The 72,089-nt window shown below is 46.4% G+C and overlaps 1 pseudogene; it reads left to right on the top strand.

Annotated features, from left to right (window-relative positions):
- Window positions 1–30,719: 30,719 nt before the first annotated feature.
- LOC115316659 lies at window positions 30,720–61,500 on the top strand (annotated as a pseudogene).
- Window positions 61,501–72,089: the final 10,589 nt, after the last annotated feature.

Raw genomic sequence — 72,089 nt, 5'->3', positions numbered from 1 at the left:
CCTGGGGAGCCACACGACGCCTTCGAGAGAGGCGTTGCTCCGGGCGCTGCGGGAGTCGGTGGAGGAGGAGCCGCCGGAGAAGTTCCAGGGGCACCGACTCTGGGACGTTGCCAGAGAGGCCATCTCTGGTGCTGACTTTCTACGGCCCATCAACGACTACATCAGGGACGTTTTCTTCCTGGACCAAAGGAGATCGTCCCCCCGAGGTTCCAAACGAACGCCACCTCGAGAAGGCCGGAGGAGGAAGAGACGCCGAGAGTACGCGAGAACTCAAGAGTTGTTCCACAAGCGTCCTGCCGACTGTGCGAGAGAGGTCCTGGACGGGCCGGCTGAGGCGGGAGTGGAGGACGTCCGAGGGTTCCTCTCAGCTTGGGCTGGCATCATGACTGGCCCACTCCCACCTGCACTTGTGGAGCCAGTGGCCAGGCCGGACGAGGAGATCGACATCTTTTCTCCCGTCACCGCCAAGGAGCTGCGAGAAGCGAGGCTCCCACTCAACTCGGCCCCGGGTCCAGATGGCTTCACAGCTCGGCTTCTCAGGGCAGTACCCTCTACCATCTTGAGGGTGCTGCTCAACCTTCTGATGCTGCTTGGCCGGGTCCCTGCTGCACTTCAGGCCGGCCGCACGGTTTTCATCCCGAAGACAAGCCCTGCGACGGAGGCGGGCCACTTCCGCCCGATTACCATGGCGCCGGTGGTCCAGTGGCTACTGCACAAGGTTCTGGCACGCCGTCTTACCGCTGCTGTCGGGCTCAACTTCCGTCAGCGGGCATTTCAACCGGTGGACGGCTGCGCTGAGAATGTGCTTCTGCTGGCCACCGCCATTGCCGAGGCGAAGCAGCGGCTGCGGCCTCTCTACATGGCCTCCATCGACCTGACGAAGGCCTTCGACCGAGTCAGCACCGAGGCCATCATTCGGGGCGCCGTGCGGGCTGGCCTGGCGGACAGCTTCGTGGCGTACGTTCGGGACCTATACCGAACCTCCCAGTCCATCCTGACGTACAAGGGGGAGAGCCTGCTGGTGGAGCCGACCACCGGGGTGCGACAGGGGGACCCTTTGTCTCCGACGATGTTCAACCTGGTGCTCGACGAGTACCTCTCCAAGACAGACCCCAATGTTGGCTTCACCAGCGGCGAGTTCCGGCTGGATGCCATGGCCTTCGCCGACGACCTTCTCGTCTTCGCGTCCACCAGGAGGGGCCTGCAGGAAAGACTGGACGACCTGGCTGGGTTCCTGGAGCCGCGAGGGCTTCGTGTTAACATCGCGAAGTCCTTCACCCTGGTCCTGCAGCCCTCCGGGAGGGAGAAGAAGTCGAAGGTGGAGACGGACTCGACCTACTGCATCAGGAACCAGCCACTACCGGTAGCAACTACCGCAACCATCTGGCGGTACCTGGGAGTCCAGTTCTCCACCAAGGGAAGAAGGCGCGGAGGAGTGGACCGGGACCTCAGAGAACTCCTGGAGAGAGTTACCCGAGCGCCACTCAAGCCGCAGCAGAGGCTCTTCATCCTGCGGGGCTTCCTGCTCCCCCGCCTGCACCACAGGCTTGTCTTGGGCCTTTGGGGGATCGGCACCCTGTCTAAGTTGGACAGGATGACCAGGGCCGCCATTCGTAAATGGCTGGCCCTGCCCCACGATACACCCGTGGGGTACTTCCACGCCCCAGTCTCCGAAGGAGGGCTGGGGGTGACTTCGCTTCGGATGGCAATCCCGGGGATGACACTGGCCAGGATCCAAGGTCTACGGTTCAGTGATCACCCCGGGTGTGAAGCAGCTCTCCGTTGCCGGATGTTGACCGACCAAGTTCGCCGAGCTAGGCAGGCGGCGAACATCGACGGCGTACCCCTGGCGACCAAGGCAGGCGTCCACAAGTACTGGGCCGACAAGCTCCACGGCAGCTACGATGGTGCTGCCCTGCGGGAGACTCGCCATGTTCCGGCCGCGCAATCCTGGGTCGCGGATGGCACCCGGCTTCTCCCGGGGCGGCACTACGTTAACGTCATCAAGCTCCGTGTGAACGCTCTGCCGACCCTGTCCAGGACCAAGAGGGGAAGGCCAGACGACGTGTCCTGCCGAGCCGGCTGCAGGGCACGAGAATCTTTGGGGCATGTCCTCCAAGCCTGTCACAGGGGGCACCGGGGCCGCGTCAAGCGGCATGACAACATCGCCCGGTACATCGCCATGCGCCTGCACCAGCTCGAATGGAACGTCCTGTGGGAGCCTCATTATACGGTCCAAGGCAAAGTGATGAAGCCGGACTTGGTGGCTACACAGGGAGCTCAGACGATCATCATCGACGTCCAGGTCGTCGGCACCGGAATGGAGTTGGCCGTCCTGCACAAACAGAAGGCTACAAAATATTCAGTTCCTGACCTGCTACGACAGGTGCAGGGACAGCGAAGAGAGCCGCCGCTGGTCACTACGGCAACGATGAACCTACGAGGCATCTGGTCTAGGGAGAGTGCGAGGGACCTCCTGTCATTGGGGCTGACTAAGTCAGACCTCAAGCTTATGACAGTGAGGTGCCTCCAGGGGGGCCTTCGATGCTTCTGGGCGCACCGCCGTATGACGACTGTGGCTAATAACCGCGGCTGAAGAAGACTGTCACCCAACCCGTGTCTTGGGAGCGCTGCCGGCATCCACCTGGCCGGCAGCTGAACACAGGGTACCTCTGCCCTTATAATACAGAGTCTCATTGAAATAAAAAAAAAATAGCACCGGTTAAGAGGGGTGTACTGAACAGGGTGAAGGGAGACCAGAGGGTAACCGTAGAGGTCCAGCCAGGGAAGTGTATGGTGGATGCTATGACCACAGCATATGAGGGGGTGTGAGATAACCGGGAGGGAAGGAACCTAGTAATAGTTCATGCGGGGCTTAATGATCTGCTCAAGGGTAGGAGCCAGAACCTCAGAAAGCAGCTAAACGTGGGAATACGTAAGCTGAGGGACGTGTTTGAGAATGTGCACGTGGTTGTGTGCACCATTCCAGAAGTTCGGGGGCAGTCCGGGGTAAAGGAGAGGAGGGTTGTCGAAGCCAACGGATTAATTAAGGGTATGAGTCGACAGCTTCGGTACGACGTAATGGAAATAAACAGAGAAGTGTACGAGGCTGGCTCCCGCCCTTTTGCAGATGGCATTCACTACAGTGAAACCACGGGTTACAGGGTGGGGGATAGGATGGGCCGCACGGTGACTGCTTTTTTTGGGGGGACCGAGGGCCCTGGGGGCACTGAAGTAACTGAAAACCCAGCAAAGTCAGGAGAGGCACCCAGGGTTAAAAAGAGGAGAAAACGTAAGAACAGGTATAAACAAACAGCACAATTATACATTGGATATATTAACATGCAGGGTGGTAGAAATAGGTTAAAATGGGAAGTGGTAGAGGAGCAACTAAGAAACGAGGATTTAATGGTGTATGGATTTATGGAAACACAAGAAAGGAGTGCGCCGAACATTTGTGGCTGAAAGGAAAAGTCGCTGGGGAATCAACAGTCCTTGGAGTTGTTTACTTATGGACAGGGACAGGTGCTAAAGAGGAAAACAGAAAAATGATTGATTGCATATCAAGAGACATTAGTGAGCTAGGGGAAGGCTCTGAGATCATTATATGGGAGACATGAATGCCCATATCGAGGGTCTGGATCGGTATACAGACTCAACTGGAAGCATATTACTAGAACTGGTGGAAAAGCATGACTTAGTTTTATGTAATACCAGTCAGAAGTGTGACGGGCACATAACTTGGGAAACTGGCGATCTAAATTCAACTATAGATTACGTACTCATGTCACATAAAATATATGGTAAGTTACAAGTAATGAAAATAGATGAAGAGGGTTCCAAAAGTCTTGGTAGTGATCACAAACGTATTAGGCTGAATTTTACAGAGAAGTAAATGCTCAAACTAGACAACATAATTCAAAACAAACTTTCTGCAGCGACAGAGAGTTGGAAATAGTTGCTGAAAGAATAGAGGAAGCAGTTTCAGGGCGACGGTATACAGATTGGACCTATGAGAGCCTAACTAGGCTTTTTGCTCTGGAACAAGACAAAGTTCAGAGTAAACGAAAGGGGAAGCAAGGACATAGACCAAAAAGCTGGTGGGACAAAGTGAAGGAAGCGATACAAAAACTTCAGGAAGCCTCTAGAGAACACAGGTATTCAAAGCGTAGTGGGGAGTCAGAAACGGATGTAAAAAAGTGAAAGCCGTTTCACTTTTCACCCTGTAAAGCCGAATTTGAGCGCAGCTCTTGAGGAGGAGGAGGGAAGGGTACTGGGGGGATGGGTCACGTGACCTTGGGGGGCATTACGATGCCGATGACGTCATCAGTGACGTCACTGATGACGTCATCAGTGACGATAACGATGCGGATACCGATGACGTCATCAGTGATGATGACGATGCAGATGCCGGTGACGTCATAAGTGACGTCACTGATGACGTCATCAGCGATGATGACGATGACGATGCGGATGCCGGTGACGTCATCAGTGACGTCACTGATGACGTCATCAGTGACGATGACATCATCGCATCGTCATCAGTGATGATGACGATGACGATGCGGATGACGGTGACGTCATCAGTGACGTCACTGATAGCGCCATCAGTGACGATGACGTCACCGGGGGGGTCACGTGACCTCGGGGGGAGGGGGGTCACGTGACCTCAAAGGAGGAGTTCACATGACCCTGAGGGGGGTCACGTGACCTCGGGGTGGTCACGTGACCTCGGAGGGGGGTTACGTGACTTGGGGAGTCGTCTTTGGGTGTCACGTGACCTCTGGGGGTCACTTGACCTTGGGGTGACCTTGGGAGTCACGTGATTGTGCGGTGACCTTGGGATGACCTTGGGGGTCACGTGACCTTGGGGTGACCTTGGTGACGCCGACGGCGACGCCACTCAAGCCGGGAACGGGCCCCTGAAGCCTGGAACACATTTGCGAAAGAACGAACCGAAAATCGGAGAGAAATCGGAGGCTGCGAAAATCGTAGCTTGCGATTTTCGGAAGACGAGCCACATGAGGTGGAATGCGCGGCGCGGAAATCGCAATGCACTGCGGTTTTCGTGCTCCGACTTCAGGATCGCTGTGCGGTAGTCTGGCGAACTGGCGTCCCATATTTCGCGCCTCTTAAACACATCACCTATTAAAACCTCGTTGAATGCCACGCGAGCCTTTGTACCACCAGCCTTTGAGACAGAGACTGAACTGGTTTCCTCCGAAGGTTGAGATGAGAACGCAGGGATGGCATACGATGTTGCCCGCGCTGTTTCCGAAGCTGCGTGAGCCGCCATGTTGCGAGTCGATCGTATCGTTTCGTTCCGTCCTGTTCCGGGCTTTCGCTCACCGAGCTCCTCCGCCCCGAATTCGGAGGCGCGGTGCGAAAATATCTGGCGCTGCAGATCTCTCGAACCGCTCCCGATTTTCGGAAAAGGGGAGGAGCCTAGCTGCCGTGCGACTTTCGTGTGCGGTTTTCGCACAAAATTCGGCTTTTTTTCGCAAATGTGTTCCCGGCTTAAGAGCTGCGCTCTAAAAGAAAATGGGACGCTTGTATAGCATGTCGCCGAGAGGCATCCAGTCTGATCAATGCGAAAATTCAGAGAAAGGGTGAGGAATGGATAAGTAATGGTAAGCAAGAAAGATAGAAACGCAGCCAAGAAGTTTTGGGAGCATTTGAACTCACTCGGTGAAACGACGCAAGCTTTGGGAGATCAATCAGAGGGAGATGATGCGATACGATATATAGGAGCAGTGATGGAGGAGAAATTTTGGGAACAGGTACATGTGGAAGATAGGAGAACCGAAGGAAGTAGCAGTCCAGCTTGTGACATCGCGTATTTTGGACAAAGAGAATGGGAAAAGGCGGAACGAAGAGTCCCTAGTGGCACGTCGACAGGCACAGATGGTATCCCAATCAAGCTGGTGAAGAATTTGGGTCCTAAATCCAAGGCAAAAAAAACTAAGGGAGGTATACTGAGCACTTTGATAACAAAAGGAAATATTCCAGATGAATGGAGGCTTAGTAGGATGAATATGATGTATAAGGGAAAGTCTGATATTAGAAATTATCGTCCTATAACCGTGACACCAGTTATTTACAGGTTGGTAATGCAGATTATAAAGAACAGACTGGAGGAATGGGTAGATTGCGAGGGCATACTGGGCGAGTTACAGAACGAGTTTCGGAAACAAAGAAGGTTGGAGGGCAATATATTTTCTCTAACACAGTGTATAGAAATAGCGCAAAAAGAAAACAGACAACTCTGGCTGGCATTTCAGGATATCAAAGGTGCCTATGACAATGTGAACCAAAGGAACCTGTGGGACATAGTGGAGAGCTTAAATCTAGATGAAGGACTAACATCAATATTAAGGAACATTTACAATAAGGTGAATATAATATGGGAAGGAAAGGCAACGGGGAAAATAGAGATACGACGAGGCCTTACGCAGGGGTGCCCGTTATCGCCTTTGCTGTTTATGTTGTATCTGACATGATTGGAGGATAGACTAGAGAAGAGTGGGCTTGGATTCGACCTTTCGTACAGTAAGCTAGGCCAACAAATTCAGCAATACTTACCGGGATTGATGTATGCGGATGATATCGTACTAATGGATAACAACAGGATAGATTTGCAGGAATTAATGAACATCTGTGGTAGGGAAGGAGAGGAATTAGGTTTAGAATTCAGTAGTGAAAAATCAGCAGTCATGATTTTTTTACAATGACGAAGTTGAGAGGCTGAACATACAGAATATTACAGTTGAGAGAGCTAGTAAGTACAAGTATCTAGGAGTATGGATATGTGATGGTGCAGAATATATCAGTGGGCATGAAACGTATATAATAGGTAAGGGCAACAGAAATGCAGCTGTAATGAAAAATAAAGCACTTTGGAATTACAACAGGTATGAGGTGGTGAGAGAGATTTGGAAAGGGGGTCATGGCACCTGGCTTGACTTTTGGAAACGCAGTGCTATGCATGAGATCCGAAGTGCATCCAAGACTAGAAATAAAACAGCGCGGAGTAGGTAGGCTGGCTTTGGGTGCACATTGCAAAACGCCAAACCAGGGAGTACAACGAGACATGGGATGGGCGTCATTTGAGAGCAGGGAAGCGGTGAGCAAGATAGAATTTGAGGATCGGTTGAGGCAAATGGATGGGGAGCAATGGGCACGAAGGGTTTTCAGCTATTTATACATGAGGAGTATAGACACAAAGTGGAGACAGCGCACTAGGAAATTAAGAGGAAAGTTTTTGGGCTATAGTGGAGTTACGGAAGAGGAGGTCTCAGTTAAGAAGAAAGTTAAGGCTAGAGAAAGAGATCTGTGGCTAGAGGGAATGTAGGCAAAGACGGCTCTGGAAAGCTATAGATTAAACAAAACAGGTATTGCCAAAGAAAGCATTTATGTCAACTTTAGGGGAAGCTCATTGTTGTTTGAGGCAAGAACGGGTGTTCTGCGAACCAGAACATACAGAGCGAAGTATCAGGAAATGAATACAGTGTGCACTGCTTGTGGAAAGGAGGATGAGACGGCTGAACAGTTGATACTCTACTGTAAAGGGCTTCACCCTATGCCTACCGAAGACAACATAGATTTAATAAAGTCATTGGGTTTTAGAGACAGCGAAGGAAGAGTGGATTTCAAGACAGTAGAAATTACCAAGCAAAGAGTAGGTGGATGGTGGCAGAAAGCGAGAGCAAACTAGGTATTTTCATTAACTGATAGCAAAGGGGCTTTATAGCCTAACTTTCTTTGCAGTCGGAGTGAATATAGATTTACCATTTAAATATTCTAAGCTTAAAAGGTAAAACAAAATGGCCAGGTGGCGTAAGCTACCGCCCGATCCAAAGGGCTCAGCCGGATTCATCCATCCATCCTTCCGACCAGGGCGTCGAGCTGCGGGACAAGAAGGCGGTGCAGAGGATGTGGGCAACGCGGCTGCACCGGAGCTGTGATGGGGCGGCCCTCCGTGACTCCAGGAGGGTGCCAGCGGCCCACCGATGGATCTCAGAGGGAAACAGGCTGCTACGAGGCCGCCAAATCATCCACCTCATCAAGCTGAGGATAAACGCCCTACCCACCCTGGAGAGGACGAGTCGGGGTCGCCGGCAGGATGTGACCTGCAGAGCTGGCTGCCGTGCCCCAGAGAGCTTGGGGCATGTCTTGCAGTGCTGCCACCGTGGACACCCTTAACAGGACTAAGAGGCACGATAACCTCGTCCGTTACGTGTCTGGGCGGCTCAGCCAGTTGCAATGGTCCGTCTTGTGGGAGCCACATTACTCCCTGCCGGACGGCGTCCTCAAGCCAGACTTGGTGGCGTACAAAGAAGAGGAGTCCCTGGTTATCGACGCGCAGATCGTCGGAACTAAGATAATAATAATAATAAAGCTTTATTTCCATCCTTTATGATTGTGGGCCCAAGAAAAAAAGCTGCAGTAAGCAGCTTGACGAATTTCCTGGGCCCCTACAATGGACAGCAGGAAGCGTGCGGGAAAACAAAAAAAACGCAACATAATATTGTGCTAGAGGCAGTGATGTAAGAAATCAGTACACAAAACTAAAAACAACTTTTGCAAATGTTAAGAGGGAAAATGATCACGTACAAGCATATAATAAGCGCAAGTCTCTAAAGGTTAAACTTTCTAGATCAGTGTTATTGCTGTTAACGCTGTTTAACAAATGCGGGAGTGTGTAGCTTATCATTCGAGAGCCTTAATTTGTTCGCTGCGTGACCATCTTCCATTTCTCTGGGTTACGGGTAGGATACGGAGAAGTTTTCCTCAGCCACGCAAGGTTTTCCAAAAGACATGTACCTCTTGTTTTTTCACTTTTATAACTAGTAGAAAGCCGATACTGATATAACTTGTGAATAGTGATTATTTGAAAGTTCTTAAATAAATCAGCGGTATGAAAGTCGCGTGGCACGTTACATATACATCTCAATATTTTATTTTCCAACATAAAAAAAAGTTTTTCAATATTGGTAAATGTTGACGTTCCCCAAACAGGGTGGCAATACGCTAAGTGGGAGAAAAATAATAATTTATAAAGCAATAATTTAACATTTGTTGGTAACAGAGATCTGTATCGATTTATAATCCCCACTACTCGAGCTAGCTTTGGGATAAGATAATTTATATGGCTATCCCAAGACATACCCTCACTAAAAATGACTCCAAGAGTTTAAAACAACTAACAATTTCGATTGGAGTAGAACTAAAAGTGAGTACTATAGACAGCACCACAGGCTTGTTTTTTGGACGAAAAATCACAGCTTTTGTTTTATGAATATTGATTTTCAAGGAGTTGCTATCTTCCCAACTTTTTATCTTTGATAAGGTCAGATTTGCCATATCGATTAAATCGTCGCAAGTATCGGAAGAAAAAAAAAACGCTCGTATCATCCACGTAGATCACGAATTCTGCGTGCTTATTTACGTTAAGAATATCATTAATGTATAAATTAAATAGAAAAGGTCCCAATATGCTCCCCTGTGCGATCCCCGACGTGATGAACCGTTTACATTTACATACTCTTGGCGATATTCTAGGTAGGACTGTAAAAGCAGCAAAGCTTGTCAGCGGATGCCATACGCTTCAAGCTTTTTAAGTAGAACCACATGACTAAGGCAGTCAAACGCCTTTGTGAAGTCTTGAAAGACCTCTAAAACAAAATTCTTGTTCTCAAAATTTTCCAAAATATACTCTGTTTGATTAAGAAGTGCAGTTATAGTTGAAAAGTTCTTCCTGAAACCGAACTGCGATGAAGTTACGAGGTCCTACTTATTTGAAAAATCTACTAGACGTTCATAAAGTATCTTCTCCAAAGCTTTAGGGAAGACCGGCAGTATAGAAATAGTAGGCCTATAGTTACCTAACTCGTTTTTGTCACCTTTTTTATATAGAACAGTTACTTTTGCTATTTGCATTCTGTTGGGAAACACACACGTTTCCAAAGACAGATTAAACGTATAACTTAAACACTGATGCAATTATGTCAATTACATACTTGACTGGGCGAATTTGTCAGCGGTCGGCATCACAGCTCCCGCTGTTTTTTACGTGTGTAATCACATTAAGAATTTCCGAACTATCAGTTGGTTTTAAAAAGATGGAACTACAATTATGGAGACAAACATGTTTCGAAGCATTAGCTACACCAGTGTTAACACCAGCGCTAACACCTATGACTACAAAATATTCATTGAACACATTGGCTAACTCTCGATTGGTTAACTTTTCACCTCTATGCTGCAATGTTTCGATATTATTTGATGCGGGAGTGCCTTTAACCAGCGAACCTAAATGTTTCCAGATTATGTCGGTACGGCCGTTTGCCGACGAAAAAAAGGGAAGAATCGAAACTCTTTATTGCATTCAGCTCTTTGGTTAAGTTGTTTCGGAAAGTCTTAAACTCCTTAAGGACATCTGGGTCACGCGTCTTGATGAAACGTTTATATAGCGCATCTTTCTTTCGAATTTTTCTAAGCAAACGGGATGTTACCCATGGTTTACGACTTTTGTTGGATACCACTACAGATTTATATGAAAAGTGGCGTTCATATAGCCTAAGAAATTGCTCTAAAAATGTGTTATAGGCATCATCAACTGTTGTTTGCATTTGCACGTTGTCCCAAGCAGCAGCTGCAATGTCCTGTCTAAATGCATCGAGGCTATTTTTATTTGTTTTGAAAAACCGCAAGTCGATGTTTCATAGATTTTCAAGACACATTAAGTTTAACACACAAAAATATTGGAAGATGGCCACTCAGGTCGCAGCTTATCACTCCGCTGCTCAGTCTATCTGTGTGAAAATTAGTTATAAATAAATCTAACGTAGTTTCAGAGCGTAGGGTAATTCTTGTTGGATGGACAATGGTATTAGTACATCCATACATACTGACTAGGTTGTTAATTTCCTTTTTCGAAGTGCTGTCAGAATACATATCAATTTTAACATCCCCCGCAAATGACATTATATTATTGTCATTTATAAATCCCCAAAAAGTCTCAAAAACTTCGAAGAATGCTAATAGGTTCCCATCCGGTGGAAAGTAAAATACAGCAAAAACATTTTGACCATTACATAAGCATAACACTTCTACGTCCTTCGTTATAAAGGAATAATCGTTTAATACATCACAGTCGATACCTTTTTTAGTCAGAATGCTCAATCTCCCGCCAGGCTTCGAAATGCGATTTAAAAAATATGTGTCGTGTGAAGGTAAACGAAAAATGTCAGAGTCAACATTCTACCAAGTCTCGGTAATCATTATAATATAAAAATTCACACCGAATCTGATCAAACAGCAGTTCAAGATCATTACCTTTCTTCACTGCGGATTGCCGATTTAATTGAAAACACTTTAAATTGAAATTGCCCTCTTTCTCAAGGTAAGATTTCATTCGGAAGCAGTGGAGCTTGATTTTCCATCAAGTGGAAACAGAAACAAGTTCAAAAGTCAGAAATAATCTACATCAGCCCTACGCCAGCTTTGACAGGTCACCTTCATTCTTTACGACATACGCTTGTTCACCATCCCGCTTTTGTACCAGAATGGGAGTCCTCCACAGCCAAAAGAAAGACTCCGGGTTGGAGCTGCGGCGCCAGATCCAGCGGACGAGAACGGGTTCCGTGACCGTCACCACCGTGACCCTCAATTTCTGAGGTGTATGGTCCTCTGAGAGTGCCCGTGACCTTCTGAACATCGGGCTTACTGAGAACGATTTAAAACTCCTATCCGTGTGCTGTTTGTGGGGCGGGATGTTTTTGGGTACACCGCAACATGACCACTGCGGCGTAATGGCCGTGGGCGATGCGCGCAAGTTGGAGCGTCAGCCTGAGCTGGCTCTCACCCTAGCCTGGTGAGGGCAATTACCGGGTTCCTCTGCCTTTATATTGCAGAGTGGAAGAAACAGGGTTGTCTTGTCGGCCCCAAGTCCGAACCTGGCCTCGTAAGCTTCGCGGCCGGAAAGCCAAAGGAACTTGATGGCCGGCAATCCCGTCTAAAAAAAAAAAAAATAGCCAAATGCCTTGTCATCTAATTAGTGACGCGCGTGAATGGATTAACGAGACTATTCCTTTGATTTATGAAATATACGTTCTAGTAAAAGATATGCTATTACAGAACAATATTATAGTGAGAAAGAAACCACTGAAATAGATAACGACATCGGTGTATACACTGATGGATCTGCTTGTCTTGGACAGGTAGGGGCAGCTTTCGTCTCCTTAAATCAAAATAGAAGAATTTCACAAATCGGTAGATATACTTTACCGTCGTGCAGCACAGTTTTTGATGCCGAGGCAGTTGCTATTTTCAAAGGCCTCGAATACTTAAAAACAGTGAATGGCGGGCGGGACTGCAATATCTTTACAGATAGTCTTTCAGTTTTACAGGCTTTAGCAAACCCAGTTAATGTTAATGCAATCATATGCAAATTATAAAATAACATTATCTTTCTCCTACAGGTGTGTAATATCGCCTTTTTATTTCGTAAGAGGTCATTCTGGGAACTTGGGAAGTGAATTGGCAGACCAATTTGCAGATTCTGCCCGTCGACGTGGCATTTATGTTCCAATGAAAAAGTCCAAGAAATATATAAAAACTCATCTTCTATATCAGGCCCGGTTAAATTGGAACGGGGATTGGAGGGTGGATGTTGCCCATTGCCATTTGTATCAATGGGTTTCATCGATCTTGAGCATTCCATCTTGCTTTCTCCCCAATTATTATCTCACCCAATTGCTTACAGGTCATGGAAGATTTCCATTTTACTTCTATCGGTTCAACATTAGAAATAACAAAGGATGTTTTTGTGAAGGAGAATGTAATGATTTGTGGCATTATTTAGATTTTTGTCCCGCAACTCTAAACCGAACCAGATAAACGTTATACTAAATAATGGAAAACAAACAGCGCAAGGACAAGGACAGAGTAGAAGGCGGTAGACACACACAGCGCTGCAGCGCTGTGTGTGTCTACCGCCTTCTACTCTGTCCTTGTCCTTGCGCTGTTTGTTTTCCGCTAATATGAATGACCAACTAGCCCAATCGTCAACACTACTAAATAATACTCAGCAGAAGCAAAAGGTACTGCAATATAATGCAAAGGTAGACATTTTAATACACATAATTAAGTACATAGAAACAACATTAGATTAAAATAGCTTAGGAAGTAATATTCCATTGCGCTGGCTGTGAGGCTGATCTGGAATGTCTGCGAAGATGGGCCACGGCGGAGGAGAAGAATACGAAGAAAGTGGGCATCCATCGTTCTAACAACATTAAATTTTGGAAGAATATTTTACACTTAGCCCCTGGAGGGTGACGTTGGAAGCATGGCTTCAATTGAAGTTGCATGCTAACTGGAAGACCCAATTTGATTAGGAGGTACGGACTAGTTCTGGGTATTGAGCTTCCATTCAATTTTCTTTTTGCATGCTTGGAAGACCCTTGTATCAGGAGGACACGAAGAAGTTCCGTAGTCCTGGGTTTCCGAGTTTTATCAAATGGTTTATTTTGAAATGTTGGAACAAAATATGCATGCCAATTGGTAGACCCATTTTGGTTAGGGGGCATGGACCAGATCCGGGGCCCGGGCTTCCATTATATCTATTTATTTATTTCTTGCATGCTTGGACCCCTTGTTAATTCAGGAGGACGCGGACTAGTTCCGTAGTCCTGGGCTTCCTTTTAGTTTATACACAAAATGACTGCGATCATCAACCTCTATAACCTTTGGGTAAAGAAGTAGGGTGCCAAAGCTCAATGCAGTTTCTCCGACCATGACCTCTCAGCCAGTTTTAGTATAAAAATTAGAGTAATAAATATGCTGGGAGGTGCGGGGGGTTGAAGTGGTGTGGCAGTCACTGGTTCTTCAGAAAAGGGTAGAGGGAAAGGGAAAGAGGGGAGAGGAGGGATGAGATATGGGATGTGGGGTGAGATGGAAGCCAGGGGAAAAAAATAGCTTAACAAATGGTGCATAACGCAGTCGACTTAATCATTGGGTAATTAAACATATAATGCCATTAGCTTTTAACTATAAAGATATATACTTATCAGGGGAAACAAAGACAAATGAGGGATTGCAGTTCCGCCCTCCTTGGACGGGGGGGGGGGGGGGGGGGGGGGGGGGGGGTACACCGTCCGTATAATCAGAATAATTAGACGGGTATTGGGGGACAGTGATCCGGCAGTGTATATAATAAGTAAATATGTAATATATTGTAAATCAACCTCCTTTTTCATCAGTCACCACAGAAAATGATTTATTATATAAACTGTATAAATCTGACATAGTTCGGGGCGTCGGTAAATCCGACGCCCCGAACGACTCGCGCGCGCATGCGCAGTGGCGTCGCCGATGCGTTCGAGGGCGAACCGTTCGTGTGAAAACGACCTGCTAAAACTCTATTAACATGTCGGTGAGCCGTTTCTGCGTAACAGCAATCATCACCACCGACAGAGGGAGGCAATTTGAATCTGCGCTTTTCCGGCAGCTCTACGCTGCTGGGCATATCACACATAAGAACAACGGCTTACCACCCGCATCAAATGGCATGGTGGAGATTTCACTGCCAGTTGAAAGCAGCCATCAAGGCACACGGTCCTTCCACATCCTGGCTCGAAGTCTTTCCCATCGTGATGGCATTAGGACTTCCGTCAAGAGCGACCTCAACTGCAGCGTAGCAGATATGGTATATGGAACGACACTCCGTCTTCCAGGCAAACTCGTTCAAAACAGTGAACATCAAGAATCCATAGATCCGGAGGATTACGCGAATCGTCTCAGAGTTATATCACAAAACATCAAGTTGTGCCCAACAAGGCCACAGTCGCGTGATGTATTCGTGAGCAAGGGCCTGGCCGACTGCACACATGCCTTCGCTCGCAACGACCCGACTTCCAGGAGATTCGTAGTCTCACAGGTATAGGCAGGCGCCGAGGACACATGGTGGCGCAGAATTATGGATATTAGCGATATTGACAGGATGGTGCACACAAAGTAACAACTCTATTCATTTTTTATTTAACCTAGGAGTGTGACGGGGGTAGAGCTGACTTCTCTGATGCCGTCTAAATTGTATTTAGGATAATATACAGACTATGCAAACTAAACTTCTGTATATTGTAAAGGATATCATTTTCACAAATAACCTACAATTGCGAACAAAAGGTTCCACTAACATTGGGACATTTCTTCACGAACCGGCTTGGCATCCACGTGTGCGACTGAGCTAACCCTACGACACGCAAAAGCGATGTGCCCGGCGTCATTCCCGTTCTCCTAATAAGGTTTGCCATTCAAGACATATCATGCTTTTCGTGATAGATCCGGTGCACATCCTGAAGTGCATCCGCATCAATTGGTTAAACCAACAAGATGACAAAATTTGTTTCTACTATCCAGAGTTTGAGGGTGAGCCGACACGGCCGCGGCGCATGTTGCGTGCATCTTTTGAAACCAACAGAGATGCTCACAACTTGGAATGCGAGCAAGTGCTGAAGTTTGACTACACTCTGTCAAGGAAGGCTCTGAACCCGTCAAGTATTGAATGGCAAAATATGAAGCTTGCTTTGCAGATCTTCCACGAGTCCTTGCCCCATGCCCTTCGTACCCTTGAATCGAACACAAGTCTTCGATACTGTGAGGAAACAGCGAGCTTCATCGAATTCATAGTGAAATGGTGGAAAATTATGAATGTCAAGACACCATTGAGAGAATGGTCCCCGCCATCGCCGTGAATGGACGCAGGAGCGGGACTGAGTTTCGTTTTCCTTTCTGTGCGTGTTTGCCTTTGCACGTGTGCCTCTGTGTCTGACAGGACGGGCCGTGCGCTCGGCTGCTGCACGACTGCGGATTCACCGAGCCCCGCTGTCTGGCACACGCTACGCCGGCCAGCCTGTAGCTGGCCCTGAGCAACGCGGGGCCCTTCCAAAGAGAGGACGAGGAGACGAGCAAGCAGACGCGGCGACTCTGGCTGCCAGGACGCGGACCGCACAGCCACCTGGAGGCGGCGACCATCATTATTCGGGAGGCCAGAGATTTTGTGGAACAGTGCCTGGGTGCCAGGGTGACCTGGGGCGGCACTGGGCTCCACGAGGCGTCCCAGGCACACCCCAGCCGCACGATCGTCCCGTCGGCAGGAAACAGCGAGCTTCATCGAATTCATAGTGAAATGGTGGAAAATTATTAATGTAAAGACACCATGCAAAGGAATGGAAAAAAAATGAAGACATTCAAAAACCACTCTTTCCTTCGATGGATGATCCCAAGGTGGATTTTCTGTACTACCTCCTTGACTGGCTCGAGGAGTGAAAGAGTAGGGACTTTACCGGAGGCAAGCTAACCCCGAAGACCCATGCTGCTCTGCGCCATACGACTTACGCACTCTTATAGTTCGCCAGGTACTGCTTCGACCAACTGCAGTTGTCCTGCTTTTTCTTGGGGAAGAGTCAGACGGACAGCTTGGAAGACCGCTTTGGAAAGTACAGACGGCTGGCTGGATCCCAATATCATATGCCTATAACGCGAGTTTATGAAGCTGAGCATAAATTGGGCTGCAAGCACTCTGCCAAAGATCGTCACAGCTTAAGGAAGTGGCAGCGAAAGAGACGAGCAATGGGAAGTTCTTTTCAAACGCAAGGATGCTCAAGCCCCAGTTGCAACGTCGTAGTAACTGAGGAAGCGCTGTCACAGATAAAGGACACAATCCCGGTCCTTGTCTATGTGGCATGATATGCTGTGTATGCAACTTTGAAAAAGCTGAACTGTGAAAAATGCAGGGCTGCATTGACAATAGACAAGACAATCACGGTTTCAGTCATGCAGCAGCACTACGATCTTGTGAGACAACTTGACGGGGGAGGACTCATCCATCCAACAATGTCTGTCGTAAATGCAGTGGCAAACAAATATCTTGTTGTCCAATTCTGTCGAAGCAACCAGACTTTTTGCAGATGCCGAACCAGCGGCAGGTGGCAACAGAGCTCACTGTTGAACTTGTAGCCATCGACAAATGCTCGGACTTTGACACTTGTGAGGATGGATACACGAGCGAGCAGGTGCTTAAGCATATTTTATAGTGCAGCACAAACATTATGTTGAAGAATGTGTGCCGCAGGTTAAATGACCAGGTGTTTGATGCGAATGCCAAGGCAAAGAAAAGGAAAGCGGAAACTCTTAGAGTCAAATGAACCATCACTGGACCTGCGCAAGCTCGCAACAAGTCTTTCTATTCAACTGCCACTCAGCGATAAGTTTTTCGACTTTTACACCTGTGAAAGCCTCCGTCACATTGCAGGCACCTCGGTGTTATTTTTCATTAGTGATAATTTGAAGACCAATTGGGATATGGACATCATAATTTTTTATATAGTCACCCAAGCAAAAAAGGCAAGCCCTTTATTGTACACAGCGAAAACAGTGTATGGGTGTGCATCTAAATTTTTGCCACATTATTCTGTGCTATGTGTGCTATTTCTCGAGTATTCTGGTGGTGATACGGCATTGAAGTCGACATGCAGTATGAGTGGTGCGTGTCACATTGTCGGGAGAGCTACGAAACGACATGGGAAATGCACAGGCGCGGCTATGAGAACCATTGGAGAGACAAAAAGTTTTCTTCATCAACTCTGTCTGGTGAGAAATGCAGTATTTACTATTTTCTTTTATAGTGGTGAATGTAAATCATGGGCATAAATATCCTGCAACTACGTACTACTTACTTACATTTAAACTGAAAACCTACTTATGAGATTGTGATGCTGTCCAGATTCAGTTTAATGAAGTTTGTAGGCTTCTCAGGTGACATAGGAGTACTATTTCTTTTTGTACCTAGAGAGATTTTCATAGAACACTGCGATTTGCATAAGAAACTGGATTGTGGCTTTGTCATGCTGCCAAGCGCGAATATTTTGATGTAATGCAACTAATATATTGAAGCAGGCAGAAGCAATTAACACGCTGCTCCAAACTAGTTACAACAAAGTTCTTAAGTCAACATTACTGGCTTGTTAGACATCTTCACACTTTGTCGCAAGCATGTGATGAAGCACACAAATTTTCTCTTATTAAAGCTTTTTTTTGCAGTGTACGTAGCCATTTACCTAATAACTTACTGAACTATGAATCCCTACTGAAAAAACCCGTATAAAAATTCATACTGGTTGACCCGTATATCTCATACGGTGTTATGGGATACGGGTCTCCCGTATGCTACTGGGAACCCGTACCTGTACGGGTTGACCCATTCAGATACAGGAACCCGTTCGGATACGGGGCCTGTACCGGTACGGGTTGACCCGTTTAGGTAAGGGAAACCGTGCCTGTACGGGTTGACCCGTTTAGATATAGGAACCCGTACCTTACAGGTTGACCTATTTAGATATAGGAACCAATATTTATGCATGTTCATCTGTTCAGATAGAGAAACCTATATCTTTAAAGGTTTATCCGTTCTGATGCAGTAATAGGAATCAACATGGTGTCCAACGTTTGCAAACGGATGGATGTATATTTGCAGGTTTAACAATTCGCATGCATTTGTCATGCAAAGAATGAGCATGAGCCAGGTCATTTCAGGTTATATATGTATTTAGTGAACGGAAATTGGCATCTGCAGAACACCAACAAGAAGCTTAACCTCTAAGCAAGCTTAGAAGTCAAACTTCTAGTTAATATCCTGCAGTAGGATATTAACAAATTTGCATACTGCAGTAGATTCACCCGAGCTGTCCTCTTCCTTGGAGAGGCCCCTCGAGGATGGCTCCATAGGTGCTCGTTGAAGGCATCTGCAGGGGAAAAGAATACAACAATAAGTCATGTATAATCTACAGTTTCCTGAAAAATTGAATATTTTACTTCCTGCAATTATAAGCAAGCAATTTCCACTACAATTTATGCTTTGTTAATATCTTGTGATACCATGTAGACCCCAAGAGCAGGCATGCATGATTCGGTCCCAAAGTTTTGAAGATGTAGACCCAACAGCAGGCATGCATGATTCGGCCCGTAAGTTTTGAACCAGTTCAGAGCGAGTTCAGAGGAGTGCAGAAGCAGTGCGCAAGTCGGGCTGCGGCTGCGTGAACTTAAGCTGCAGCGTTACAAACGACCCTGTAGTTGGTTTCCGAAAGACCGAAGAGTTGCCATCTGTTACTGCATGAACGCTGGACTGACTTCGGCCAGCGCAAGATTCTGTGGAACTGAGGCTGAGCTCGTGCAGCACTGGAATAAATCGAACAGGCCAGTTCAGTGTCCATGCAACTTCCGGTTGAATCTAACAAGTCAGTTCTTACACTATTTGAACTAGATCGGCCAGTGCAAGCAAATCGAAAAGACCTAGTGCGACTTTCCACAACTATGCACTTAAAGTTTGCTTGCAACAGTGTGTTCCTTGCATATCAGAGTTTATGAAAATTATAGACCTTGGAGCAGGGGACAAAAAGGAACGGAAAGACACAAAGCTCCGGAGCTTCGTGTCTGTCTGTCCCTTTTTTTCCCCACGTTCCCGGGTTACCACGTCTATCCTTAACCAGCTCGCCTGCCTGTTAACTAAAATAAAAGTATGTTCTATAAATCTAAATATGTATTTTCAGTTATGAACATGGGCCTCAAGTTGCCTACTACCTCTAACTTATTTCATGCCCAACAATGTCACCATGGGAACAAGTGAAAGGAACACTGAACACACAATTCTCGACCGGCAGTTTTAGTGCGAAAGAAATATTTTGACCCGCAATTGTTGTTCTGGGCATGTATATAAAATGACAACACAGATTTGACATCAAGAATCATTTAACTAATTTAATATTTGTGTTACGACCCTTCAATGGTCTATTCATACGAGATAGTTCCCTGGTAAGAAAACTGAGCACTAGAAAGGAGGAACACCCACGATGAGAAGGCAGTTCAGAAAAAATGGGCAGTACTCAAAGGACAGAGCCAAACATAGTTCGGTTGCAGCATTTCTAGTGAACAAACAGACTTACTTTCACAACTTTGCTAGTACCAGCTTTTCGTTCAAAAGAAAAAATGAGTGCCTCAGCAGAAGGTCCTGCGAGCAGGCCACTGATATCATGGACCTCCCCCAAAACTTGCAGGGATTAGCAGATATTTGCGATGCGGAGCATGTTACTGTAAAACCTCCTCAGTATGAATACATCAGAAAGCACCAAGGGACCTAGATGACCGTGACAAGGTCATTTTAGTTTTCTTCATATATTAAAAACAAAGAGGGAGATAGGGCTTCTTCATTTCGGTTTTGCGCTCGGAGCTTCACGTTCGTAAAGCTCGAACTAGTCGAACTGTGACCCTTCAACAGCCTATAACACTGAAAGTTCTGAAAGCCTTGGAATATTTTATCACATAAATTTTGACGTAGCAGGTTGCAACTTCAGAAGCCATAAGGTTTGAGTGACTCACCAAGTATGAGACATCTGTGAGAAGTGGGCACTTACTGCTGCCACCTTGACTGGAGTCAGGGCCCTCTTGGCGACGGCGCCCTTGAAGCGCCGGCATGGCACCCCAGTCACACTCCGCCCATGCAGGTTCTCCCTGCCGAAGATCAACTTCGTGGCCTCTTTAACGAACATGGAGTCTCCCCGGGCTCCCCTCACGTAGAACAGTTTGCTTTTTTCCACCAAGACATCATGGCAAAGGTGAACCTAGAAATAGATAGAAATGCTCTACAGGAAATGCAGCCAGCCATTGGTTTCAATCTCATTGATCTTTCGGAAACTTGTGCAGACGTCTGCTGCACAATGCCACTTTTTTTCGGACGCAGGACATGCGAGGCAGCTCTTCACGCAACATCTTGGGGGTATTCTTTTCGGAGCCGATCACTGAAATTCACCACGGGCACTCACTACTCATCTCCAACTTCTCAATGTAAAGAACAACTCATCTTGAAGTACAGAACAGACAGTGAAACAAACATAATTGCAAAGGAATCGCATAGCAAAAAGTTCCAGCCACGCATGTCGTCTGCTATGCACACAAAAAAAAAAAACACGGAGGGGAAAACAAAAAAGCTCACGGTCGGGTGTAGCCACGTGACTTCCGCACACTCACTCTCTCCTCTCCACTTCTCCGACCTCCGTGCGCGGGTTTCAGTTTCGGTTCTGAGCAGTTGCGTTTTTTGGCTTTAATAAAGATATATGTGACTGTTGCAAAATATTAATTTGGTAGTCTTTCGAAACCATAATATATCGGCTGGCAAAAAATGAAAACTTTTATTGGCGGGTGTAAGTGTCCGTTTCAGTGAGTTCAGACTAAAGAGAGAAAGCGAAAGAAGGGTACCAATTATAACACAATTTTAATTGCGCTACTTGGTACATGATTTATGAAAAAGCTCGAAATAAGACAAGGACACTAGATAGAAAACGTTTCAGAAAAGTGCCAATTAATTGGGAAGAAATATCTTATCAATGCCCGGCCCTACTCTTTACATTTATCAGCATTTTGAAGCAGCCCGATGGTTCAATTTAAGGAAGCATACAAATAACCTCATTCAAAGAGCTGTGGAAACAATAAAATTTAGTCACTTGCCCAATATCTGGAATGAATATTCCATGAAATTCTGAACTTACCTCGTCATCAACCTCTCCAAGCACTGGCACACACTCGGGAAATGCCTCCGACGGGCCTGCTACAAGATCCGCTGCTGGAGCAGCAGCATCAGCGGCCGGTACGGGTCGAGCGTGATCCACACCAGCTCGCACTACGTGAACTGAAGCAGGAGCGCCAGCTGCAGGAACCACTGCTGGGCAAGCTGGAGGACCTGACCCAACACCGCCAGACGGGACATTGTCCACTGCAACATAATAAAACACTCTTTAGAAACAAGACACGGTACAGGAGTCAACCGATTTTTCGGACGCCAAAAATTCAGACAAGCTTGATTATTCGGACTTCAGCACTTTCCTGGTTCGTTGATGGCATGAGGGCTTCATAGTACTTCATACCACAGAAGACTACCGGCAGTGTGCTTATTTGTCGTTCCGTAACACACCAGGACTGGGAAAGTAGCGCGAGCAGGACACAAAACAAAAGGATGAGAAACAAAACCAAAGAAGAAAAAGAGGAAGAAAAGAAATGCGCTCAAGTTCGCCGGCAGTGGGCGGCAGAGAGGTTGTTTAGTTTACAAAAAAATACCGGTGAATAGCTAATGAATATTCATGCCAAGCATTTCCAACGGTTTGCCAGATATAAGCTCAATCTTTCTGACGAAATCCAATGCTGTAGCAGATCGTCTGCTCACCTTTTAACCAGTTGCACAGTTGCGTCGCTAGGCACAATCTGCCGCCCGATTAAAGTTCAGCCTTGTTGGTGCTGTGGTCATGCCTACGATCAGCTTCCTCACTCCCTCCTCTTCAACAAAAAGAACTCCTTTCTCCCAATGACGAAAGGATGTGTGCTGGCCGGGCTCATCGGAAAGTGCATATTTAAAATGTTTTGACCGACAGAAGAAACTTTACTTCAAGCCTCATCTATGCGCACAGACCATAGTGTCTTGGTATGGACATGATTGTTTGACAAACTGCAGAAAAATATTTCTTCAATCAAAGCGAAAGTGCTGCCGAGCAAAACGGGCTCATCGCCATCAGCAACAAGAAACAAACTCTCAAAGCTCCATTTGCACCCTAAGAGAAGAAAAGAGAATTATAGACACCTCTTAAACTCATTGATACATTGAGGCACCCCTGTAGTATATGCTTACTTCTGTTTGCGACCAAAAAAAAATTAAAATTACTTTTGATCCCTCAGATAAAGTGTGAGCACATAATGTGTAGTGTGTGAGGTAGGCAACTGAAAGTGCCTCCATGCTTACCTAATAGTGCCAGCAGCTGCTTCTTGATAGCGTCCTCTCTATCTGGGGCTCCTGCTCCAGGTTCAGCACCCTCTGCTCTGCCGACATCAGCTTTTCAACCAGTCGGGCATGCTCCCCAAGCGACACAGTGGACGTTCTGACCTCTGTCTTTTTTTTTTCTTGTACTTGCCATCCACTGCAGGGGATGGCGACATCTGAATCTGGAAAAGAAAAAGGTCCAGGTGTTTTAGTATTCATTTAATATAAACTCCAACACATAATTGAGACACACATAGTTCACATTAAATTGCCCCCCCCCCCCCCCCTTTATTTTTTGGGTGTAGGTTTCAGCCCTATACCTGAGATTGCCCCTTCCCTGAAGAAATGCTGCCAGACGCCCCTGACAGGATATCCGGTATTCACTGTCAGTACAGGAAATAATTAATATATCGTCTTTTACACACTCTAGTGTGTAAAGGACGATACCTGTTGGCAGAAAACACTATGTAGGTAAACGAAATAGTATGATAAAATATTGTGTTAAAAGGTACTTCTAAGTTAGTTAGAAAGTAAAATATGATTATACTACTTTGCACCCAGTGTACTTTCTATGAGGAACGTAAACTCTCAGTTGCTTTGTACTTGCAATTCAGTGCTTTTAAATACGATAGCATCTATAAGCAAAGCATATGCACTTTAGGCATCCGTTGGTCCGAGGATTTGTAACTGCTTTTGAAAACTGCATGTGCCGGCACATTATAATTCAGAAAAGAAAAACATGCCGCCGGCACTGCGCCTCAAACCCACAACTGTTGGAGTCTAAGCTGGGCATCGTATCCGCTTCACTACGAGCATACATGGGTAAGCATTTGCGAAAGAGCTACTGGTTGCAGGCAAGAGCTGCGTTGATGCACGTGCCAGTGACTCAACGCCGTTGTTGCCATAGCAATGTGTGCCGCATCTGGTCGCAGTCGCACGTAGCCACATCTGAGGAGAGCTCTGTGAACCAGACTTGAGTATCATCTTTCGTTGTCGGTATGCGAAAGCAGGTCTCACCAGAGGAACATTACGCAAGCGTGCTGAGGCACAGTGAAAGCAAAGTGCCTAGGGTACTTCGGAACAACATAAAACATGTTTGTTGAAAGCTGGAGAGGGAAGTAGCAACAAGAGGACCATTGAAGCGGATGAAAAGATTAAAGAGAGGAAACTTCGGCTGCAACGCAAGCAGGACGCCAAACAAATGAGGACGTCTTGCGATAGTGGAGAAGAGATGTAACTTCGTGTACAGCGAGATTTTGACTTGACTTAGAGCAGGTGAGCACATCTCGTAAGACTGAAGAGTGTCGAACTCAGATTTAATGCGGTCGAGAAACAAGCAGGAGAGTGTCTCTTGAAATTGAAGAGGGACAACTGTGGCTACAGCACAGTTGAGACCAGGAGTGGCCAAGCTGCGGCACTTTGTGTGTTAAATTATGGCTTGTGGTCCACTTTCATAGAGCGTAGCTACCCACCAGATCTGTGTACCAGAATAGCAAGCAATTTAAAAAGTGTCTGTACAAATAGTCCTGACCAGCCATAATGAATGGACACAATTACTCATGAAGCGAACAAAATGCAAGATAGATATTCTTTAGCCTAACCGTTCAATTTTACCCACAATTACTGCCCACTCGTAACGGAAGTGAAGTATGCTGCTGATTTGAAAAAGGGAAACAAAAGACGAACCCCCTCCTTCTGAACAGAGTCGAAGATGAGGTAAGAAAAACAGCCTAAAGGCACACATAAACCTCGAACCTTGAGTTCAATACCATAGGGATGGCCACGTGCTCCTTTTTCAAAGCAGCAACCAGCTCAGCTCGTGTCTCTGTAAAACAAAACATGCACACTGAATTACATCTCAAAGTCGTCGTGTTCGTCTCCCTTTCCCCCTTGTATCGGGGTTTATAAATATGACCGTTCACCAGCTAGCCTGCGCTTTAACCCTTGTTTCAAAAATTATTTTTTTCGATATTTTTACACATTAAATGCACCACCTAGTCGAACTTGTGGTAAATTTGTCATAGCTTACAAAGCCGATTTGTTGCGATTTGTTTTGAGTGTCGTGGCTACCATCTGGAGCGCCCTGTAGTTAAACAACGTAAAACCCTTTGCTCTTGCCGCCCAGTTCTTCACAAATCGGGCGCAAGGACATACTCGTGCCCACCACATTTCGCGAATTTTAAACGCCGGAACGGGGGACTCCGGAACGGGGGCCCACGAAATTTGGGGTCCATATCACAAGAGCGAATGACATTTTAGCGAACGGCGACATTTGAGCGAATGGTCGTTTTAGCGAATAACGGGGGCGCGCGTTAACCCATCCGTCGCGCTGCGCTTTACGCCGCTTCGCGGCGACAGTCTGCGGCAACTATTACAAAAATATGAACTCATTTGGCCCACCCGAAAACGCCGCCTCGCGGCGTCCGACTATTCGCTAAAGTGTCGTTTGATGAAACGTGGGCGTTCGCTAAAACGTCATTCTATCAAGTAAGTGCCTCCCGGCGAACATTAGGGAGTGTTCGTAGACCGCGTTTCCCCCTCCGCAACGAAGATGCGCCTGCCCGCCGATAGCCTTGACTGTAGAGTTCCGGGTAAATAGCGAGTCGCGGAGGGCGTTACGGGACAGCGAAAACGATCTACGAAAACTCCCTATTAACGGTTTGCAGTATACGTTGTGCTTCGAGCCCCTGATGCGTAGAAAACAACTTACCATTCGCCGGCGCACGCTCCAACAGCCTCCCAGTAGACGCTTTTCGGCACGTCGGGGTTCGAAGTCGCCAACGTTCGCCGGTTTGAACTTCTTGATACGGTTCACGCTGACTATTGCCTTCGCGCCATCAACATAAATCACGTACGTACGCTTAGTACATATCGACACCGATACACACCGATCGAGATAGCCCTAACGTCAATGCGGCTTTGGTTCAGAGCACTGGCTGGCTGTGGCCGGCTGGCCAGCGGCGCTGGTACGTAAGGATTGGATTGGATTGAAGAAATAATCTTCCTTAGTTTATATTAGTACTATTATTACTCAAAATAGTTTTAGAACATTTAAAAGCATAGAAACTGACCATGTTAAGTTTATTTATTGTTAAGAAAAACATTGTTTGTCCGTCGTTGGTTATCTTTCTGCACTCTGCCTTGCAGCTACGAAATCCAATCCAATCCGACGTCAATATACCGAAACCGAAACTACCGCGGTACAGGGCTCAAAGCTATGAAGCAAACTCTCATTTATCTCGGCCTCGCTTCCCATGGATTTGGTTTTCTCATTTTATGACTTAAATATGCATGTCATAAAATGGTTGAGTGTGATTGCTGAAACTGTTAAATTGAAATGACCTAATATGTGATTTTCTGATTAAAATTCTTTATTGAAAAAAAATATCACAGTTTAGTTTCGCGGTGAGCGCGTTCCCGTCGAGGTCTGATAATTCCTGGTCGCGTTAAATAGACCGATCTCACCGGCCAGTTTGACTACGCCACCGCTGCCGCAATGCAGCGAGGGTACTTTAGTCTTTGGGCACGTGCGACAACCTCGCTGGAGCTCTTCGCGTGTAGAGCACGAGAAGGCACGAGCCCTCGCGTGCACGGCCGTCTGCCTCCTGTGAACTAAAGTTATGGCGGCTTTACGCATGCGCCCAACGCTTAATGAGATCGGTCTATTGTGTATACCGGTAGAGCCTGTACAAGGATACCGACCGCCGGTTTAAGTGCCGGCGCCGGTAATGCGTTACCGGTCGCTCCGATACGTGGTTGCTGTTAGCCGCACATCGATTACTGGCCATTGGTACGTTATTACGGCCCACCAGTGTGGCGTACCGGCTTCTCCTGTACGTGTTCACTCGCCGCCTGTACATGATATGGGCAACCGGTACGGCGTATCGGCTTCGCCGGTACGTGGTTACCGGTTACCGGTGTGGCCTACCGGCTGTGCCCTTATGTGTTTACCGGCCGCCTGTACATGGTATGGGCAGCCGGTACGGCATATCGGCTTCGCCAGTACGTGGTTACAGGTCGCCGGTACAGAGCTACCGGTTACCGATATGAGAATACAGGACTCCGGTGTGAACCGGTATAGGCCGGTATACATTTGTACAGGTTTTTTCAGTAGGGATGACAAGATGACAAGTGTCATGCAGTCTTTTTTAGAAAATGTTCACTGCTTATGTAAACATAACATTGGAAAGCATTCGGTACTGTACGTCTTGCACTTACGCATGCAAAAAAAAAAAAAAAACAGTTCGAGATTTAAGGAATTAGACCACTCGTCTTCAGTTATGACTTCTGACGCTTTAATTTCACAAAAGGATGTCGTTAGTTCGCAATCACTTTATCTAGTCATTTCATGATAATTGCTTTTCATAAAATCATTTATCTGCAAGGAATACTTACAGCAGTCAGAATATCGCCGCATACAAATGAACTCAACATATCTTGTGACAATGTTAAACAGGTGCAGCATTCTTCCATTAAACGTCGAAAATTCGACGCCGCAATACTTTTCCCGAGTAACAAAATCAGCCTCCGAGCTTACATTATGAGTGCAGTGGCAATTTAGCTAATTAAACACGCTTGTGTGACTAAAAACTTGCAGCTGCGACGGTCAATCAACGTGCGTTGCCTTCGCTTCGGCGCTTCGACGCGCGCCCGCAATGGCCCTCCTTTGCGACCTCACGAGGAGAGCGCTACGGAGTAGTAGTAAAAGTGTACACGATCACCCCAACAACCAATCAATACCAAAACATGTGTTTCCGATGAGAACACATGTTTCTGACATCGATATGTTTCCGATATCTGGGTACCTATTTTCTGACATCGATCCTATGCGCATATCTAACCGGTCTCGCGCACCTAGGTCTGACTAGTAGCACGCGGCCAGTTAACCAATCCTATCTATCCTAACCTTTTCAGATATCAGAAACATTTCAATCGTCGGTAAATGGATAGATCCATTGGTAGTCGCGAAGTCTGTGACGACATGTCATGTGACATCTGCGAATTTTAATATTCCTCCGAGAACATTTTAGATCTTATCCTTCGGCTGGCGTCGAACCAGCGACCTTTCGTTCAATGGCCCGTCGCGGTATCTCTCCGCCACGGATGCAAGTGCCCCTGTCGTGCTTAGATTTCGTATGCAATCGTGGAAAGTGCGAGGACTCGCCGCTCTGTTACACTATTTCAAGTTCAGATAATAGTTGGTGATACTTCTACAAGGTGGCGCTTGAGATGTATTCGCAATTAAGATGTACTCGTGGGATAGTGTGGAGACACACCGCTGGATGTCGTCATGTCCAGTTTGAAGCAGTTGGTGATATTCCGACAAGATGTCGCGAGTAGGGCGACTAATCGCGTCATTTGTGCGGCGCTGCCGCATCAATCAGCGTAAGTTATTTCTCTTTCTCTCTTTTTATAAATAAATAAATATATATATATATATATCGCGGGGCATGGAATGGACCAGCTACTTATGCTGCCTTGATGATATTGTAGTGTTTTCTACCACATTTGAGCAACATCTATCCCGATTGTCCCAAGTACTTTCATGCATTGCTAACGCAGGCCTTCAGCTAAACACCAAAAAATGCCACTTTGCAGCGAGAAAGGTAAACGTTCTTGGTTACGTCGGCACCCACGCTGGCGTAGCTCCCGACCAGTTGCGGGGTTTCCATCTCCGAAAAACATCAAAGGACTGAGAAGCTTCCTGGGACTCGCTTCTTATTTTCGTCGCTTCGTTCAAGGGTTCGCCACGATTGCCGCACCCCTGCATCGTCTACTTCGCGGGGATGTTCCCTTCGAATGGACCTCCGCCTGCGTCCATGCTTTTGCTACTCTACGCCGCGCCCTTGCCTCACCACCAGTCCTCTGCCATTTCGATCCTCTTGCTCCTACTGACATCCACACGGACGCCAGCGGCCATGGTCTAGGTGCCGTTCTCATACAAAGAAATACTACGTCTAACCAAGAGCAACTCATAGCGTATGCCAGCCGCACCTTGACAAAGCAAGAGATAAATTATTCTACAACTGAGCGTGAGTGCCTTGCTGTGGTCTGGACCATAAACAAATTCCGCTCCTATTTTTACGGCCGCTCTTTCGAAGTTGTAAGCGACCACCACGCTCTATGCTGGCTCTCGTCCCTTAAGGACATGTCCGGCCGACTCGGGCGATGGACTCTAAGACTTCAAGAGTATGATTTTACAGTCCGCTACAAATCGGGGCGCAAGCACAGCGATGCTGATGGACTATCCCGGTGTCCGCTTCCACAGGAAGCACCATATGCTGTTGCACCTTGCACCAATACATGCCCGGTACTTGCGACACTCTCTCTGGACAGCTTTGCCTCAGCTCAGCGCTCAGACGCCTTGATCCGCTCAATCGTCGAACACATTACCGGAACAAACCCATCAACAAACCATCGTTTTTTGAAGAAGATCCGTGACTTTGAAATCCACAACGGCCTTCTGTTCAAGCACAACTATGCACCTGATAGAAAGCGGTGGTAGCTTGTCGTTCCATCATCACGTCAAGAAATTTTACGATGTCTTCATGATGACCCCACTGCCGCACATCTTGGCCTTTTCAAAACCTATGCCAGAGTCCGCCATCGCTATTTTTGGCCCGGAACGTACCGCACAGTCGCCCACTACATCCGATCATGTCAACCATGCCAACATCGTAAACGACCACCATCTCCTTCCAGCGGTCTCCTTCAGCCCCTACAGCCAACGCGGTACCCCTTCGAGGTTATCGGAATTGATATTTTTGGTCCCCTGCCTTTATCAACAACCCAGAATCGCTATATTGTTGTGGCTATTGACCACGCGACCAGATACGTTGAGACCGCATCTCTTCATGTGGCCACTGCCGAAGCCATCGCAAGGTTCATCCTCCACAACATCATATTACGCCATGGCGCTCCTCGAGTTCTGATTAGTGACAGCGGAAAATTCTTCTTGTCAAGAACTGTTGAAGCCTTACTGCAAGCCTGCAACGTTGATCACCGACTGACATCACCTTATCACCCGAAACCAACGGCCTCACAGAACGCTTCAACCGTACACTCGCGGACATGCTCTCTATGTACATCGCCAACACCCATTCCAACTGGGACACCGTATTACCATTTGTCACATTTGCCTATAACTCGGCCATTCAATCCACGACTGCATGGATTCTCACCCTTTTATTTGCTGCACGGCCGTGGGCCTTCTACCACACTGGACACTATTATTCCATACCCGCCTGAGATTCTCGACGAGGATACCAATTCACAAGACTCCTGCCGTGCAGAGGCTTGCCGCCAACTCGCCCGTACACGCACATTACTCCATCAACAAGCCTCGAAACGCTCCTATGATGACCGACATCAGGATCACCAATATAATGCGGATGACCTCGCATTCCTACATTTTCCTATCCGCCTACGTGGGCTCTCCGAAAAACTCCTCCCAAAATACCAAGGACCGTATCGAGTCATTTGCCAAACAACTCCTGTTAACTACCCCGTGGAGCCCGAACAGCCTTCATCTGACCGCCGCCACCGTGGTCGGCATGTCGTGCATGTCGGTCGGCTCAAGCATTTCAAACCTCGCCAGCCCGAACCTTAGCAGCATTTGTGGCGACCAAGTGGCGCGACCAGCGCTGCCAACTCGGGCGCCAAAGTGCTCGAGGGACAGCGCGTGCCGAGGCGCGATTGCGCGCGCGTTTCAGAATAGATTCAGTCTTGGCTGGACAAAGCGTCGTCTCCGCCTGGTTATTTTTTGTCCCCAAAACACCCTCACAATATATATATATCTATGAAGGAATATGTTCAGATGAATGAATGAATGAACGACCAGAAGAGTGTTAAGCGAGAAATGAAAGCAGGAGACAAGGCGTTAATACTCCTCCTAAGTGACAACAACAAAATGCTGATGCAGTGGAAGGGTCCATTCGAGGTCACTGCCAGAAGAAACGAGGTAGATTACGAGTTGGATATAGGAGGTAAGAGAAAAGTGTTCCATGTGAACATGCAGAAGAAGTATGAAGAAAGAGAAGATCACGAACAAGTCGCCCTAAGGTGCGGGTTGGCAGTAGAAGTCGACGGTGACGATGGCGTCAATGACGATGGAGACGGGGACGATGTCCCAACGCTGTCTCTAAAGAAACAGCAAGATGAGCAAGACGTAGTCATTGAGGTCACTTTGGACACGGAGAAAAGACGCCAAGTGTTGGACTTGATGGCTGACTACAGAGAGGTCTTCTCAGATCTACCAGGCAAGACTAACATGATCAAGTGCGACCTCAAGTTGACCTCCCAAACACCAATACACATAAAACAGTACCCATTGCCGTTAAGAGTACATGAGGTGGTGGAGGAAGAGATAACGGAGATGTTGCGAATGGGCGTTGTAGAGAGATCAAATTCGCCGTACAACGCACCTATGGTGATGGTGAAAAAATCGGACGGTTCGAACCAATTTCGCATAGATTTCCGGCGACTGAATCAAGTGCTGGTGTCCGATGCAGAACCCATAGCAAGGGTAGACGTCACTTTTGCGAAGGTGGGACGCAAAAAGTTCTTTTCTAAACTTGATTTAGTCAGAGGGTACTGGCAGATCCCCATGGGTGAAGCGGCTAAAGAAAAGACAGCATTTTCATCATCGAGTGGGCTGTATCAATTTAGGTTCATGCCCTTCGGTCTGAAAACCGCAGCAGCAACTTTCACGAAGTTGATGCTGAAGCTGCTAGAGGGTATACCGGACGCATACCACTACATTGACGACGTGCTGGTGGCGACAGACTCGTGGCAAGAACAGATCGACACACTGAGGGAAGTGCTGAGCAGGTTGCGCTCTGCCGGTCTAACAATAAAACCAAAAAAGTGTGAAATAGGATTTCACCAGATAAGCTTTTTGGGACATCGGATAGGATTTGGATTGATTGCTCCGAAACAAGAGATCCTGACGAGAATAGAGGACTGACCGAGACCGACTACGAAACGACAAGTAAGATAGTTTCTCGGACTGACGGGATTTTACAGGGAGTTTACACCCAACTACGCAGGGCTCCGCAGCTCCCCTGAAAGACCTGACAAAAAAGGGGGCACGAAATGACGTGGAGTGGGAAGAGGAACATGAAGCAGCGTTCTCTCACTTGAAGCAGTTGCTAGCTGAGCCACCCATCCTTATGGCTCCGGATTTGAGAAAAGAATTTACATTGCGGACTGACGCATCAGACGCAAGCTTGGGAGCGGTGCCCCTATAAGAGAGAGACGGGTGCTACATCCAGTTGCTTACGCCAGCCGAAAACTTAGTAGGGCGGAGAAGAACTTCGCAACAATAGAAAGGGAATGTTTAGCACTGGTTTGGGTGGTGGGAAGATTTACGTTTTATTTGTACGGTAGAAACTTTCGGGTTCAGACAGATCATCAACCACTAGAGTTCATTAATAAGGCAAAATACACGAACAGCCGTATCATGAGGTGGAGCATGAAGCTACAAGATTACAGCTTCCACGTGGAGTACATCAAAGAGAAAGATAATGTGAGCGCTGATTTCTTGAGTCGGCTTTAGACGAGGGAGCAGATTTAGATGATAATCACGGAGGAGTGTGTCCTAGTATTTTTTGGGTTAACTTTTTGTTTGCTGGGGGATGATTCAACACGAATTAAGGGACTGAGGATTGAAGAGTCCGCAATCCTATATTTTGTTGTGAATAGGGTAATTTCAGGTCAAAGTAAGTACCTTCGTTTTCGAGGTTGAGAAAGTCCTGCTGCGACACAAGTGCGGGTTTTGTTGAGGAATAGAATAGGGTTAGTACCGCACCGACGGTTTAGTACTGGGTTGGACACGCGGGCGCTGGGTGTGATAAGCTGTGTGCTGTGAGTGAAGTGTCCAGATGTGCCGTGCACGTGACAGCTGCCGAACAATTGCCTACAGAGAAAGGACAAGAAAATGGAAAAAAGAAGCAAGAAAATTCATTGGATGAATTTCTGGAACGTCGGGGGCATTGTCACGATTGTGAAGGAGAAAGAAGAAGAATCAGGAAAGGGCGAGCGGCCTACAGGCAAGCCGAAGAGAAGGAAGAAGATGATATAAGAAGCAAATGGTGTACTTGGAGAAGGACGTCTCCGAGGCGAGTCCACCAGCCACTGGCCACGCTCCAGTGTAACGAAGTAACCTCACCGATCTCCAAGACTCCGACCTAGCGACATCGCACCCCAGAGATGACCGCGAGAAGCAGCTGGCCAGGCTTCAGCATTCCAAGGTCGTGAGTGACGATCAACATTCAGGGGACTGGGTCACGGGGACCGATAGGGTTTCACTTTTGGGATTATCAGTTCCGGAAAACTTGACATTGAGGGTGACTTTTTGGAAGCTAAACGAGCAATTGTGAGTGAAACACCTACGGGCGTGTTTCAGAATAGAACTGTACTCCTTAAGGTAAAGCTTACTAGAATGGAAAGTTGGGCGAGTTGGTATGAATTCATTTTGAAAAACAGCGCTGTTTTTCAAAATGAAAGGTAAAGCTGTTTTGAAAAGTTGGTAAATCTGTAAAGCGTAATAATGCGGCAGTGAATGAAAAGAAAGATTGTAGACTGTGCTGCATTGGCGTAGTTGTTTTGTGTGACGTTGGAAAAGAGGAGGGCACCTCGCTCAAAAAGTGGTCTGAGAAGGAATGACCTTTGGCGAGCCTGCGTGGGGAGGCGTGGAGTATGATATTGATAGCAATGTTCAGTGTAATTATGCTGCCGTGAATGGAAAAAAATAGTCTTCTCAGTATGATACTAATGGAATCAGTCCGACGTGTATAGTTGGTATGGTTAAGGCATAGTACTTGGTGAAGGGACGATATTAACTTTGTGTGTTGTGGTTGCGCAACGTGAAGAGTAAAAAAGTTAGTGCGACTAACTTCTGAAGAAGGGGTCATTGTCACGTTTCACGATGAAGAAGAAAAAGAAGAAAAGCGCGAGCATCGAAGAACGGCAGGCGGTTCAGACAGATCATCAACCACTAGAGTTCATTAATAAGGCAAAATACACGAACAGCCGTATCATGAAGTGGAGCATGAAGCTACAAGATTGCAGCTTCCACGTGGAAACTGGAGTGGTGTAGATGTTAGCACACCCGACCGGACATTGGGAGGCCCAGAGTTCAAATCCTGGCTCCGCCGTTTTTTGGCTTTCGGCGGGTTCCTGAAAACTTTGATTCTTTGATTCATTGGATTAATTAAGTACGGTTCATTCGTCTGCACATATTCGTTTATATCCTCCTCGGAGACCACGTACGATGGTGTGAAGTGCCCGTGTTGTATATTCAATAACGTGGCACTTGATTCTCGCAGATTTGCTTTTGTTGTCTGGGGATGTAGAGAAGAACCCAGGCCCTATGAGCAAGCAACAAGAGGATGAATTCCTTGCGCTTGTGCAGACGGTCGCGAAACTTCAGAGTAGCCTTGCTCTTCTGCAACAAGAGGTAAACCTACTAACACAGAAAAACATAGAAAGCGAAAAATCTGCTTCCGCTCTAGAAGAACGCGTTATCAACCTAACAACTGAACTCGACTTACTAAAGCAGAAGGAAATCGGTAACGTCACACCTACCGAACCTCAGCTTACTACAGCTCTAAACGAACTTTCGCAGCTGAAAACTCGTTGTGACGACGCGGAGGGCAGATCCCGTCGTAACAACCTTCTATTTTTTGGCGTCACTGACACCGATAGGGAAACGTGGGCCCAGTCCGAGGGCTTGGTAACCGGCCTGTGTTCCAGTAACCTAGGCGTGAATATCGAATCAAGCAAAATTGAAAGAGCGCACCGCTTGGGAGCGTTCAATCCACAGAAATGTCGCCCTATAATGTGAAGTTTTCATCATTTAAGGATAAAGAGGGCATTCTTTCGTCGGCATTTAAGCTCAAAGGAACACGTGTAGCCATCAGTGAAGATTTTCCCATTTCTGTCCGACTTGCGCGCCGTCACCTTCTTGATTTTGCCAAGCCGAAAGGCACGACTTACAAGCTGCGTCACGATAAGCTGTTTTTAGATAATAAGTGCTATGTATATGACGCCGCTCTTGGTGCCGTGAAGGAAAAAAGTGCATAGCAATGCCAGCGTTCATTTCGTTTTTCTCACCCAATCAACCTGCAAAACGCCGTGATATCTGTAACAAACCTTCTTATCATTCTATTTTATTTACTAATATTAGAAGCTTGATACCAAAAAGAGATGATGTGATTTCCTTGGTTGAGGCATGCAACGCAGATTTCCTTGTGCTTACCGAGACGTGGCTAAGCCCCGATATATCCGATACTGAACTTTTTCCTTTGTGTCCAAACTTTCGTGTGTATAGGTGTGATAGATCCGCTAGGAGGGGGGGTGGTGTGCTTTTAGCTATAAATAATCACATTCCGTCCCGGGTTATACCAATTCTTACTGACTTAGAAGTTGTATTTGTGTACGTCGCTACGACGCCCCCCGTAATAGTGGCTGTGTGCTATAGACCGCCAGATAGTGATAAAGAATTTGTTAACAAGCTATATAAGTGTATTTCTGAAATCACCACTAAATACCCTAACGCCTTTGTTACTCTCTTTGGTGATTTCAATTACCCGAACGTTGACTGGTCTGCCCTCTCTTCTAGTTGCGCATTGTCTCAAGAATTTATAGACTTTTGTTTAGATTTCAACTTTACAAATGTTATCACTCAGCCTACTAGGATTACTAATCACTGTAGCAATATACTCGACTTGTGCTTAAGCCAAGACCCCTCACTCTTCAGTAACATCACATACTTACCCGGCATTAGTGACCATCTCGTCATCGATTTAACTCTCTCTCTCTCTGCTCCTCGTAGATCACATTACTGCAAATTCATTCGCAATTACGCGAAAGCTGATTACGCATCAATCAACTCGAACCTCGAAGATTTTTATCATACTTTCTCAGTTAACTTCTGGGAAAGAACGGTTAATGAAAACTGGACTCTATTCAAAGATAAAATGATCTACCTAATCGAACGCTTTATTCCACTGACCCGTATTATATCTGACAACACTAACCCTTGGTACAATAAAACAATTCATAGTCAATCCAATAGGAAAAAAAGACTCTATAAGCGGACTAAGGCTGTCAACACTACGGCTTCTTGGAACACCTACTACGAATGCGCTAGGGCTTATAAATCAGCAATAAATCACGCCAAAACCAAATTCTATAGTATCGACCTCCCCAACGTACTAACCACGAAACCAAAGAAGTTTTGGAAAATAATCAATCCGGCACTATCACTTCCTTTGCAATTTGTAGATGACGACGGATTTCCGCTTTCTGATAAACACGGCGCTCTTGCTATTAACAATTTCTTCTGCTCCATCTTTACTAACGAGGACTTACTAAATATTCCCAACTCTTGCCAATCCACTCACCCTCTCATGGATCCTATCGTAATTGACCGTACTGGAGTACTTAAGGCTATAGATCAACTAAAGGTGTCCTCCAGCTCCGGAGATGACCAAATTAACTCTAAGGTATTAATAAACACTAAACACATTTCTTCCACTTTCCTCTGCAACATATTCTCTCAATCTCTTAAACTCTCTGAAGTACCATCAGACTGGAAAGTTGCTAACGTCATACCCGTTCATAAAACAGGCGATCGCCAACTAATCAGCAACTATCGTCCCATCTCGCTCACCAGCGTTTCATGCAAACTCTTGGAGCACATTCTCTATTCCAACATAATAAATTGCCTATACTCTCATAACCTCCTTTTTAAGCACCAGCACGGATTTCGCAAGTCCTACTCATGCGAAACTCAGCTAACAGCATTTCTAACTGACGTTTACTCAAATTTCGATTCCAATGTTCAAACTGACGCCATCTTTATTGACTTCTCCAAAGCATTTGACAGGGTCCCTCTTTAACGTCTTTTAATGAAACTAAGAAATATTAATCTTCACCCCTCAGTAGTCAATTGGATTTCTGAATTCCTTACTAATCGCACACAGTACACTTCTATTAACAATATAAAATCTACCACAAGCGCAGTAACGTCTGGCGTCCCTCAGGGAAGCGTTCTTGGCCCCCTTCTTTTTTTAATCTACATTAATGATCTCCATCATTGCATCACTTCTGAAGTACGTTTGTTCGCCGATGACTGTGTCATATATAGACCCATTCATTCACGCCACGATCAGCTAACCTTGCAAAACGATCTCCAACTTATAATTCAGTGGTGTCATAAATGGCAAATGGCTTTAAACTATAATAAATGTAAATCGCTATCCTTTTCCCGCAGTTCACATGTTCTATCCTCCTCTTACCACTTTTCTGGCATCCCAGTAACTGCTTGTTCATCGTATAAATATCTAGGAATTCATCTGACATCTGACCTGTCATGGACCACTCATATAACAACTGTCATCGCCGATGCTAACCGCACTCTCGGATTTCTTCGCCGTAACCTCAGACAAGCTACATCCCCCGTAAAACAACTAGCTTATACTACCTTGGTCAGAACTAAACTAGAATTCGCTTCTTCCATATGGTCACCGTGGCAGGCATACCTAACTAACAACCTGGAATCCGTTCAAAGCAGGGCCCTCCGTTTTATTTATTCCGACTATTCCCCATACGCAAGCATATCAGGACTTCGCCAATCAGCTAACCTTGACACTCTTTCTCACCGCCGCAGGGTGTCTCGTCTTTCTCTTCTTCATCGGATCTTTTATTACAACAGTCATCTCAGACAAAGTTTGTTATCACCTCCTTACCGCATTTTCCCTCGTCTCGACCATTCTTGTAAACTCCGTCCGATTTCATCATCAACCGTCACTCACCAAATGTCTACTCTACCATTGGCCATTGACGACTGGAACTCACTGCCTGACGTAATTGTTACCTTATCTGATACTAAGAAATTTTCTGCAGCCATTAGCTTATTTTTTCTAACCCATAACTAGATTACAGTGTGTTTTTGTAGATAAATTGTTTTGTTACTTGTTTGTTTTTTAAGTGTTCACTCCCTTGTGTAATGCCCCCTGGGCCTTCAAGGAATAATAAATGATGATGATGATGATGATGATGATACCGTGTCTCTAAAGCTCACAAAACAAAGAATACTACATGTACACGGAACGAGACGAACAGTGGGAGGATTTCTGGAGCACAAACGAGCACGTATCGCGTGTCACTAAAGGCCGGTTCAGACACTTGCGTTTTAGTGCGTTTGACTGCGTTGCGTCGAGAACCGAAAGCGAGTCACCGGCACATCTGTGCTTCGTATGAACCGTGGATTCCGATTCAAGGAATCATCCTGGCACGCCATATAAGCAGCAGGGATGTCCTGGTTTCTCGCTGCCGCAACGCAGTCAAACGCAGTCAAACGCAACTGTCTAAACCAGGTTAAGCGTCGGTTCCACGCGGCGGCGTGTGTTTCTAGAACACGTCCGATTGGATACATTTCGTTTCTTGTGCATTAATAAGACAGGTAGGAAACGAAAGAAAGCCATGGTGGAGTGGTGTAGAGGTAATAAAAAAAAAGTGGAGTGTTGTAGAGGTTAGCACACCCGACCGGACATTGGGAGGCCCAGAGTTCAAATCCTGGCTCCGTCGCTTTTTGGCTTTCGGCGGGTTCCTGAAAACTTTGATTCTTTGATTCATTGGATTAAGTACGGTTCATTCATCTGCACATATTCGTTTATATCCTCCTCGGAGACCACGTACGATGGTGTGAAGTGCCCGTGTTGTATATATATAGAGTGTTTCGGAAAACGCAGGCCAAATCGCTCTGCGAAAACTACTCATCGCAACGAAAAAATGCTTGTGGCATTTTGGTCCTGGGCCAGGGGCCCATTTAAGAAAATTATTAATGTTCGGGATAATGAAGTTGTTAATTATTTTTGCGTAATTACCTTTTTTTTAATATAGTGTTTAAGGGCATGGTTTAAATTTGAAAACTGCTCAGCGTCATCGAAAAACACCAAATCAACAAATTGCAGAACGATAGAAGGCATTTTGAAGCATTTTACGGCTTTCTGAAAAACCGCACAAAATCGACGGGTTTTTAAGTTTCGGTTTGCTATCAGAGCGCATCTCAGCCCCGGCGGCACCGCGCCCCGTGGAGATATAGTGCAACGAGCCTCTGCTGCGTCGCGCGATGACGGCGCAGCAGAGGTTGGTCGGACTTCATTAATTTTCCTAATTGGGCCCCTGGCCCAGGACCAAATCGCCATAAGCCTTTTTTTGCTGCGATGAGTAGTTTTCGCAGGAGCGATTTGGCCTGCGTTCTCTGAAACACCCTGTATATATATATATATATATATATATATATATATATATATATATATATATATATATATATATATATATATATATATATATATATATAACACGGGCACTTCACACCATCGTACGTGGTCTCCGAGGAGGATTTAAACGAATATGTGCAGATGAATGAACCGTACTTGATCCAATGAATCGAAGAATCAAAGTTTTCAGGAACCCGCCGAAAGCCAAAAAACGGCGGAGCCAGGATTTAAACTCTAGATTCAGATCCGTTTAGATAACACCAATAACATTGTTCTTCTTGATTTCTAATTTCCTTAAAGAGAAAAAAACTCACTGGTAAAACAATCCTTCAAACATGACCACCCAAGATCAATCTAATAGCGGACAGGGGGGAGAGGGGACCGAACCAGATAAAGACAAACCCAAATCAATAGAGGAATTACATTTGAATGTCATTCAACTTGTGATCGATGAGAAATCTAAAATTAATAAAGACATTGGCCGCCAAAGTGTTCTCCTCTTTGCACAAATGATGACCATCGTAGGGCAACACACCACCGAAAATGTCCTTCTAAAGATCCGATTAGAAGAAAGAGGAAGAAGTTACTCGTATGCAGACGTTTTGAAAACTCGAGTAGAGGCGCCGATGGGCACTGGAGCGATGCAGGAAACTGCGGCGCGACAGGAACCCATAAACTTAGAACAAGGACAACCATATCTCACAAGACCGAAAGATGCTTTACTTCGAAATGCAACCAACACAGCATCAAGTGACATCAAGGTACTTCTGAAGAAGTACTTTGATCCACATGCACTAGGGTTATTAGGATTAACATTAAAAGAACTCAGAGATGGCTTGGCAGTACAGTTGGATTCCGCACAAGAACTGGAGTCCCTGTACCAAGCCATTGAACAACACCGAAGCACCCATGACATGTTAGTTATGAAGAAACCAACCAAACGTAATCCACAGTTTAGAGTATCGGGAGTCGGTCCCGATATTCTACCTGCTGAACTCTTAACAACACTTAATAATCAAATCATAGAACTTTAATCATAGAACTAGCTATAAAGAAAAACCAGGAAACATAACACATATTTTTGAAGTAAAATCACCCGTGTATCCGAGGATGAAATCTAAGGCGAAAGTTCGCCTTGGATGGACATTATGCTCACTCACAGAAAATTTCTATATCCCCAGATGCATGAAATGCCGCCAATATGGCCATACTAAAACAAAATGTAACTATAATTCTGCTTTCTGCACTATATGTCCAGAAAACCACTCCACAACCGAATGTAAAATCACGCACTCTCAGGAGGGAAGATGTCGGGAATGTCAAAATAGAAGAGTAAACGCAAATCATCCGTTTGGAGCCCCCATTACCCCCAATAATATACTAGGTTTGGAATCGGATTTTGAAGAGTAGAAGACATATATGGACAATAAACTTAAATTTTTATAGCTAAATTTAGGAAAATCAAAAGCAGCAACAAATAATTTAAATCAAACATATAACGAACTTAATGCTAACTTCATATTAATTCAAGAACAATACATACTTAATAATAAAATAATCGGATTTCCTATTTCAGATATTATATACTGTTCACAAAACGATTCCAAATGTGCCATCATTATTAAAGAGAAAAAGATTTAATAGTCTTAGAATGTACATTTTCTGATACTTCCATAATAGTAATATGTGTTTACATCTCTCCTACTACACCAATAATTAATTATATAATAAGGCTAGATATTCTGATGACAACTTTACCGAAGAAAAAGATAAAATTAGGAGGAGACTTCAACGCGAAAAACATTAGCTGGGGGGGAGTATAACCGATGATCGTGGGGAACAATTAGCAAACTTTTTCTTAAAATACGACTTAGTTATAATAAATAATCCATATTCACCTCCGACATTTACTACAGGGAATGGGAGGAGTTGGATAGACATTACAGCAACATCATCTGACCTACAGAACGTAATAAATCACTGGAATGTGTTAGACATAGAATCATTTAGCGATCACCAAATAATCTCATTCGATCTGTTAAAACCACTTACAACCACAGATAAAAGAAAAACACAGAAAGGATATATACAACTAGCCTTAAAAATAAATAACGACACATGGTTTAAATATAATAGTTCCACTAATTACACAGCTTTCCAAATAGACTACATTTTAGATGTATTCTATTTCAAATTCCAAAAATGGATAAAACAATGTGAACGGAATGTTAAAAATCACAAACAAAATGTGCCCTGGTGGAATCAGGATCTAAAATTAATGAGAGCAAAAACTAACGCGCTAAGAAGAAGATATCAACGTTCTCGTAATACAAATATGGAATTTCTAAACAAGCGAATATATTATGATTATAAAAGCCAATATAAAGACTTCATTCTAATACCAAAAATAGACTCATCGTATAATTACTGTTTCGATAACACTAAAAGATCACTCTTCGGTATCCCCATATAAAATAGCCTTTGATAAATTAAAAAAAAATCTATAATCCCACCAATAAAAAGATTAGATACTTCACTAACTACTTCCTTTGATGACTCAATTAAATGTATTCTAGAAACACCCTTCCCAGATCCAGACATAACCATACAAAATCCTTTTATTGATCAAATTGAAGAACATATCTCCACTCCTCCCATGACCCTACCAGATACATATTTCACTTCCACAGAAATTTCTACTATAATTGATAAGTTACGCACTAAAACAGCACCAGGCCTAGATAATATAAATGTAAATATCCTATGTACCCTCTGGACCTCCCATCCAAATTTACTTCTTTCTATTTTTAATTCCTGCTTAAATATAGGATACTTCTCCAAAATATGGAAAAAAAGGAAAAATAATATTAATTAACAAAAATGATCGTGACAATAGTTTACCCGAATCTTACAGGCCCATTTGTCTAAATTCAGTTTTCGGCAAGGTATGAGAAAAATTAATAAATAATAGAATATACTTTTTTCTAAACTCCAAGAAATTACTACATTCTTTACGATTCGGGTTTACCCACAATAAATCTTCAACATTAGCATTGTTTAAATTAACAACCCGTTTAAAACAGATAAAAAGTAAAGGAAAATCAGCCATGATGATATCTTTGGATTTTACTAATGCATTTAACTCTCTTAGATACCCATTAGTACTTAATTATTTAAAAAAAGCACGAATGCCCATCCAACCTATTTAAATAGTACACTATCTTTTTTAAGATAGATCCACTACACATGTGACACCCAATAAACAAAATATAAGTAAACAAATTAATGTAGGTTGCCCACAACGCTCCCCCCTGAGCCCTCTCATGTGGAACATCCTATTATCCAGCTTATTAGAGTTAGAATTTAGCACCCATACTTTCCTGCAGGCCTTTGCTGACGATGTAGTGTTAGTGATTGAGGAAAATTCACGTAAAAAAATTATAATCAAGATCATTAGAAACAATAAATATAATAGAAAATTGGGCTGCAAAAAGAAGTCTTAAATTTAATTATAAAAAATGCCAATATCTGCTAATTTCCCAAGGGCACATATTTACAGAACACACCTCCTATCGTCCATTTTCAAACACATAGATTACCCATAGTTTCACAAATTGAAATCCTAGGAATAATATATGACACCCATTTATCCTTTATTCCCCCATCTCCAATACATTAAGAATAAGGTTCAAATCCATAGCCAAAATATATCACGCATATTCTCAACGAACTGGGGAATTACATCTCAACAATTAAGAGACATTTATATCAGAAGTATAGAAAGGTACATAGTGTATGGAGCGCCGGCACGGTGGACACCTACAAAAAATTCTCATATGCCAAGAACCCTAAATTCAATTCAACGTATTCCCTTACTTAAAATAGCAAAAGCATATTGTACAGTCTCAGATATAAGTCGTCCGATACTATGTAACTGCCTACCAATAGAAATAATGTTAGATATTGAAAATTTCATGTTCCAACTGTTCCAACTTTGTATTCATTCTAAATTTGAAAATTTAACAATAGACCCAAAAGATGTAACATATCCCATAGACCCTTGGAGAATACACCCGCTGGTAATTGAACTCATTTAAACCCCTTTTATAAATAAACCACCTTGTAAATGCCTTGAATCCAAGTCATTCGAAATTTCTTTTTTTTTTTGTATAGAAGCCAGGCCACGCTGTATGTAGTTAGGAAGTTTGAAGGGGCTCGCCGAACCAGTCGAACGTCGATATGTGTCCAAAGTGAGCGGCACCGCTAACTGCAACCACTTATCACTGCTGTAGTCCTGGCAGAATGAAAACAGCAGGAGGGAGCTTCGGTTGTCCCGCACAAGCTACATAGCCTCGACAATGCTTCGGTGTCTCGTCTACCTCGAGCGTACGCGTGTAGTAAAAGTGCGGCGGGAGACCTGAAGCATGTGGGCGTTCGAAGGAGGTGCCGCGCCGTTCTTTCGTGGATGATAGTGGTGAAACACATTTACCAGGAAAAAAAATCAAGGTAGCTTTACGAGTTCATCTTATCTGGGAGGGTTGATGGGGCGGAGGGACGAAATTGTACGTGTTGTGTTGGGTTAGTCCTGGAGCGAGTCCATTATCGGTTTCTGTTGTTGCAGTTCTCGTCAGAGGGTCAACCAGCCTTCGTACCGCAGGGGCCGTAAATCTTGTGCGAGTTTGGAGATAGCTTATTGTCGCTCTTTGCTGTCGGGGTTTCAAGCAATTTCTATCGGCTCCGTTGGGTACGATTTTTTCCACCGGCTCTGCTCACCCTCGGTCTCCACTGTCGGCGGTCACCGACAGCATGGCCTCCCCTTAAGTGATTTAGAGCTCATCGGTACCGGTTTCGCGTTGGTGAGTGCAAGTTCACTGGACTTGTGAATATTTTTCGTGGCAGCCGCGTTAAGCCTAGCAGAAGCCCGGCGCGCCGCGAGCCGGTTCCATCCCGGAGGCGGCCGTCCTACTCGGCCTGACGATGATAAGTCCACCCGCCACACCGGTGGCTTCACAAGACCAACTTTCGGCGAGGCAGGAGGACCAGAGCCGCAGAAATTCGACGAGAGGGTACGACCCACATCACCCGTAACATCATCCCGCCACCCTCGCCGACAAGCTCCATTTCAACATCGTCAGCACCTCTCTGTCATCTGTACACAATCTCATCCCATCGTCCTTAGATGCGGCGCCGCAGGCCTTCCTGGTATGGGCTACTCGCCTTTCTGCGGCACCGCGGTTCTCCTGAACCAAAATAAGTATTATTATTATTATTATTAAAAAAAAAAAGTAGGCCGTAGGTTTTCCGGCGTTTATATACGAGGAAAGTAACCGGATGTTTTCCTGCGTTTATCTGCGTTCCAGACATGGTGTATTTCGGTCATGTTTCGGACGAGTATAAAAACACAGATTATTGGTGGGAAAAAGAAATTAATTAAAAACTTGAAGTTCAAGAGAGGTGTGTTTTGTCAAAAACAGGTCCTAACTCGAGCAAGGTACTTCCAGAAATGTGCGTTTTTAGGTTTTAACCGATTTAATATTTTTGACGCGAACGGTTGTTGGTCGCTGTTTTTGGGGTTTAAACCGATTTTTGTATTTTTGACACCGACGGATGTTTACCCGAATTTCCGGGCTAAAACTGGAAGTCTACAGCCTCGTTATAGGCGACCATTTCTCATAAATAGTGCGCCGATTTTTCTCGCAAACACTGCAAAAACTGGTATCACCTCATTTTAGCTCTGCGTTACATAATGGGTAGTTCTGAAGCTTTGGCATCTGGTCCGAACTGCTATACTCCATTTCAGCTTCGGTCCGAGCGGAGCCGATGTTCTGAGCCGAAGGGCCAATCAAACAGCGAAAGAGGCACAACGTCATGGCGTGCTCTCTGCAGTTGATAGGACCAGCCAGTATTCGCCGTGTCTCTATGCGTGCTCCTCTGCTGGTATAGTTCTGTAAAGCGCAGAGAGCACGCCATGACGCTGCGCTTTTTGCGCTGTATGATTGGCCCTTCGGCTCATAACATAGGCCGCGCTCGGGCCGAAGCTGAAACGAAGTATAGGGCCGCATTTGGGCGGAGGCGAAGCATTCGACGATGCATATATATTATTTCTGTAGTGGAAAAAGAATCAAATTTTTCTCGGCTACACCCTGTACATTAGGATGCAGGAAGTAACTTTCTAAATGTCGCATCAGCCCTGCGAAATGTGAATGGCTCCCCCTTACGGCGAACCAGGGTGACGTCACGCCGAGGACAAATTTTTTCTCTCGCTCGCCCTGCGGAGGCAGTGAAGACGTTAGCTGACTACACGTGGGTTTCTCTTTCCCTTTTTTGTATGCGTTTTCTTTTTTTTCAGGAAGTGAAAAATTTTTGGGACATCGCCATGCACTGCAAAAGTATATTTTGTTTGACCGGTTTTTTGCAGCAAGACCTGAGAGCAAGCGCACGATAGAATGCACGTCCCCAGCTGCGTGTAAATAGTTTCGTAGGCGAGGACTGCGTTGCTAGCGGGATCTCGTGCCGTCGCTTTGAGCATGGATTGGGCACGCGCCTGCAAGGCTCGCCATCCATAGCGTACGCTCTGCTAAAACGTTTTAGTATCTCGAGCGAAGTGCATTTGCAGACTCGGCATCACTCGAGTTAGGCAAATAAAGGACACCACACCCCGGGCAAACCCAGGTCTTCTCGGTAATTTTTAGCATTACCGATCGTTTTGCAAAACCAGCAGCTTGGTTTACTTCGTACCCATTTTATAAACGTCGAATACTACCTGCGACTGTGCACATGCGACGTCTGCTATTTAAGCACTTCGTGGACAGAGCTATCCATCAAATGCACTCACTTATTGTTTCCCATCAGCTAAAAAAAATAATAGCGCGTGCTGGGTTACCTTGCCAGTGCGTTTCTCATTTATCTCATTATTAGCAAGGCCCTCTTTTTATCCTTACTGTGTTTTGATATATTGTTTTGACGTTCTCCCGCGCAAGTTATGCCCTTGAGTTCACTTCCAAAGCGTATAAGCTTTGCCGCACACCCGCGGGCGTACCTTGCGCCGCGAGTTACAAATGAGGACAGAGAGATCCGTCAGGACACCCTTCAAAAGACGAGAGCAATTTTGTTTATTGTCAACAAATTATGTTTTATCAATAACAGAAGACAAATCAAATATAAAGATAATAAAAGAAACTATTTATTGCTATAAGGCAAAATATCGCACATTCGTCACCATCTAGATTAGTCGTGTGTTCAAGAAAGAGTCCTCTTCAAATACAAATACATCTGTAACAAAATAGCTACTGCACATTTCTCACAATATACAACCTACTACACAAACAAATCCCAAGCACAGCAAAACATCCCTTTTTGTCCAGGATGTCGTCAGAGATCGTACTGTTTTGCTGTGTCTGAGGATCCGAAACAACCAAGCTTGCTTGGGGCGCTTCTGTTTTCCTCACTCTGGGTAGTGTACGTGCTACCCACGCGATTAAGTATTAATTTTCATAGTGCATAAAAGCTTGGCACTGCACGTGTTTGCACCAGCAGATGAAGTGGAAGTGTCCTCACTCTGGCTTGTGAAAAAAATTACATCAGGCGGTACTCAAAATTCTCGCCGCGAATACACAAACAGCGGTAGATGACTAGTTGAGCTAAAATTTTGGGGAATTAAAGGCAAACAAGCCCACTCAACTAGCATGATTTGTAAAAAAAAAAAAAAAAAAAAAATTAAGTGTGTTTTAGTGACAGTAACCTAAGCTATGTATACTATGCTCTAAAGCCTATGCTGCAAGCTTTAATGTAATAAACAGAACACAGCAGCGCATCATAAATCAGAAATGTCTTACCATGAAAGCTTTTCTTTGTCCTATTTTGAAAGGGGGGGGGGGGGGGGGGGGGCGGGGGTTCCTCTCCCTCAGAAAAGGTCGGTGTGAAAAAATGGAAGGAGCTGCGTATGACTTGAGTTTCTTGAGGCCAGTCTTTGCCAAGATCACTGGCTCAAACGGATATTTCGTGAAGTGATCCTGAAAAATAAATGCAGCATCGCATATGTTTAGTTGTCATCTACAAAGCACCGATCGCGGAAATATGTTGCACAAACAAAAGCGCGAGCTGCTCGATCTTTGGTGACTCTCCTTTCACTGACGCAATATGCTCGCGGTAACACCACAATCCTCTTTATTTTAGTGACACCCCAGTCTCTCACGCATCGTTCTCAACTCGGCCGACTCAATGAAAGCGAGCTAAGAGCGATCGAGTCAGTTTCTATGGTCAAATACGCGCGAAAAGACGTGTCAAAGTTCTTTGTGCCGGTAATTTAGTTCCGTATTTGTCTCGCCGATCGCGGAAATATATTGCACGTCAAAAGCGTGAGTTGCTCAAGCGTTGGTGACTCCCCTTTCACTGTCGCAATATGCTCATGGTAAGACTACAACCATCCTTATTTTAGTGGCACCCCAGTCTCTCACGAATCGTTCTCAACTGTGGCCGACTCAATGCAAGCGAGCGAGTCAGTTTCCACTATCAAATACGCGTGAGGACACGTGTCAAAGTTCTTCGCGCCGGGAATTCCGTTCCGTGTTTGTCTCGTCTCATGATCGATCCTACTAGGCGGTCTTCATTGGCTAGACCGAAAGGACAGGTAATATGATTCAGTTTTACAATGACTTACCTCGCAAAATCTCCCTCGGAGGCAGTCGATACTTTTCCGACCGACCCGGTTGAGCCATTGTCTTCGTCGCTGAAGATTTTCTTCTCCCGTCGGGACGGCGAAGAGCTTGCTCCCTTTCGCAACGCTCTTTGTGCGATCCACAGCGCAGCATGATGGCACCCCGTTGCCGCCGAGTTCGTAGTAAAAAAAAAATAAAAAATAAAACGGCCGGGTTGTAGACCAAACGGAGCCATTTCTTCCAAACAACGGAGCCATTTCTACGACTCGCCCAATGATGGCGTTGGTTTCTAGCAGACCACCAAATTGCGCGGGATCATGGGAAGGCAACGGTCATGTGTCGCGCCCGATCCAATTGAAGCGAGGGGAAAGAGAACTTTTTAGAGAGAAAGGGAATGGGCGAAGAAAAATTTCTCTTCCCCATTTTAGACAACGGTGTGCGCAACCTTTCAGTACACGAACTCAACTCTCTTACGTAACGGCGCGGTGGTGGCGCGTCGAGCGCACTTCCGGTCTAGGGCTGTGGGCGGAAGTCACCATGCGCGACGTGCATTCCTGCGTTGTTTTGAAAGAACGAGACAAAAACCTGCCTTCTTGTCAAAACGCCGCGACTTGGGCTGTACCAAAAGAGCCGAGAAAGGTTTGAAGGTCAGTGTTCATATGCTCGGTTCGTCCGAGAACGTGGATATGTGCCGTGAAAAGGGAAAACTAGACGCCGTCAGACCACGATTGGTTGGGCGGGAAGCACTTTGGGTTGAATTCACGGATGCTTGTGGTCATCAGAATTATTTATTTTGTTCGAACATGAGCGCGGAAAAACCGTCAAGTTGTACGGACCACCTACGGACTACGCTCAGTGCGTCTTCAAGTTCAAACGGCCGCCTGATCGTTCGAACTGTCGCCTTCTCTTTCAAACGTTTCTGATTGTCGTCTGCTCTTTCAGATGACACCGGCCCGTAGACCAAACGCTGGCCCAGTAATTGCGATAAGTAGTAAGTGCAGGCCTCAAAAGACTTTTAAGTTTGAAGGTTTGTTTAAGTAAGCAGGCTCGGCGTAAACAGTAGATAGATACATCATACAAGGAGGTGTTAATCACTGTTACCAGTGGCCATCACCGACTTGTGATGCCTGATTCACTTGGTCCGATTCTGCTTCCAATTTTCAGTATCGACGTCGACCACGTCAGCTATGGTTCACGCTTTTGCAGCCCGAGCGCCGTCGCGACTGAAAATTGCGAGCGGAATCTCATCATACGAATTAGGCTTTAGCGTCCATTCTGCGGCGTCCACACGTAATGACTCGCCGCATGTCACATATTTACGCAAACTTTTGCGGTGTAACGAGCCTCGTTAATTTCGCTAAGGCCGCTCAAGTAGTGAGACATTGCCAAGACCAACAAAACATTAAAATTCTCCTCTTTGGAGCGTATCTCCTGGGCAGAGTGGCGCAAACTCCCAGGACGATCTCATAATATGCGATCATCTTTCCCGCGACGCCAAGTGTTGGAAGGATGATCGCTTATAATACTATGCAGTCCGCGCAAGAAATCTCTGCCAGCCGTTACTCAACTGTGACACCGTACCTACGAAACGATGCTTGGTGGCGATGTATTGGCACGTATTCGTACACCACCTCTCCCGGTAGGTGTTTTCGCTCTTAGACCTTCTTGCGCTGGAGTGAAACGCATCCAGAAAATTCAAAATGCTTTTCGACAGCTTGAGTGAACAACTGGAATTTGTCCAAAAGCTCTGTTGTCGGTGCGGCATTGAGACGCAGCGCTGACGCAATGTTCTTGTCTTCCAGACCTAGGAGGTCACAAATCGCCTGCTTTTATCAACGCTTCGGCTTCATGAGGCCCATGCCCTTCGTCCCAAGATACGATAAAAAGGCCTCCTTCCAAGCCGGTCATACTTGAACCGGTATGCCAGCGAACCGCAAGGAATGCTGGTGGCGCGGCCGCCGTCCCCATGAATATTGCAGAAACTTGTGCAATTTCTTCTGGCATCAAAAAAAAAAAAAAAAAAAAAAAAAAAAAAAAACGGATTAAAGATGGATGTTATCTATTTCAAGAAGCTTCAAAGTGTTTAGGTGAAAACAGTGAGTAGCACAAAGGCGTCTGCGGCAGTGACTGCTCGCATTGTACATATCGACACTTTTGCAGGTACGCACTTCTACACGGTCTGGAAGTCCCCATTTTATTATGTTGGCTGTTTTCTGCTGCGTTTTAATATTAAAAATGTTTGCGTTTTTTCTAGGGCATTCGATTTGTGTTGGGTTATTTTTTTTGTGATGTTTTCTTTTACGCTGTTGCCGGGTAACGTCCCACAAGCCATTAAGGCTTTGACGGACACGTTACCGCTGATTTTTATGTGAAGACTGCCAATAAAGTTTATTATTATTATTATTATTATTATTATTATTATTATTATTATTATTATTATTATTATTATTATTATTATTATTATTATTATTATTATTATCTAGGAGTTATTATTATTATTATTCCAAAACAGGTTTTTCCTGTGAGAAATACAAAGATCCGTCGAATCGAAATTGTTGACAATAAGATGTTCGATAAATATTGTCACGAACGACAAGTGATGAGGCGATAATAACTGAAGATACTAAACGTTTAATGGGGCGAACTTGCGCCCAAAAATAAAAAAAAAGGAACAGAAGAAAGCAGAGCGTCGCGGGCGTCATCGAAGGCGGCGTGACAACAGAGTCGAACGCTGGGGCGAAACTGACTCCGGCTTGCCACGCGGACCCCCTTGTACACGCGTGGGCTTCTGGAGCATTCGGCGTAGAAGGTTCGGCGCGTAGAACATTCTAGCCTCGAATCAGCCCAAGACGGTTCTTGAATTTACCAGAATATCACATAAGAGCGTCAACAAAAATGTGTAGCCGCGGCCAGGAACCGAACCCTGGCCCTCTGCGTAGAAGGCAAGCGCGATAACCGTCAGGCCACGGGCGCTCTGCCTACTTGGTGGGCTGCGTTCGCGGCATTACTCCTTCTTTAAAAAAGTGCATCGTCCCGATGCAGTAAAAAAAAAAAAAAAGAAAAGAAAAGGACAGCAGAATCACGAGCCGTAGTTTACAGTTCACTCGTCGACGAGAGTGGAAAGTTCTATCTTTCGTAATGCGGCTTCAGCTGGACGACCTGCAGCACTTCGGGTAGCGGCTGATGTCTTGCAGGTGGACGCGTTCCGTCGGGAAGGACTTCGTAGTTCAGATCGCCGAGTCATCGAATGATCTTGTACGGTCCGAAATAGCGTTTCAAAAGCTTCTCGCTGAGACCGCGGCGCCGTATTGGTGTCCAAACCCATACCCGGTCTCCGGGTTGAAAGTGGACGTCCCGGCGACAAAGGTTATATCGGCGTGCGTCGACTCGATGTTGGTGTTGAATCTTTATTCTTGTCAGGTGACGAGCTTCCTCCGCGCGCTGGGAGATCAGTTGAGCGTCGTCGTTGCCATCATCGGATGGCACGTGAGGCAGCATGGCGTCGAGCATAGTGGTAACCGCCCGGCCGTGTACCAGTTGAAACGGCGTCACTCCCGTGGTTTCTTGAACCGCTGTGTTCTACGCAAACGTAACATACGGCAACACCTCGTCCCACGTCTTGTGCTCCACGTCGACGTACATGGAGATCATGTCAGCGATCGTCTTGTTGAGCCGCTCCGTTAGTCCGTTGGTCTGCGGATGATAAGCGGTGGTTCGTCGATGGTTGGTGTGACTGAGCCGAAGAACCTCTTGAGTCAGGTGTGCCATGAAAGTTGATCCTCGATCTGTGATCAACACTTCAGGTGCGCCGTGTCGAAGGAGGATGGACTCCAGGAAAAACTTGGCGACTTCCAGCGCTGTTCCCGATGGCAGGGCTTTCGTCTCGGCGTATAGTGTAAGATAATCGGTCGCGACGATAATCCACCGATTTCCTTGCGTCGATGTTGAGAACGGCCCAACTAAATCCATTCCGACCAGCTGAAAGGGCGCAGTCGGGGCAGGTATCGGCTGCAGGAGTCCTGCTGGCTTCGTCGGAGGCCTCTTACGTCGTTGACTCTCATGGCACGACCGTGTGTACAGATGGACTGTATTCGGGAGTCTCGGCCAGTAGTACTTGTCACGAATCCGGCCGAGCGTCCTGCTGTATCCAAAGTGTCCAGCCGTCGGGTCGTCGTGGCATGCTTGGAAGATTTCTTCTCGCAGGCTGGCCGGAACAACCAGGAGCCAGGCAGGGTGGCTCGTTACGAAGTTCTTCTTGAAGAGCACGCCTCGCCGCAGAATGAAGCTTGACAAGTCTCGGGTCAAGACTCGCGGAACTGAACTTCCTTGACCTTCGAGGTGGTCGATCACAGCGCGAAGTTCCGGGTCGTCTCGTTGAAGTGCTCCCATGTCGGTATCTGTAGTAAGCGCACAGCCCAAGAAATCTTCTGACGGCTTTCTTTTCTGATGGCTTCGGAAATGGGGCAACAGCGGATGTCTTTGCAGGATCAGGGCTTGCACCCTGGGCATTCATGACATGACCCAGGAATTTGAGCTCGCCGTAAGCGAACCGACATTTTGACGGCTTTAGTGTCAGTCCAGCATTTTGGATAGCCTGTAGCACAGCTCACAAACATCTCAGGTGCTCGTCGAAGTCGCTTGCGAATACCACGACGTCGTCGAGATAGACGCGGCAGCTTTGCCATTTCAAGCCGGAAAGAACGGTGTCCATTACGCGCTGGAACGTCGCCGGTGCTATGCACAGTCCGAACGGCATCACTTTAAATTCGTACAGTCCGTCCGGCGTGACGAAGGCAGTCTTCTTACAATCCCGTTCGTCGACCTCGATCTGCCAGTACCCACTCTTCAGGTCCATCGACGAAAAGTATCGGGCGTGGCGCAGCCGGTCCAGAGTGTCGTCGATGCGAGGCAGCGGGTAGACGTCCTTTTTTGTTACGGCGTTTAGTCGACAATAGACCACGCAGAACCGAGGGGTCCCGTATTTCTTTTTCACCAGGACTACAGGTGAAGCCCACGGACTGTTTGAGGGCTGGACGATGTCGTCGTCGAGCATTTCTTGGACCTGCTTCTGGATGACTTCTCTTTCACAGACACACAATACGGTGACCGATGAGCAGGAAGCGCGTCGTCATCAGTAATAATTCGATGTTTCGCAGTCGTCGTTTGGCGCACCTTTGACGACGTGGAGAAGCACTCACTGAACTCGGCGAGAAGGTCACTGAGTCGTCGTTGTGGGGTAGGCCGGACTGGATCGATGTCGAACTGCGAATGCGGCGTTGTCTTATGTGGACACGAAGAGAAGTCTTCTGCTGTTCCGGCGATTGCGGCTGAGTCCGCGAGTTCCTCGGCGTGACCCACGGCGGTGCCTTTCGTAAGGTGATGAGCCTCCTCTTGGAAGTTTGTTACGAGTGCAACAGTGTGTCCGTCTTGGAGCTCCGCTGTGCCTCTTGCGACGCCGAACCCTCTTCCTAGAAACAACTGGAGGCTTCCCTCGAGCAGAACGTCGCCGCAGAAAGCCTCATCGATCCCAACGGGTACGAAAACACTCGACCGCGGCGGTAAGTTCACGTGATTTGCGAGGACTCGGACCGCGGATGACGTCGCTTTGGGTTCCTCCAGTGCTGGAGCAGGTTTTCGTAGCGTCAGCCGGCTTTCTCCGAGGCCGATGACGGCGCCATATTCGCAAAGAAAGTCCATTCCGAGGATAACGTCCCTCGAACAGTCTCGCAGAACGACGAACTTGACAGGCACGTCTCACTGTGGATCTCGACGCGAGCAGTGCAAATCTCGACTGGTGTGATGAGGTGCCCACCGGGCGGTTCATATATGCGGGCCATCCCACGGCGTCGTCACTTTCCGAAGGCGTTGGAAGAGCCTCCCACTCAGGACGGAGTGGTGTGTTCCAGTGTCGACGAGAGCCGACGCGCCGTGATGTGATGTGTAGGTTATTATTCACCGTTGCAGGAGCGATCGCTTCGGTCTCTGGTGGTCTTTGGGGGGGGGGGGGGGGGGGGGGGGGGGGGGGGCGGGGGGGGCTCCGACGTTCGTGGAGGATCTTGGCGTCGGTCGTCTTCGGTAACTCCACCTCCAGTGGTTGCCGCGCCTAGTTTCCCCGGCGAGGAGCGAGGGGCGACAGGCTTTCACGTTGGGGTCGGTGCATCGGCGAAACTGGACGTCGTGGCGACGGCGACTGGGACACACGGCGAGCTGCAGGGGGAGACTGAGGTCGTCGGAGGTATTCTTCGATCTCCCGCGGTCGTTCACCGTAGCGTGGACGTGGATCGTTCGGATGAAAGCTACGCAGCCCTATTTGCCGGTAGGGGCAGCGGCGGTGGATATGGTCGGCTTCCCCGAGGTGGTAACACAGTAGGCGTCAGTCGGGCGTTCGCCACACGTCGGTCTTCCGGGGTACGCGGGGCTCCGGGCAGGCGTACTGCACCGGGTCGTCGTGGCGTCTGTTGTGCTGCGGCGCAGGAGACTGACGGCGAGGCGGCGCGACATAGGTACGAGGAGGAGGCGGTGGCCGTCGGGCCACTGCGGCGTAAATCAGCGTCGGTGGTTCCGGAGCGGTACTGACGAGAACCTCTGGCTGCAGCGCGTGCTGGACTTCTTCCTTGACAATCTCGGCGATTGAGGGCGAAGCTGGGCTTGCGGTGGCAGGTAGAAATCTTGATCTCCTCCCGGAAGACGTCCCGGATTATCTCGCGGATGTCCGTGGTGTTGCAGCCGGAGGACGAAAAGGCAGCGATGCCGGGAAGTCTCTGGTAGTGTGAGGCCCGTGCTTGAAGGGCACGTTCGATGTTTGTGGCCTCAGTGAGGAAGCTTTCGAGGGTGGTAGGCGGGCGCCGCACTAGGCCCCCGAAGATGTTTTCTTCCACACCCGCATTAGGACCTTCAGCTTCTTTTCTTCTGGGGCGTCAGGATCCGCGCGGCTGCTCAGTCGAAGAACATCTTCGACAAAGCTAACGACGCTCTCGTTAGGGCCCTCAACACTCGCTTGAAGAAGGTCTTCAGCGCGTTCTCTTCGGTGTTGGTTGGTGAATGTTATCCCTAACTCAGCCTTGATTTGCTCCAAGGAGGTGAATGATGCTTCGTGGTTCTCGAACCAGTTCCGCGCGGTTGCTTCCAAGGCGAAGTAAACATTCTGAAGAGACTGTTCCGGTGTCCACCCATTATGGTGAGCCACTCGTTCATACTGTTGCACCCAGTCGCTGATGTCTTCGTGGCTTTCGCCGTGGAAGGGAGCCGGTGTCCGAGGAGCAATGGGCAGGTAGACGACGGAAGGGGCGGCCGGGTTCTGCTGGGACATCTTCGTCGTCTTGGTCTTCGAGTTCTCGGGTGTAAGTCCCAATTCCGGGGATAGGCCTTGGTTGCGGCTACTTGACCGGGCCTTGGTCTGGTCTTCTGCGAAAGGTAGCCTCCCGGTACTGAGGACGTCACTTGACCGGCGTGTCTTCGGAGGGGTACGGTTCACGGGCATAGAATGCAAAAGCCCCAGAGCGCGTCATATATAGGGCAGCTTTCTACGGATTCGAGCACTCGGTAGAACCAGCTGGTAAGCGTTCGGTCGGCATGGAATCATGCAGAGCCTTCTTCCTGTCTGGCTTCTCGAAAAACGTCAACGGGAGGCAGTTCATGTTTGAAGACGATGAAACGACGCTACCGGTCTGCGCTCTTTGTGATCAAGTTTCTTTGCAGTGGTACGTCCTCAACTGCTGTTACCGTTTCTGCCAGAACTGCTTCAACGACGTCTTGCAGAAAATTCCGCTGACACTTCTCTTTCCTCTGGTACCCAGCACCTCCAGCAAAATGTCACGAATGACATGTGATAAGGCGATAATAACTGAAGAAACTAAACGTTTAATGAAGCGACCTTGTGCCCAAAAATAAAAAGGGAACAGAAGAAAGCAGAGCGTCGCGGGCGTCGAAGTCGGCGTGACAGCAGAGTCACTGGGGCGAAACTGACTCCGGCTTGCCATGCGGAGCCCCTTTTGTACACGCGTGGGCTTCTGGAGCATTCGACGTAGAAGGTTCGGCGCGTAGAACATTCTAACCTCGAATCAGCCAAGACGGTTCTCGAATTTACCAGAACATCACCTTACACCGTGAACAAAAATGTGGAGCCGCGGGCAGGAATCGAACCCTGGCCTTCTACGTAGAAAGCGAGCGCGATAACCGTCAGGCTACTGGCGCTCTTTTTTTATTTTTTTCTTTATTGTGTCAGGCTACGGGCGTGCTGCCTACTTGGTCCGCTGCGCTCGCGGCAATATGTCTCAGCTGCAACTGGGTTACGTTTCAGCGATGTGTAAGCCAATCCGAAATCTATAATTCGTTTGTTCAGTTGTTTCGGCAGCTTTATAATGCATTAAAACAGTAATATTTCTGAAACAAACAAAAGGCAAACATACGTTGGATAACCACTGACATATTATCCGCCTTTAAACTTACACAAGTAGCCTGGAAGCGCTGCCGTCGTTCAGCTCATAATCAAAGATTTCAGAAAGCATTTCGAATTATCCGTAACAAAGGTACTGCGCTTATTCGCTCGGCTAGATGAATTTACTTCCAGAAACAGTTCTCGGAATCTCGGAATAACTCCGCTAAAACTTGGTCATTAATTAAAGAATTGCGAGGTATCTCGCCGGGCATACAAAAACCCATATTCAAGATGTATTTGGGCATAATTCCTTCATAACGGCTAATCTTTCTAATGATTTTTTGCCACCTATTCTGGTACACTCCGAAAAAGCACCATATTCCTTTCTTTTTCATACTCATAATCTGCTTCCGCTTTTCTCCCACAGATGACAACTGATGACTTACAATCTATAAGTTTTAGCTTGAAGTCGAGTAAATCTCCAGGACTCGTTGGCGTACGGCCGAGTGATCTACGCAGGAATTTCAATTGTGCTCGGGACACACTTCTTCTGTTGATAAACAGTATACTCGAATCCGGTTGCATACCTGATGAACTAAAAATCGCGGTTCCACCTATCTTGAAGGGAGGCTGTCGTAGTAAGGTTGAGAACTATCGGACTATTTGCATTTTGCCATGTCTAGCTAAAATATTAGATACATTTATTTTTATCGCCATGTCTTCATTTATAGACAAATGCAACCTAATGTCGCCAAATCAGTATGGCTTCACTGTCGGCCGAGGCACACAACCTCTCCTGGACGCTCTTTTGGGCGACATCAGTTATGGCTTTGATCACAACTTATATACTTGTGCATGCTTCTTGACGTATCAAAAGCATTCGATACAGTTAGTCACTCCATTTTACTCAACAAACTTTCAGCCACAGGGATCTGCCCTTTCACCACTATTGTTCAATAACTATGTCAATGATATGTGTACTGCAGTTTCCGACTGCATTCTGCCCCAATATGCTGATGACACTTTGAAACTGACGCGTCACCTCTCATGTTCAACATCAATAGAGATGCTCCAACGTTCTTCAAATCAACTAATCGAATGGTTTAATCGTAATCTAATTGATATAAGTATCTCTAAAACGAAGCTCGTCTGCTTTCACAATCGTCTAAAAGTTGTTTCTTTCAGTATTTTTTTACACACACAGTAGAATGTGTTACCTGCCACTGTGATAAAATTTCTTATTCAGACACCGTAAAATACCTTGGAATACTCTTAGATTCAGACCTATCATGGAACTCTCATCTCACAAAAATCTGTTCAAAACTAAGGAGTGTTTCTTGCACACTTTAGCATATCAAAACATTTATGCCTCTTGGTGCTCGCAAGCATATTGTCTATTCTTTAGCATACAGCAACTTACGCTGTGGTATAACTATTTTTGGCCAATGCTCGAGCTTATGGCAAACGAAGCTAAATATCATAATGAAAGGAATCCTAAGCAATGTTTTCTAAAGTCTTACGTCCTCCAATTTAGAAATTGTTTTCCAAATGCTCTTATGGCCCGATTTTCATTCTTTGTTTTCGGAAACAGTGGTTCTGAGTTACAACTGGAATGATGAATTTAAATCTCGTCGCCCGGTGTCACAGCAGTTTCGCAAGGTTTCACGATACCTCGTTCCGGGTCGCTACACTCGGTATGCCAAAAACATGCGATAATTTTATGTTCCGTCTATATTTAATTTTTTACCGCTCCATTTTTCAGATAGTACATCCAAAAAGAAGCTTAGAAAAGCTCTACGCCATGTATATTGCAATGACGAAGATACATAAATAATTATTTTTAGTCCATTGCGGAAAACGTGGGGAGGGGGGGAGGGGGGCATTTTTAACTTTCGGATCAAAAAGTTTTGCTCTCTGAGCCATTTAATTTTACTTTACCTCCGCAGTAGAAGTCCCGTCAGGGCCAAACATCAAGCTGTTGGTATACCCTCCTCCGCCCAACACGGGGGGAATCGCCGTGCACAGGGCAGACCTCCGGTGCCTCGGCGATGCCCAGTTCCTCAACGACGTCATCATTGACTTCTACCGCAAATACCTGATGCGGGAGAAGGCGTGCGAGGAGGTGCAGAGGCGAACCCACGTCTTCAGCTCCTTCTTCTATCCGCGCCTCACCCAGAAGCTAAACCACAGGGCGCAGGGACAGGCTGGCCTCACGCCTGTGGCCCGTCGCAGTGTTGTACGGAACGGCGTTACAAGGAACGGCGTTCCTGGAACGCGTTCCTTTTAGGAGGAACGAAGGAACGCCTTCGTTCCATTTTGAATTGGTGGAACTGGAACGGGAACGCGTTAGACTTTTAGTAGAACGGAAAAAGGAACGACGTTCCTTTTTTTCGTCCAGTGAGGTAATTTTTTGTTTTATTTCTGTAGAGGGAAATTCTAAAAGTATAAAAACCATATCTTTACGAAGAGGAGGATCTAGTTAACTTTTTGGTTACTTATGTTAAGGTTTATTTTGTGTGGTCCTCGCTTGGTAACACTCGGGTGCAGGAGAGCTAGTGGACACCGATTCTTTTTTCAGTACCCGAGACTGCGGTACAAAAAGCAAAACTTTTACTCAAAGGAAAAGACACAGAAAGAGGGACGTTTCAAACTCTATTTTATTTTCTTCCACAAATCCCTTAGTACGCCCAGAAATCCAAGGCCGACTAAAGCCATCACTGAACTTCCACAAAGAGACCTACGGTTAGAACAAACGAACAGGTTTCCAGACATCGAACACACCCTTGTATCACGAATGATGGTCACTTCAAGATACACACAAAATAACCGTTATTCCTGCACCCCTTGTCCCCCACTTTCGAACTGAACAACGAATCCAACTTTCACGAAGAAGGACTTGCTGTTTTCAAGACTGACCTTCCAAAAGCCCTACTCTCATCTTCACTTGCTCGTCTTGAGGACAGCAACATCGAGAAGTAATTGCTGTTAGGTTCGAACAAGGGACATTGTCAGACTGAAACGTGTGAGGTTTTGTAAAACCCTCGTGCAATGTGGGGTAACAGTACATTTGGCTCGACTGAATCGTCCACCACAAACATGAATAAGATTCAAAGCGGAGATTTTAAAGGCTAATATATCAACAAATGAAACTCTGCTTCCTCTTGTTTTCATCTCCTGGTATACCATCATGGCATTCAAATTCGTATGTTTACATTTAAAAGGATAGCCTAAAAAAATACTCTCCTCGATTTAGCGAATTATGGTAGTCAGCATAATACAAATGTAACCAGGGTGGCCATATGCGGCCGAGCGAATAAGCAAATAGTCGTCCCCAACCAAGCCCCCAAACAAGCGGCGTGACCTTTGTGAAGAAGCCCAAAACAAGCGGAAGTTCAGTAAATGTACACATTCTTGAAAATAGCTTATTAATAATAAAATGAGAAAGAGAACTGGCTGAAATACGAAGGCGAACTCGCTCAAATACGAAGTCAGCGTGCCATGCCACTATCCGCCGGAGAGTGGCATGGCACGCTGAGTAACATGCCAGCTTGAGCTCCAGTTCTGGTATCGTTCTTGGAGGCGACGACTTAGTGACGCCCATGGTAGTCAAACGTGCACTGGAAAGTGGCCGAGAGTTTCTCACGTGTTTTTCTGTTGCCATGTGCTGAACGAGGTCGGCATGATGAGCGCGGATCTCGCACTTGCACGCTGCTTTTTCATCGTCTCCGGTGACTGGTCGCAGCCAGTCTTTAAGCTGTGTTTACTTTTCCCACTCTTTATAATATCGTTTGCCATATTTCGACCATTTCGAAGCCATTTTGCGCAAAATGCAATGGCAACTGCCGACTGGCAAGATGGGCAAGGCGCTAAAACATTTGTGAATGGATAGTAAGCGTTTTGTACTTTGTAACGGACGGTAGCTTGCGCCACCTAACCGCGGCGCCAAACGGTCATGCTGTTTTTAGCGTTTTTGATGACAAACGCGCTGTCAATGAGCATGACGAGCAATAAAATAACAATATTTGCGGGAAAAACGCGAATAAGCCCAAAAAACGCGACAAGCGACTGGAAAAATCTACCAGCGACTCGGTGAAAAAAGAAGCCCAAATCCGCTTATAATAAGCGGAACTGGCCACCCTGAATGTAACGTATAAGTAACAATACGTTCCATTTTTTTAACGGTAACGGGAACGAGTTCCTTTTTCAAATATGTAACTTGTAACGGGAACGCGTTTAAAAAATCAGAAAGAACGAGGAACGATCTTTCGTTCCTTTTTTAGAGGAACGTGTACAACACTGGCCCGTCGGCACCGCAACGTGCGCACGTGGACGCGGCACGTGCATATCTTTGCCAAGGACTTCATAGTGGTGCCCATCAACCAGAGCTCGCACTGGTTCCTGGCAATGGTGCGCTTCCCGGGCCTCGTGGCCCGCTCCTGCCCCCCTCAGGAGGTGCCCCAGGAGGAAAGGGTCGCCTCCGCCGAGCAGAGCCCCGCAGTGGGTCCAGGTGCCCGAGGACAGGATAGATTCAAGTCAGGAGGATGGCGAGAGTGTTGTAAAATAATTTAATTAGGACTTTATTCTTGAGTGACAATGATGAAAAGGATATGCTAGATCACGAGAAAAACGAAAGAGAAGAACAAAGAGAACGAAATGCTGTACGAGATCGCCTCAACGAATACCAAACGACGCAATGCATACCGAACGCCTCAACGGATTACAACGTCTCTCACCAATGTAAATATTGTACATAAACCTTTTTATTCCTCCTCTTAACGTTATTTAACAAGTGTCTTGGACTCGGAGCCCAACGAACCTCTGGAAGCAGAAGATGCCGCAAACCCCTTACCAAAGTCATTTCATGCCACGGCAGAGAACGCGTATACATCTTGATCTTGGACTCTCTTCGAGCCAGCTGGTTTTCTGCGCCTCCAACATGCGGGGCCCCATGACGCCGCAGCAGGGCAACTATACAGCGACTGCGGCATCTAATTGCTGCAGTATGTCGAGAGCTTCCTCGAGAATCCACCCAACCTAAGGAAGGTGCTCAAGCTGGACCTGGGGGACTGGTTCCCCGAGGACCGGGTGGCCCAGAAGCGAGCGAACATCCGGGACCTTATCCTGCGCCTGCACGTGCAGCAGCACCCGGGCAGTGACTTCCCGGACCAGTGGCGGCTCGAGGAGGAGGCCCTGGTCGCCCAGCAGTGCCTCCAGGTGTCCGGCTCAGACGACTGTGACCGCCCACAACAGACGGCCACCCCCACCGTCGTCTTCACGGCCGCCCCCGTGCCCAACACCATTGTGCGTAGGCGCTAATGAGATGGTGCACGATCGTGCTCGCGAACTTATCTACCGAGCCGCCGTTTCAACTGCGCCTACACGCGATGCCCCTGCAGGCAAGCCTACTTCCCTCCTGCAATAAAGGGATATTACCCTACACTACCGCCTCCTCCGCCGCCAATACGCACCCCCGCACCCCCATCTCTACCAAGAGGCAGCACACACGCTGCGCCTCTTACAAACACACACTTTCCCCACCGAACACAACTAATACATACTCACCCACAGCTCTTTACCACCCCCGCCTGTCCTGCCTGCGGGGCACTCAACCCTCTCTATCATTCCCTTAGCGAATGCCCCGCCAGACCCATACCCCCCTCTTCCCTCACCTCACCTCTGGGAGCAGATGTTGCGCGACCCGGAGGAGTCAGCTCAAGTCCTGACCACCTCCAGGGCCCTGGCGATTGCGGCGGCCCTCTGGGCCTCCACCAACCGCAATACCTGATCCCGGAAGAATAATAAAGTTTTCCTCCTCCTCCACCTCCTCTTCGGTCAGCTGAGAGTGTCCGGGTCAGGGTTGTTAAAGTTAATACTTAAAATATGTGCCTAAGATACAGTTACAGTTACTCATACGAGAAGGTACTTAGGTACGCACCTAGGTACTTGCTTAAAGATGTACCTAGGTACAGGTACAGTTACTTTAAAGATACTGTCTTTATTTATTTTCCCCAAATTTGTTAAAATATATTGGAAGTAAAGCTTTTTATACTAAGAATACACTCAAAAACGAGTTCGATAAATGTGTTTTATTGGTGTCAATGCGATGTCCAGATCGGTGTTGAGTCCTCATGTCCCTTCTCCCCACGCTCCAATTGGTTCACCGAGGCCATAGGTTCCACTGTTTACCATGTTACACCGAAACCGCCGAAACTCGCTTATTGACGTTCTTGCCCTCAGAGCCGGTGCTGACGCCGACGGGCCCAGAAGACGTCGGCCGCATGAAGAAACGCATCAGTCGAGTGCATATGCACCTAACCTTCGCGACGACGAGCGAAAGGATTTAAGCTTCCTTGGTTTATTTTTTCTTTCGTTAGTCAGAAGAAAAATAAGTTTTTTTTTTTCCTTCTTCCGGAACTTTCTCAGTTTTGATAACTGCAAAATTTGAGTCCAATTTATTGAGTGGAAACTGTATTATATACGCAATGTTTTACGATTGTAATTATAATTTATTTGCAATTATATTTTATATTGTATTTATGGCAGAACAGTGCCACCACCAGGACAAGATACGGGCAACAGAAACTGCGCACATCGTTCAAGTTATCTCCTTCCTTGTACAGCTGTCAGAGGAACTTCAAACACGCAATGAAGTCGATTTCAGTTTGAGATTAAGGAAGCAGGTCGCAATTTTCCCTAAACGGAGTTCCGAAGCGATTAAATAAATTGGTGTCTCTAGAACGGCATCGCTAATCCACCGTTCGCTCAAATGAACACCTGCATTCACTAAAGTGTATCGTTCGATGAAACATCATAGGCGGGGCTTCGTTCGCTAAGACGTCGTTCGATCAAGTCAGCGCCTCCAATGCCGTACCCAACTCAATGTTAATCACGGCACATGGTAGTGTGTTAATACTTCAAGATTTATAGTTTCTATCATTTTGACGAAGTGAATAGAAAAGTACCTGTAAAAAGTAGCGTCACTTAGTTACAAGTTACTGGAAAATGTACCTAAGATACAAATACAGATGCCGAGAAATTAAAGCACCTAGGTTTGTACCTCAGGTACAGCAAAAGTACCTAGATACCGATTTCCAGTTACTTGTACTTAGGTACTTTACAACCCTGGTCCGGGTGGCCGCGCGCGACGCGATGGGAATCGTGCGACGAACCACCCTTCGTGCGGGGGGTCCTGTGCGCCGAGCCACCGTACGATCAGCCTCGTCTGGAGAGTGACTCACAACATCTGCTAATGAAATGCCCCATTTTTTTTTCTTTTCTTTGTCCTTCTTTTTTGTATGCATGGGACGACGGAGCTTGACTTTCTTGGTCCTAAAGTTTCGAATCCAACTGCTCGCCTTCGAATTGTACTTTCGGAGGAGCTGTTTTGAATCTTGGAGTTTTTTTTTTTTATATATGTATACATACAGCATGCGTGCTTGACAAAAGCTTCAGGCTTTTGTGTGTGACTTTCCTGTGACTTTCATGTAGCATTCGTGTAACTTTCGTGTGACTTTAGTTAGACTTTTAGTTTTCGTGATTGGTTTTTTATCGTGACAACTGACGTCATTTTTTATTCAAGTCCTCTGTTTTTTCTTTTTTCCTTTTTCTTTTTGAGGCTATTCTATCACCAGTGCAACTTGATTACGTGTTAACACATCCATCGAGCCAGTACATCCACCGAGCCATTACATCCATCGATGGATGTAATGGCGCGGTGGATGTACTAGCTCGTTGGATGTATTGACATGTGTACGGATGCAGCTGCTCGATGGATGTAGTTGCTCGTTGGATGTAATTGCTCGATGGACGTACTTGCTCGATGGATGTAATTGATCTTCCTTCCTGTTACGACGCCTAGCGTGCCATTACATCCATCGTGCTAGTACATCTATAAAAGTCAAGATGGCCGCCATTGTGTTTTTTGCGTTATTCACATTCGTATGCTGAGAGCAAGTTCGTCTGCTTCTTTTGCAGGGGTTGTGATGACGTCATGATGCCAAGCTCTGACTGGCTCTGAATGAAGGATAGTGGGTAGACCTCAAGGCAGCTTGTCTTTGAGGTCTCCCCACTATCTTTCAATCAGAGCCAATCAAAGCTCTGCGCCTTTCTGACATCACCGCAACCCCCTGCGCAAGAAGCAAACGACTTGCTCTCCGCATTGGTTCGGGAGCCACAGGAAACAAAATAGTGAGCCCGGAACGTAAGTGTATCACAATGAAATTCTATAAGACATTCAAATTTTTCTTTCTCAAGCGAAATGAAATGTGTGATTCTGTGTACCATCCCAATTTTATAAAATTCTTAATAATTAGTTTTTAGGGTCAAAAAAGCAGTAACTAAAGTTTGATCAGTGTGGAAACAATAAACAACGAGCCGACGATGCGTGTTCGACTTTGGAGACGCCAAGGGCTGCAGAAAGTGCATGACGCACAGAGGGCCCTTTTACTCGCTTTAGTATGTTCAATTTAGCGTATAACTCTTCAAAGTATAGTAAACTATTCTACACCAAGTTAAACGAAGAAACAAACTTGCGTGATTGATGGATGTAATGGCACGTTTTTAGACGAAGCGGCACGATGGATGTAACTGCGCGATGGATGTAATGACACGCTTTTGGACGAAGTTGCTCGATGGATGTGATGGCGTGGTGGATTTATTGGCACGATGGATGTAGCGGCATGATGGATTTAATTCTAGGTTGGATTAACTGGCCAGAAATGGATGTAATGGCACAATGAATGTGCTGGCACTATGGATGTACGGGCACGATGGATGCAATGGCACTAAATTGGACGTAATTGCTCGATGGATGTAATGGCACGATGGATGTGTTGGCCCCAAGCCGTGCTACTTTGGTTCAGCCACACAAGCCCTTGCTGGCTTTGACGAACCGGCCTTGCCACACTATTGCATTCAGTGTGTACAAATAAAAATTATAATTATTATTAATATTATTATTATTATTGGCACGACTACGACATTCGCGGAGGCTGAATGACCGTTCTTACCCTCCCGGTATTTCTCCACAAAAAGGAAGATACTTCAATCTGCCGTTGCTTTGCTGACCAAGTCTTGATGCCTCGGCTCATCTGACCTGATCTCGACGTCTTCAACAGAAAGCCTTTATGCAGAGGAGCTGGCCTCAGCCATTTGTCATCGCTAGGCCTAACAGCTGTAACGAATGCCGTTAACACGCCAGCGCGATCATCAATGCTTTGCTGTTCGTGACCTGGCTCGACACCAGCCCTGGGCTTCTCAGCGTTGCAGTTGCGCCAATCTGCTATCGCCATCAGTCTTCTTGCTGGTAACCGACCATCACTTAGATCTTCACTTATTCCGGTGACTGTTCCAAGCTGTTGTAGCTAATCTGTTCAGCTGGTGTTGCATGCATAGGAGTGGTGGCACTTTTTTCGTTTGTCTTTGTGCCAGTAACTAATACTGGGATCATGTCCCTCGTTTGTGATGCTTGCCGAAAGGTTATTTCATCAGACGGTCGTCACATGACCTGCTCGATGTGCGAACGTGATTACCACATCGGAAAAACGTGCTCCGGCATTGCCGTCTCCACCTTCGCTACCATAAACACAGAAAAAAAAGGAGATACAAGTTTTGCCGCTTCAAGAGCAACCGTTCTGACCTAGAGGGACCCGCTGACGTGGTGCCCGACGCGATTTGGCAAAGCGACTCCTCCCTCTAACGAAGCAAATCGCGGCAATGAACCAGAAATTGGACACTTTGTTTATACTCAAGACCAGCGCAGATGGACTACTCGAGCTACAAGGACAAGTTGAACAGCTTTTACTCCTCAAACCTTCTAATGACCAAATGAAGGCGTCTACGTATATAGGAGGTGCGAGCATCGATCGCCTCGGTAGAGATTAGGTATGACCGCTTTTTAGCCTCGGTATCTGCCCAATTGGTGGATATTAACGATCTGCGAACGGAGGTAGCTCTTCAGGCCACGATCTCCGAGCGAATGAGGCTGAGCAATATAGCCGCCGCCAAAATATGGAAATACACGGGCTGAAAGTCGCCTCTGGCGAAGCTTCTGTCTCCATCGTAGCGGGGCTGGCGGACAAGCTCGGGATTTTCGAACATCAACCAACTGACGTTGTCTTTGCTCACAGATTATCAGGCAAACGAGCTCTCAATCCGCCCATTCTAGTGAAGTTTGCCTGCATAGGAGTCAAAGACCGTTGGATGCAGGCTCAAAGCAAGTTAAGGCTATTATCTACCGGCGGCTCACCGGATAAAGTGTCTTTCAATGGCAATCTAACGCAGACTAATAGAAAACTTTTCTGGCTGGCTCGTGCTCGTGGAAAGGAGCACGGCTAGAAATTTGTCTGGGTTAAACGCAAAACTCTTCGTGAGAAAACAAAAAGGTCCCCCCCCCCCCCCCCCCCTGTACGGATTCTTCAGCGAAGTGACCTGAACCTCATCGAGTAATCATGGATAATTTTTTGCGATGCCCCAATTTCCTTTCGTTTAATGGCTCATTTTCTACCTCATCTGTCGATTATTTTACGGTTATACAAGTTAACATTAGCAATATTAGAAAATACTGGGACGAATTGAAGATATTTTATTATGAAGTACGTGACCAAATTGACGCTATCGTCCTGGCTGAAATGAACGTAAGTGCCGACTATGTGTCTGAATTCAGACTACAAAATTTTCATTTTTTTCCTACACTAGCCAAAATGCATGTGGCAGCGGAATCTGTGTATTTATAAGAGAACCCTGGTCAGCAACTCAAACTGAGGTTTCATTCCAGCACTCGGAGTGCTTGACACTCAGGATTATCAACTCAAACCGTACAGTTTGTTTGCACTATAGAGACCTCCATCGTCTAGCTGCCCCAACTTCTTAAAGGAGTTAAAAGAAAATTCAAGGGACTTTTCTAACGAAGAAAATTTATGGCTAGTGGGAGATATCAATATTGACATCACCAAGATCTTCAATTTACTTGTTTGTGAATATTTATCAATACTTGCCGAGAATGAAATAATACCTACAATTGAATGTGCTAACAGAGAAGAAGTATTAAATCGGAATCTTGTGTCATCATGCCTTGACCACGTTGTTGCGAGGTTCTTTGGGGTTAATAATTGACAAGATACAATGTCCTTCGTTTTTCTTAAAACATGTATTTACAAAAGAAATCAAAGAGTTCATATGCTTATACTAAAAGAAATAGGAACACTTAGTTAAAAAAATGGAAGAAAGGAAAACGCAACTGTCACCATGTCTTTGAATCACCATGCGCAGCAGCGGGTCTTGTGTCTGGAGCTGTCGGCAGAGGTCGGCATTTTAGGTCGCCCTCACTCACCCTCACCCTCACAGCCACACTCACCTAAGCCCCTCACCCACCCTCACCCTCACAGCTACACTCAAATTCAGCCCCTCACTCATCCTCACCCCCACAGTCACACTCACCTTCAGCCCTTCACTCACCCTCACTGAACCTCACGGCCCTCACGCCCCTCACTCACTCATGGCCCTCACGCCACTCACCGCCCTCACGCCACTCACCGCCCTCACGGCCCTCACCGCCCTCACCGTCCTCACGGCCCTCACCGCCCTCACCGCCCTCACGGCCCTCACCGCCCTCACGGCCCTCACCGCCCTCACGGCCCTCACGCACTCACAGCCCTCACGGCCCTCACCGCCCTCACGCACTCATAGCCCTCACGCCACTCACCGCCCTCACCGCCCTCACGGCCCTCACGCCACTCACCGCCCTTGCGGCCTTCACACCCCTCACGCACTCATGGCCCTCACGCCACTCAGGCCAGCTTCAGATGGGGCAATTTCGCCCAGAAACTTTACGTCGCAACACCAGCAACACGGGCCGCCCGCGATCACACGCAGCAACCAATTGCTGCAATTTGCCATCGTCATCATAAAATTTTATTTTTCTTGCATTATTTAGGCACAATTACGCGTTATAAACGTGTTTTTATGCATTTAAATCTCGTTAAGAATACTAACGCACCTTTCTGAAACAGTTTATTTCCAAAAAAACGATCGATTTCAAACCAGAACCAATTCTTTCGGTGTCATCATCACCGGCACGAGGTATCACGTGAAAATTTTGCGTCCCTGATTGGATGCAGCCGCTTCAAACGTATTCAAATTGCTCCGAGTTGCTTGCTTATTTCGAGCCGGACCCGAACTCAGCAATTCGTGTCGATCTAGGGAAAGCTAGAGAACAACCCGCCATTAACACCAAAATTGCTGAGAAAGATGCTCGATCTGAAGGGCGCCTCACGCACTCACCGCCCTCACGCACTCATGGCCCTCACACAACTCACGCACTCACCGCCCTCACACCACTCACGCACTCATGGCCCTCACGCCACTCACCGCCCTCACGCCTCTCACGCACTCATGGCCCTCATACCCCTCACCGCCCTCACCGCCCTCACCGCCCTCACGGCCCTCACGGCCCTCACGGCCCTCACGGCCCTCACGGCCCTCACCGCCCTCACCGCCCTCACAGCCCTCACGGCCCTCACCGCCCTCACAGCCCTCACAGCCCTCACGGCCCTCACCGCCCTCACAGCCCTCACGGCCCTCACTCACCCTCACTCACCCTCACACTCATGAATTTTCCTGGTTCAGAAACTCACTCAGCCTCACCTCACCTGTGAAGATGAGGGTGAGTGAGGGTGAGTGAGGGCCCTCATGAGTGAGGTTTGCCGAGGTATGGCTGTCGGTGTCGGCCCACGGTCGTGGCGATTCCGAGTCAGAACATCCAACGCGTCAGAACATCCATCGAGTCAAAACATCCATTCGTGGATGTTTTGTCTCGGTGGATGTTCTGACTCGATGGATGTTTTGACTCGGATGGATGTTCTGACTCGATGGATGTTTTGACCCCATGGATGTTTAGGCTCGGATGGTTGTTCTGACTCGATGGATGTGTTGATCCCATGGATGTTTAGACTCGGATGGATGTTCTGACTCGATGGATGTTTTGACCCCATGGATGTTTAGGCTCGGATGGTTGTTCTGACTCGATGGATGTGTTGATCCCATGGATGTTTAGACTCGGATGGATGTTCTGACTCGATGGATGTTTTGACTCGGATGGCTGCCATGATTATTTTAACGAGTTGAATGTTCTATCGTTTTTTGCCTGAAAGGAGAGAGCTGTTGTGTAAATTACTTTTGACGTTATGGTAAGCAAGGACCGTTTGCATACGCTCCTAGATAAAATTTAATAACTTATGAAGGACAAAATTGAGTTCGGTATTTGACGGAAGTGGATAGGATACGTTATTTCTTTACTATTATTTGAGCTGTGAACTGCCTTTACGATTTTATTATCTTATTGAGACCTTGTCAGTTATTTAGGCTATTCAATAAACCTGGGTTTTTATACGTATTTTGTGATTCCGATTTCTTCAATTTTCCTCTACCAGTGTTAGTTACTTTTTTGTTTATTTTTTTTTGCAAGATAATTGCTGTTGTTTTTCTTGGTCCCTGCTTGAACCACTCATGGTCTGTTGTTTTTATTAATAAATAAATAAACAAAATATTAAAGTTAATATCGTCAGGGGCATGTAAACGGACCTAAATAATTTTTCTTTTGTTTTATCCCGCACTTCTTCATTTGCACACTGAGTCACATTATCACACACGTTAATGTTCGAGCCTCCGACGCTTCTATCCATTCCGCAGTAAGTTTACAAAAGCTTGCGGATCATTACTTTGTGGCCTGAAAATCTGTTTTCAGTTCAAGTACAGTTCATAAAATTCAATGAAGGGATGATTTGAGTTTTATGGCGCGCGAGCTACCAGGGCCAAAATGCGCCAAGTGCATAACTATTGCAGAAACAAGGGTTGACGAAACAGAGCTATAGTAGCTGATGATCTAATAAGACTATGAACATGAGTCGTGTGTAACATGAACATATGAGTTCTGGGAATAAAAAATTATGATGTCTATGGATTTTAAGATTAAACTGACCATAATCTACGACACAACCTTCCCACCCTCGTCTGGTTGCCGCCGTCTAAACTACCGTAGAACACCGCGCATCCGCCCATTCCACATTAAGCGCCCATTTCCAAATTCGTAAGATTGAGAAAATACGCACAATACACTTATATGTAAAATTAATGACTGGGCAAGCGTCCATCCCCTATTTTTTGCGATTATCTCTAATGTTTTTAGTTGGCACTTGCCCGGTATTTTACGCTACGGTGGGAGTGATATATTTTCTGAATAAGAGTTACAACCGGTGTATTTAGCCAGTTACTTTAAGAAATTCTAAAATACGCCGAGAAGGGACTAGAGGTTGATCACCAAGAAGGAAGGCAGGGTGAAACGGAAGGTGACATCTAAACAGTTCTGGAAAACATGCTCGTCGCTGTTTATGTCCGTGCCTGCAGTTCCACAAGATGTGTAATACTGTCAATATTTTGCCGCAATGCTCCCACTTTTGAGCATCTTCACCACAAAGTAAATACAGATGTGTCAAGCGCGAGTGGCCAGTCCTCAATTGGGACGATAAAACTTCTTGGAAACAATTCCTGTGATGGGAACTCTCCCAAACTCCAAACAAGGTTTGATAACGTGTAGTTTATTGTCAATTTCCCTATCCCATTTGGACTGCCATACCTTATTAATTTCTCTCTTGAAAGCTGGTTTAAAATCTTCATATGGCAGTCTAAGGGATGTTTTAATGATATCTTTGATAGAGGCGGCTAGCTTATCTGACCCTTCACTACCGATAACTCCTACATGACTTGGTACCCAGCAGAGTTTATTATCAAGTCCAAGTAGGAGAGCACGGTGCATCTTTACACGCGCTTGTTGTGTAAGCCGGTTCTTTGTGTCGGTAAGAGAGACAACCGAGAGGAGGGCACTCTGAGAGTCAACAAACAAAATAGTTTTCATCACATGATTCTCTAAGATATGTCTAAGGGCCATCGTTATACCATAAAGCTTAAAAAAAAAATACTTCCAATGCTATCCATACGTCTTGCTTTCTTGTACTGTGGTGAAAACACTGCAGAACCTACGTAGGATTCGGTTTTGGCACCATCGGTATAAAATTTTAGGTAATCTTGATATTTTTCCAGCAATGCTAGGAACACATGCTGAATCAAAAGAGGTTCGACTGATTTCTTATGAAATTTTACCAATGACCAGTCGCATGAAACTTTTACTGTATTCCAGGGAGGAATGCTCTCGACCCTTGTAATCATGTTATTCTCAGGAATTGTAAGCTGCTGGGAAATCGAAATACTTTGAAGCCGAAAGCTTAATGGTCGCACAATGCTCGGCTTGCTTTCAAAAAGTCCTAAGAAACAAGAGGTCTTTACACAGCTAAAGGAGGGATGTGCAGGGTCAGATTTAATTTTGTATCCATAACGCAGGCTAAGATATTGTCTCCCCTTTCCTAAAGAAATTTGATGAGTATCTGCATTCTGCATACAACCTCATTACAGGCGAAGTTCGACAGGATCCAACATTTTCAAGACAGATTCCCGTGCTCATCCATACACAACTGCACCATAGTCCAGACGGGAGCGAGCCAGGGTATTGTACAATCGGATGAGACATCGCCTGTCAGCCCCCAAGGCATGTGGAAAGGTACTTATAGGATATTAGACGCTTGCAGGTACTTCTTCAGTTCCTTGACGTGAGGCAAAAACGTAAGTTACTTGACAAAAACAACTCCTAAAATTTGTGCTCTTGCTTTGCAGGTACAAATGTACTATTGAGTTGTAAACTGGGCTCAAGTGACAGGCCACGCCGCAGTGAAAAGGGCACGCACACTGTTTTTTTCAGGAGAAAATTTAAGCCCAGTTTCGTCGGCCCATTTACTCATTTTATTTATAGAGACCTGCAGTTGGCGTCCGCAACTTGAGAGTTTGCAGGAAGAAAAGGA

This window comes from Ixodes scapularis, unplaced genomic scaffold, assembly GCF_016920785.2.
Source record: "Ixodes scapularis isolate PalLabHiFi unplaced genomic scaffold, ASM1692078v2 PGA_scaffold9__187_contigs__length_104089568, whole genome shotgun sequence".
In the NCBI taxonomy this organism is placed as follows: Eukaryota; Metazoa; Arthropoda; class Arachnida; order Ixodida; family Ixodidae; genus Ixodes; species Ixodes scapularis.
Note: the sequence above shows the minus strand (reverse complement) of the source record. Positions and strands in the feature narration are given on the sequence as shown.